The sequence below is a fragment of the Clytia hemisphaerica genome, unplaced genomic scaffold, assembly GCF_902728285.1.
Source record: "Clytia hemisphaerica strain Z4C2 unplaced genomic scaffold, Clytia hemisphaerica genome assembly, whole genome shotgun sequence".
Taxonomy (NCBI): Eukaryota; Metazoa; Cnidaria; class Hydrozoa; order Leptothecata; family Clytiidae; genus Clytia; species Clytia hemisphaerica.
The window spans coordinates 966,827-1,038,104 of NW_027103917.1; the positions used below are offsets into that span (position 1 = coordinate 966,827).

General features: G+C 35.6%; 5 protein-coding genes and 2 long non-coding RNA genes across 7 annotated transcripts in view; 5 read left to right on the top strand and 2 right to left on the bottom strand.

Moving 5' to 3' along the window:
• The window catches only part of LOC136809347 (uncharacterized), a 1,943-nt gene extending 1,331 nt beyond the window's left edge, over nucleotides 1-612 (top strand). The window contains exons 2-3 of the long non-coding RNA XR_010846968.1: nucleotides 63-165; nucleotides 385-612. This is a non-coding gene — a long non-coding RNA (uncharacterized lncRNA). The remainder of the gene's footprint in view (nucleotides 1-62; nucleotides 166-384) is intronic.
• Nucleotides 613-15,557: 14,945 nt separating this feature from the next.
• LOC136809350 (uncharacterized) lies at nucleotides 15,558-18,504 on the top strand. Its single transcript, XR_010846969.1, has 2 exons — nucleotides 15,558-15,713; nucleotides 15,827-18,504. It is a non-coding gene; the product is annotated as an uncharacterized lncRNA (long non-coding RNA).
• A 294-nt stretch (nucleotides 18,505-18,798) lies between these two features.
• On the top strand, nucleotides 18,799-22,115 carry LOC136809351 (zinc transporter ZIP11-like). The gene is made up of 9 exons (XM_067065870.1): nucleotides 18,799-18,976; nucleotides 19,108-19,146; nucleotides 19,384-19,545; nucleotides 19,773-20,157; nucleotides 20,381-20,450; nucleotides 20,652-20,750; nucleotides 20,850-20,913; nucleotides 21,077-21,171; nucleotides 21,450-22,115. Exons 1-9 carry the CDS (start codon nucleotides 18,857-18,859, stop codon nucleotides 21,526-21,528), a joined length of 1,113 nt encoding a protein of 370 aa, XP_066921971.1. The 5' UTR covers nucleotides 18,799-18,856; the 3' UTR covers nucleotides 21,529-22,115.
• A 172-nt stretch (nucleotides 22,116-22,287) lies between these two features.
• On the top strand, nucleotides 22,288-27,631 carry LOC136809353 (peroxisomal membrane protein PMP34-like). The gene is made up of 8 exons (XM_067065872.1): nucleotides 22,288-22,480; nucleotides 22,842-22,908; nucleotides 24,205-24,359; nucleotides 24,633-24,752; nucleotides 25,067-25,227; nucleotides 25,796-25,894; nucleotides 26,152-26,213; nucleotides 27,042-27,631. The coding sequence occupies exons 1-8, from the start codon at nucleotides 22,333-22,335 to the stop codon at nucleotides 27,190-27,192; spliced, it is 963 nt and encodes a 320-aa protein (XP_066921973.1). The 5' UTR covers nucleotides 22,288-22,332; the 3' UTR covers nucleotides 27,193-27,631.
• Nucleotides 27,632-27,702: 71 nt separating this feature from the next.
• LOC136809352 (golgin subfamily A member 6-like protein 22) lies at nucleotides 27,703-30,533 on the bottom strand. Its single transcript, XM_067065871.1, has 4 exons — nucleotides 29,642-30,533; nucleotides 29,128-29,347; nucleotides 28,818-28,939; nucleotides 27,703-27,995 (listed from the first exon to the last, which is right to left on the bottom strand). The coding sequence occupies exons 1-4, from the start codon at nucleotides 30,497-30,499 to the stop codon at nucleotides 27,903-27,905; spliced, it is 1,293 nt and encodes a 430-aa protein (XP_066921972.1). The 5' UTR covers nucleotides 30,500-30,533; the 3' UTR covers nucleotides 27,703-27,902.
• A 4,289-nt stretch (nucleotides 30,534-34,822) lies between these two features.
• On the top strand, nucleotides 34,823-41,715 carry LOC136809354 (transient receptor potential cation channel subfamily A member 1-like). Its single transcript, XM_067065873.1, has 10 exons — nucleotides 34,823-34,955; nucleotides 35,470-35,664; nucleotides 35,972-36,256; nucleotides 36,471-36,869; nucleotides 37,375-37,536; nucleotides 37,879-38,216; nucleotides 39,265-39,525; nucleotides 39,726-40,325; nucleotides 40,533-40,745; nucleotides 41,134-41,715. The coding sequence occupies exons 2-10, from the start codon at nucleotides 35,472-35,474 to the stop codon at nucleotides 41,350-41,352; spliced, it is 2,670 nt and encodes an 889-aa protein (XP_066921974.1). The 5' UTR covers nucleotides 34,823-34,955; nucleotides 35,470-35,471; the 3' UTR covers nucleotides 41,353-41,715.
• Nucleotides 41,716-64,939: 23,224 nt separating this feature from the next.
• The window catches only part of LOC136809513 (synapse-associated protein 1-like), an 11,284-nt gene continuing 4,945 nt past the window's right edge, over nucleotides 64,940-71,278 (bottom strand). Inside the window, exons 2-6 of the mRNA XM_067066051.1 lie at nucleotides 69,096-69,299; nucleotides 68,827-68,906; nucleotides 68,512-68,578; nucleotides 68,146-68,219; nucleotides 64,940-65,119 (exon numbers count right to left, since the gene is read on the bottom strand). Coding sequence (XP_066922152.1) covers nucleotides 64,940-65,119; nucleotides 68,146-68,219; nucleotides 68,512-68,578; nucleotides 68,827-68,906; nucleotides 69,096-69,270 — 576 coding nt within the window. The 5' untranslated portion in view covers nucleotides 69,271-69,299. The remainder of the gene's footprint in view (nucleotides 65,120-68,145; nucleotides 68,220-68,511; nucleotides 68,579-68,826; nucleotides 68,907-69,095; nucleotides 69,300-71,278) is intronic.

Sequence of the window (71,278 nt, forward strand, 5' to 3'; positions counted from 1 at the left end):
TTAAGATGTGGTTTTGCCAGCTGAAGATTAAAATAATTTGAATATATTGCTTTTCTTTCTAGATATTCCAAATGGACTTGCCGAATAATGGTACAGCTATCAAGTATCCCGGATCGAGAAGTCAACGCATCGTCATATTGCACATACAACATTAATTAGGAAAAGGTATTATTCGTTCTCGAATGTTTCACCTGGTTTTATCGTCATCCTTTATACCATTTTAATATGTATCTTTTCTTCTAGTAAAATAATTTTGTCATACACCCCTATTTAAGGTCGTTGACTTCTATCTAAAGATAAGCTCAATAATCTAATGAAGTCCTGAATATACCGCAAAATTAGTTTCATGACAATTTTTTTTAATTCATTCGTTGCCTTTTATAGGGACCACTGGGTGAACCGATAATCGAGATCGTTCACCATCGAAGCGCGAAGAACTATGCACCCGATTGTATCCACGGAGATTATATATACAAATTCTTTTATTACACCCCTATATCAGTGACCCGGTCAGCTCCACTCAATGATGAATTACCCGGTGAAAGAAATTGCATAGAGCCCAAATCAAAGATCTTATTTATGGTCTTACCGTCTTACCCCGGTCAATCTCAGTTGTTTTAAGAATTCTTGAATATTAGTTGAAAGTCAATTTTTCCCTACCAGAGGAAGTTAAAGGTTATCACTTAGTGAGCTTTGAAGATCCTATATTAAGACCCGGTGGGTTTCAAAACTTCACTGGGTCACTGAGAAAGGGGTGTTCTATTATATATGAAATATAGAAAATGTACGTCTATGCGTGTTAGTAAATGTCCCGGGACAATGTATATCATCCGTTTATGAATTGGGGAGAGAAAAACTCCATATTGAGTAATTAAGTCATTCTGAGGGGCTCAGATAGCCGATAGAACTTTCCAAAGGGGATAAACTTGAAAAATTTGGGGGGAAATGATGAACATTTCGAAGAGTTAACAAAAGTACACGCCGTCGCAATTTTTCCCTGACCATTTAAAACCCCAAATTTCCTTCCGCCGTTAAGATACTTTGCAATAGAAATTTCCCGCTGTAGGTCCCCACCGGGTTCTGTGATACGAGAGTGTTGTGCAGATTATTATGTTCTTCTATTGCTCGCTTATCCTTCTGACATGTGATCTTCACAGCTTTGGTAAAAAAAAAAACGCAAAGCAAATGCTTGATGAGTTTTTTTGTTCTTATAAAAAGTCTTCGTTTCTTGCTCCATCTTGATTCCAAAGAAGACAGGCCCTAAAAATGAAATCGGAAAAATGATCAAATTATATCTAATCTCACTAATTATGCCAATTAACTAAGTGTTAATAACATTTTCAAGTTTCAATTTAATCCGTTGCAAAATCAATTTGCTTGCGTGTTCACGAGTTTTTGGATATCGTGGGATTTGAAGATTTCTAGTGTTTTAATTGCTTTGATAGATTCAAAACACCAGTTACTCTGCGGTGGAACATTATGATGTTCTCATTCGATAGGTCTTTTTTCTTTTCTTTTTTGTATAGAGATGACTTGAAAAGATCGCTCAGTGCTCGACTGTCTTTAAAAAAAGGTCTATATGCAATGTCTTTAAGAACAAATTCCTAAAAGGCTTTTGTTGTTCTGTAAATATTTCCTTTTGGATTAAGAAATTTCATCTTTTATTGTTCTAATGATTATAATATTTATTTATAAGATGCTTTGTTGTCTTTTTAATCTTTGTGTAAACTTGCATATGTTTTGCATACATTCCAACTAAATCCGTTCCTGTATTTTTGCATACAATTCAAGATGGCGGACGGAAAGGCGAAAAGGTCTATGCCAATTATGCATGTAAGTTTTATATTAATACTTTCTTTTTACATATGTTTTGCATACTTTCTAAGGGAATTTCACCACCGCAATTCGGCCACCATAATTTTTGCATACAATTCAATACATGGCGGATGGAAAGGCGAAAAGGTCTATGGCTGAATCTTCCATCGATCTTCTATCCGGATCGTTAAGTAATCCATCGATCACATATCGATCCCTCATCGAGCCGTTCCGATGATCGATCCTATCGATCGCGGACGTCTGGCATAATATCTTTTTTTACTACGAACAACACTGCCCGCCCAGCCAAAGCCATATATGATATACTGCAATAAAGGTGGTTCATGATATGTCTTAGTTAGACTAGCTAAGTGACCAGAAATTATAATAAAAGTCCATATAAACTTACTTACCAGACCTTACCAGGGTCAAACAGTCAGAACCACTCTTGGTCTTGGACTACAAAAGGCCTTGCCCCAGCAACCCCAACCCAACCTCGCCCCCTAAGCGTAGAAAGGCCTTTAAAATTAAAGGCCACGCCACACTGCCACTTAAAGTCACTGCCAGGCTGCCACATTCTGATAAATAACGAGATTACTCATGGGAATTTCTAACCCGCGCGAGCAAACCCGCACCAATCCTGTCAATCATTTTTTAGACCTGTCAATCATTTTTTAGCATTTAGCTTTCCTTTTTTTTCACTTGTGGTTCTGAAAAAAGTGTTTGTAAGATAATAGAACAAGACGAAAGTCGATTTTTATGCATTTTTTTTAGTTGAAAGTTTTGGAAAATTGGATTTTCAAGAGAAGGGAAAGTCATGACACTCTTGACTCTTGACTATTACCCGCTAAACCAGCCTGATTCATTTTGAAATACTTCTTGCATGTACCCAACCTCGTTCCCTGCGCATTATCAGCTGTTTGATGCTTACTGATAGCGCTAGATAATACCCTGGCATTGGCTGGTTTTCGAACGCGTAAGATTACGTAATTCAAAAACAAAACGTCAGATTTCATTCGTTCCTGGGTTTGAAACCATTGCATGGCATTGCAGTGTAACTTTGTAACGTCAGATTTTTTATGACGTATTGTTTTGAGAAGTTCCCCCTCTGAGAGGGGGAACTCGCATCAGCCAACACCAGGGTATTCTCTGGCGTCAATCAGTAACGTAAATAAAGCCTGGGATACACTGGGACGAGGTTGGCATGTACCCATATACAGCAGACAGAATTCACAGAGCCTACACGCGCGGGCGATATTAAAAACGATCGCGCGGAATATGTACCCTGAGTATCAGGGGGGGGTTGTAGGGGTTTCGAAATACCGTTTTCCCGTCAAAATTTTTGCTGAATCCCGGAATCCCGAAAATTGAAAAAATAATAACACCGTCGCACCGGCTTGTACAGGGCAAAAATGTACCTGAATACCGTCATTGTCTGATTTTAAAATACCGTTTTCCCGTCTCTTTTTTCGTCAAATCCCGTAATACCGTACTAAAAAAGGGCCAATCCCGTCACACCGTAAAAGTACAAACCCCCCTATCAGAGGTCAAGTTTTCAAAGAGAAAATATTAACCTCTGAGGAAGAGGTTGGGTTTTCCAATCGGAAGTCGCTGCATTGCAATTTTTCTGAAAAAGCAAATCAGACATGATCCGCAACCTCCTCTAAGCCAAACGAAGCCAAACGGTGAAATATATCTACTTTATTCGCGCTGTGATACACTCACGGTACGGAATATGCGGGTCAAAAAATTCCCGTGAGCAATCTCGTTATTTATCAAAAAGTAGGCTACATTAGTATGGCTACCATTTTAAAAAGAAGAAACTTTGTTCAGCTGGGTGCAACTTAAAAAAAATATCACGGAGGGAAAAAGAAGTTATACTCTGGCAAGCATTTATTATAAAGTCAGATCGGTGTCAAAATCAAAACGTCGGGTCGTAATATCAAACCGTCAGATCGTCGGGCCGAACCATCAGGCCGTAATGTCAAACTGTCAGATCGTCGGGTCGAACCGTCGGGTCGTAATATCAAACCGTCAGATCGTCGGGCCGAACCGTCAGGCCGTAATGTCAAACTGTCAGATCGTCGGGTCGAACCGTCGGGTCGTAATGTCAAAAGGTCAGGTCGTAATATCAAAGGGTCAGGTCGTAATATCAAAAGGTCGGGTCGTAGCCTCGAGCCAGACTGCCGGGTTAAACTGCCGGGATACAATGCCGGATTATCGGGTTTATCGGGCTTATCAGATTAGTTAAAATCTCGTTCCGCAGAATACTATAAACTAAATACTATAATACTAAGAACAAAAGTGGAAGCAAAATGGAAGCGAAATAATTTGATCAGTGAAATGTTTATATTTTTACCACTGATTAAATATACTTTCAGGTGTCTATAACATGTTTATATTATCAAAATCATGAAGTGTTCTTATTCAACTATCTTTGTGCAAAGTTTCAATGTTTATTTTTCTATGATGCTGAATAAGATACAAGAAGATATTTCCAACAAGGCTGAATTCTTTTTCTAACCAATTTATACAGAACTATCTCTTCTCTTGCTTCTTTCAGTTAAATAACAATGTAGTCAATTTTGAACACTCAAGAGGAGAAAGAGACTTCTATTTTCTCTCGAAAGTGTGCTTATGGATCTGAGAAGTGAAATGAAACTCATCAACAAGAGACAAGAAAGACTTGTTCATCTCTCGAAAGTGTGCATATATGGATCTGAGAAGTGAATGAAACTCATCAAGACATGAAAGCCTTTTTCAAAGAAGATTTTCGTGGTTCGTACTTCAAAATATGGGACATTTTTGTTCATCCAAAGACTTGAAAAATCAACTCTGGAGACTGTAGTCTACATAACTTCAGATTACTTCGATAGAATCATGGAACGCGGATATTATTTTCTCGATAAAAGCAGTGTATCGTGAGATTTTGCACGAACCAAATAAAATGAAGTGAAAAGTAACTCTACGATGAACGAAAAACTCTGGTTCTGAGCATCATATTGTACTGATTTGGAATTTTATGAAATAATAATGTTGAGGAAGTAGCAGTAGGACACATTGATTTGATTAAATTTAAAATCCTGTGACTATCATTGAAAATTAAGATCAAATCATCGATTAAGGGACTTTGTCTTCTTGTGCTTCTGGCATGGTTTGACTCTGAAGCTACATATCTCTGCACCCTTTTTGAAAGTCCTCGTACATGTTATGATTTGGGAACAGTTGAACATATTTTTCATGTACCGGTTTGTTTCGTGATGGATGGACATAGCTGCATTTTTTACAGTGGTATGGATATGCTGCTATAAGAAAAACTGTTTACATTTTATTTACGTTGTTAACTTGAGTGAATGTGGAATATTGTGACTGATGTTGTATGAAGTGAAGATAAATACATATACTCAATGATAACATTTTAAGATATTAAAAACATTTTCTACTAAAAAAAGGAAGTATTTTTTCACCAACAGTTTTGATAAAATTTTATTTACTAGGCAACTTCTTTCCCTATGAAGTGCTACTGTGTGAAAAATTCTAAGGGTGCTTTAATTGAGAATTTTTTTTTGAATGGAAAGAAATATTTTGGAAGGCAACTTCAAAAAGAAGGTCATATTATTATTCTAATACTTTTGCATCACTCTTGTTAAAAGTGAAGCCATAAAGTATTTGTAAATACTTTATATAGTTTTCAAAATCCAAATGTATATACAGGAATTTTGAAATGTGATGTTATTTTTTTCAAAAATTGTTTTATCCTTTATTTACTATTTGTTATTTTGTTCATCTGCTCTTGATGAAACACAAAGAACACAGGAAAACAAAAAAGAACTGTTTATATCTTCTCATCTCACAATCTCTTTGTGTATAGAAAAACTCTTGTGTAGTATTTACATTTGTGAATCAATTTTGGCATAACAAAACAGAAAATTTCCTTCATATAAGTATGATACAAGACAGAAGAAATTACACGAAAGATTTTTCATTCCCCTCCCAACTTCGAACTTTTTTATGTCGCAAAGTATATTTCGGTTTGTTTAGATTACGAAAACGAAAGTGAAAATCCCGTTCGACCAATCAAATTGTAACCTTTTATCGCGCTCGACCAATCAAATTCCAGACACGTGACCATAATATTTTGATTTGCGTAGTATTGGATTATCCCTTTAAAAAATATTTTACAGAACGATGTTAAATATCCCGATAAACCGGCATTGGATCCCGGCGGTCTGGCTCGACGCTTCGATCCGACCGTTCGATATTACGACCCGACCTTTTGACATCACGACCTGACCCTTTGATATTACGCCGACCCTTTGATATTACGACCTGACCTTTTGACGTTACGACCCGACCCTTTGATATTACGACCCGACGGTTCGACCCGACGACCTGACCTTTTGACATTACGACCCGACGGTTCGACCCGACGATCTGACAGTTTGACATTACGGCCCGACGTTTTGATTTTGACACCGATCTGACTTTATAATTTATGATACCTACGATAAAATACAACTTACAGACTTATCCCGGAATATTATTCTTGAAGGTTGATGCCGACTAGTCGCTGAGTAATAGTGCAAAACGGCTAGAAATTAGAAATGCTTAGAAATTTTCCAACTGAACCACATGGAAGACAATTTAACTAAAGTTTAGAGTATGGTAATTTTTTAAGCTTTTGTTTCAGCATAGTCTTTATAAAAAACACTGGTCTGGAAGCTTATTGTTCTCACTTTTTGTGCGCTGTGCTGTGGTATATAGTATAGTGGTCATATTCATTGACCTTTATTCTTATCTTGCTTGGTTGCTGCACAGCCACAGGCGACTGAGGTTCAATTCCCAATCACAGCGGTTCACTTGGCAAGTAAATGCACCTTCGCCCGGGTCAACCAATGCCATGTGAGGGGAATTGGGTACCGTGAGAAAGGGTAACTTGCATCAGTTGAGGCTAACATGCATAGCCCTCAAATGAATGACCTGGCTGGTCATTAAAATACACATACGCAGCTCCGCTCGCAGCTCTTCTCTACCATTTTTGTTTTGATTTATTTTTGTATTTTAATGACCAGCCGGGTCTTTCATTTGAGGGCTATGCATGTTAGCCTCCACTGATGCAAGTTACCCCTTTTCACGGTAGTCAGTTCAAGGTGTTGATGGGGCGCTAATTAAAAGCGACTCCAGAAGTCATGTGTATGTCACGCAACATTTGTTGACGTGTCAAACCAAATGTTTCATTTTTCCGTGAACTTTGAACACTTTAAACTTTTTTTCTATGTATGCTAAAGCGTTCCGGTTTTTATTAAAAGAAAGCCTGTGATCTTAGCTTTCCAGCAATAACAGTACATATAGACCTAACTCTTCATACAAAAATTATGGGAAACACATATTTGGACTTTGTACCCTATGCTGCACGCCAGCACTTAAGCTGAAGTCCCGCAAAAGCGGGACGAAAATCAGTTTTTTGCAGTTTGCAAATAATGATAATTGAATACTATCCACTGATGATCCATGGCGCCATCGTAAAGCTAGAATCGCTTTGACGTATTGTTCGCTTGAAAAAATGATAGACAGATTAAATTTTTCACACGCGCGGGATAGCCTGGGAATCCAAGCTCATAATTTTAGAAAACACAAAAAATACCCCAGGGCTGCAATTATAAATATTTTTAGTCAATCCGACATCATGTCCGACAGAAATGAAATGCTGTCGGTCAAACTCAAAATCCTGTTGGTCATTCAGTGTATATTTTTTTTAAATTACGGAGAAAGCGAGTAGGAAAAATAAAAGTTACCTTTGAACAGTTTGTTACTGTATATAACAGAGAAATTGATTCGATAAAAGTTTAACTTTGAAACACCCTTGAAAGTTACAAAGAAAGCAAATTGATAAAAGTGATCTTAGAAACAAAGAAGGTTACGAAGAAAGCAAGTTGACAAAAGTAATTTAGAAACACCCTTAAAAGAGTTACAAAGAAAGCGGGTTGATAAAAGTGATCTTAGAAGCAAAGAAAGTAACGAAGAAAGCAAGTCGATAAAAGTTAACTTAGAAACACCCTGAAAGCTACAAAGGAAGCGGGTATTAAAAGAATAGGCTAAGTAAGAGAAAGGGGTGTAAGAGATTTATTTTTAACTCTCAAGTTAATGGTTTATTCCTTTTTTCATTCGGACATCATGACCGACACAAAAGATTTTCAGTCGGTCAAATAGCTTTTTCGGTCGGACATTGACCGATGACCGACGCTTATTTGCAGCCCTGATACCCCACCTCACAAAGTTCTAAAATTATAGAGCTTGGTGCAGGTAGATTAGTCTGACACAGAATGTTATAAACAGTCTATGTGTGAACCCTTGTTGACAGTGTTTCTGAACTTTGGAAACCCAGGCAAACACACATAATCAACTTACCATAAAACTCCTCCACAATCTATAAAGACTTTCAAAGCTACTAAAAACCAAATAAAAACATCAGCCACATGAATTTAGACTTCCAGCCAACAGCCATTTTGTTTTGAAATGAATCTATGTTTTCATTTTCATTTGCTTTCCTTTTTTCTGCAGAGTCAGCTTTTCCATAAATTATGCGCGCGCATCGAAATAATCAAAATGCGCGCGAAAGTACTGCTAAGTAATACGCCGAAAGCTGGCCAATCAGGCCGTACCTGCATTGCAGGGAAAAATGTCCCTGCAGGCGAGCTACCTACACCAAGCATTAAACCAGCAGCAAAAATATCATAAACTAGACTGTGAAAAAAGTTTAACGCTTGGATTCCCAGGCTAACACGCAGGAGTTCGCGGGCGTTCTGCGAGCGTTCTGCAAGCGTTATCGGCTCAATCCTCAGACTAACCGAACTTGTTTAACAAGTTTTACAATTTGTACTTCTCAGGTCATTCCTAATCCGTCTCCTCAAACCGAACTTGTTTAACAAGTTTTACAATTTGTACTTCTTGGGTCATAAGGAGTTTGTATTTTTGTGACAAAGAATAAGGGTAGCGGTTTATAAATAATCAAAATTCAAATATCTTTATATATCAGGTCATGCTATCTATCCAAAGCACGCTTCAGCTTGTGTTGTATGTTCGAGCACTCCTGAAAAAAGAAAAAAAATCTACATTATTCGAATGCCCACTATACAAACAGAACGCAAAGAAAAATCAAATTGTCATACCACCTAAGGTGAAACCCGTAAAGTATAAATTGTGCGTGTGACCATGCAGCGTTTTTCAATTTAGTAAGTTCTAGGCCCTAATTTTGTTTTGATGCCAGAAATTCTGTTCAAGCGAGATTTCGGCTTGTTATTATTACCTCGCCAAACATCTGTGGCATGTTAGCCTCCACTGATGCAAGTTATCCAATCTCACGGTACTATAGTTGTGAAAATGGGCCTCAAAGCGGGTTGGTGTAATTTAAGATGCACGATCTAACGATTTACGATTCACGATGCGCGATTCATCCATGCATAAAGTATGCTGATTGTTCCTAATAATTATCATAAAACTTAAATTATATAGCATAATTCTAAAACAATGGCATACTGTAATCTTTTCTCGCTTTTTTTGTTTACCACGGTAAATTTATGCAACAAAAAAGAAATAAGTAAGCAATGGAACTACGAATATTTTACGACTGTAAGATTATGAAAAAGACTAACTTACATAATATTGATAATGAGAGTAAAAGTAGAATGCACAAGAAATATTTTTGCTCTCAGTTTTAACAATCATAATTGAATATAGGAATTTCTTTCTTAAAATGAATAAAAGAATGTAATTGGCGAACAATCTGTTCTGAGGACCGTAATGTACAAAGCAAAAAATTGGTGCTCTATTAATTGTCTTATGAGAAAGAATTTTCTTTCGGTAAACAATTTCCCTATATTGATTCATTGATTGATTCAAATTATGAAAAAGAGAGAGAGAGTACAGAAGGTGAATGCACGTGGCTTCTTTAAATACTAGGTCACAGTTTGCTTCAGAGCAAACTGGTGCGACCGCTGTTTTACAGAGCAATTAACACTTTTTTGGCAGTCAACAGAACAACATCCATGGCACAAATCATGTATGATACTTCATAAAAAATGAAAAACAACACATGTAAAATACAATATAACTAACAATGCCAAAAAGAATTGCAGAGGACCGAGAAAAGTTATAATTCAAAATAATTACTCCAAGAAGTACATCTAAGAACAAAGACTACCTCTGAAATCAAAACGCTTGCATTCTAGCTAACACGCTGAACTTTCTAAGCCACCGTATCATCCACCCATATTTCTCTGGGCCACCGTACACGCGGGATATCTCTTAGATATTTGCGTGGTTATCTCCCTAATATTCAGCCACCAAAAATGAAAATTAAAGATGGTAACTTAAGCTGCACGATTTCACTTTCGATTTCAACTTTCAACCTCCAGACTCCGTAAACAAAAACACGACGGTAAAAAACCGCCTTCAGGCGGTCGATAATTTGTATAATCTAGCATAAATGATGTTTTTGAAAATAATTGAGTTTCAGCGAATGAAAGTTAGTAAATTGCCTAAATATTTTATCACGATTAGCATAATTACGCATGAATTAACATATTTTATGCACGGATTGCGAATCGTGCATCTTAAATTACACCAACCCCCTTTAAGCCTCCTGCGACTCAACCAAATAGAAATAGAAAAAAATAGAAAAATTACTGTCAACTGTTCTAACTTGGGACTATCTGACAAAACATGGGACGGCAATTCGGCTACCATTTCACCGAACCTCCAAAGTCATTTGATTTGAGTTAATTAAGGAACAGCGTATTTATTTACACAATTTCTCTTTCGATTTTGCAGTAAGTGAAAATACAATATATGATATGCAACAGTCCCATGTTTCGACCAATCGTCCCAAGTTAGAACAGTCGACGGTAGCTTTTCCTTTCTTCTTTTAGTGGAGTCAGTTTTTTAGGTGAAAAAACGATTATAACAATTAAAGCAAATTGTGACAAAGGGAATCATATTTATTTCCTACAATCATGTGACAGAAAGAGATATTGGAGATTCAATTACCCACCAGCTATCCGAAAAATACAGAGCAGATAACATGGTCTGCCCTTAAGTACTCCCTTGTAAAGAAATTTTTGTAGACAAAAAAGTTGTTCCGATTGAAATTATCTTTCCAATGATGGTATATTTAAATTTCAACAAAATTCTATCAAAAACGATGACGTCATTTTTCGAACTTTTTTCCTTTGTTACTCTTATTTGAGAGTATATTTTCGGATGTTGTCGTCAGCAAAAAAATGGTATATAATATGACATGTTTTGGAGTGACATACTGTGAAGTTGGGTAACTTGCATAAGTGGAGGCTAACATGCATAGCCCTTGTATTATTATGCTCATAATAAGTGCAATGTTTATGAAAAAACACATAAACTGCTTAGAAAAATGACTGATTGTGGGTGGAAATGACGTCACACAGAATTGGTCTATAGACTGATTCAGCAAAATAAAATAGACCTTTTCGCCTTTCCATCCGCCATATTGAATTATATATATATATAAATTTTACAATCAAAATCTATTTCTAGAAAAAAGATTGGACCTAGAACCAAGTTCAGTGAATTGGTTTTAAGTCAATCTACCAAGTTTCTCGCCTAGGGAAATATTACATAATTTGGTCTATTGAAACATTTTCATTATCAGTCAATACCTGATTGAGAAGTGACTTTGTTGAAGTTGAAGATTTGATTTTTCACAGAAAAGTGCTACCAAGGGGTATTTCGGGTATCACATCTTCTGAAGGACTTTTCTGTTTGCCTTGAAATTTAACAAACTTCTTAACCTAAGGTTGAACTACCACTGGTGTAAAAATGAACGTTATAGCATAAGTAGAAAAAAAGTTCATTTTTTGCAATCGCAAATTTAATCGCTTAAAATCGCGAATTTTTCAGCCAAAAATACATTCAAATACAGCACCTTTGACTCTCTAAAACAAGCAAAAAAAATTTCCATAATTATATCTGACTATCAAAAGTTACAGGCATTCTTGTTTCCAATGCCAATTATATCTGGACAGACTTTAATAACATATCTAAAATCACCATTGCTCTCGTCACAAAAGCGAAAGCCACCACAAACCATACGCCTCAAAAATACTCTATATGCCACGTTCAAACGATCATACTGATATCGAGTAAGATTCCAATTCTGACAAGAATAACACAAACGACTACGCACAAAACTATTCAAGAACATGACTCTGATTCTTAAATTTATCGTGAAATTTTGTAATAGATTTGACATTTCAGCAAATTTCGATTGAGATATTTGTATGCGCTGGTTAATTTCGGAGTCGCCTGTGTTGGGTTCATCATACTTGATAACCGAGCCAAGATATCTGAATTCAACGACATTTTTCAGAATCATTCCTCTTAGAGTTACGATTGACTGAGGATATTCTGTGTTGCAATTAATTATCATAGTTTCAGTTTTGGAGACATTTATTGTCAAACCGAATTTCGAAAAAAAATTATCAAGAGTTTCTGCAGCTTTCTGAAGACCTTCTCGAGAATTAAGTATACAAAAATAATGGTGGCCGAATTGCCGTTGTGAGATTGTATTGAAAATATGCAAAACCTACATACATTTTCGGAGAGCTAAGGGGTAGGGGAATCAAAATAACTTGGGTGCCAAATTTTTTTGGACACTTTGGTGTGATTTTGGGACAAATATGACGGTCTCGGGCAAAAATCATAGGGTAAAAAATTAATTAAAATTTTAAGTTGAGGAAACGGAGACCTGTTGTATATTTTTGGGAAGCTCTCAACAAATTAAGATCAGAGATATATTGCAAGTATAGGTGATTTCTGTACCTAGCTCAAGATATTCAACCCTTAAAAACAGCTGTTTTGTCCAGTTTTGCGCTTTTTGGAGCTTAAATATCTTGAGTTAGGTACAGAAATCACCTATACTTGTTGCAATATATCTCCAATCTTATTTTTTTGAGAGCTTTTTCCAAAAATATACAACAGGCCTCCGTTTTCTCAAGATAAAATTTTCATTAATTTTTGATCCTATGAGTTTTGCCTGAGACTGCCATATTTGTCCGAAAATCACACCAAAGTGTCCAAAAAAAAAATCAGCACCCAAGTTATTTTGATTCCCCTACCCCTTAGCTTTCCAAAAATGTGTAACATGTGCTTTGACTAAAAACATTCAGCGACCTCAAAAAAACAAACAAATTTCCCCCTACTATATAAAACTTACATACATTATTGGCATTATATTGAAGTGTGATTTTGTAGAAGAAAGATTAAATTCTCTTCTCTTGAAAACTAAAAATAATTATATTCGCTCATCTCTTTGAACAAGCACTTCAAAAAACTATAACATTAGACATAAAATCAAGCTGGAGATTCACCAGAAAAGGTACAAAAATAATCCTTATTTGGCTGACGGTAAAATTATTCTCCTGGGAATAGAACCACCAAATGATCAAACCAAAACATTGCTCTGAACTTCCTGATTTACAGTGGCTTTTACTAACGTGTTGCCCTTATTAAGAACTTGTATATCAAAACATTTTCTTGCACGGGAAAGAATGTGTGACGTCATAATTACTGCTTTCACTTTGCGTGTTTTGAAAGTTTGATGTGTGTACTTCGTGGAATTTTTTAATGGCATGAAAACAGAATATGCTATGTTTTTAAGAACAAATTTCTAAAAGGCTTTTGTTGTTCTGTAAATATTTCTGTTTGGATTAACAAATTCTATCTTTTATTGTTCTAATGGTTATAATATTTCTTTATAACTATAAGATGCATGGTATAACTATAAGATGCATGGATGTCTTTTTAATCTTTGTGTAAATTTGCATATATGTTTTGCATATTTTCCAACTAAATCCAACCACAACTTTTTCGTTCCTGTAATTTTGCATACAATTCAAGATGATGGTGGATGAAAAGGTGAAAAGGTTTGTTAGGCACTATAATTATCTTCAACTAACCAAATCTCAAGCAACTGTCTGTTCCTAATCCTCTAGCTAACGGACAGTTATTTTTAAAGTTTTAAAATGGTAGAACTTAGATGCGATAAGATGATGAATTTTGATTGAAGACTATTTTACAAGTTTGTTTAAAGTTTGTTAACAGAAAACTTTGTTAAGTCTGACAAAATTGATGTTTATGATTGTAGTTAGTTTTGATTCCTGTTGAAGAATCATATTCTGGCTTTCGTGTACTAGATGCTCTTTTAGAGCTTTGGAGCTTTACTGCCAAGAAATGGTAGGAAAACTGCAGTCGGGTTTAGCCTCGGATTAGAGTTGTACAGTTAGCAAAAGAGAGAAAAACCCGGGGTTTTAAAAATTAAAATCTTTTTCCTTTAAAATATTTACTTATTAAGACAGGGCTTTTATAACATAAATAAATCATGAATTAAAGTAAGTGAGATTTTATTTATCTAGACCATTTCATTATGACGCTTGTTCTTAAAATAAACCCCCTGTGCTAGGTGTTAAAATTTGATTTTCTAAATTTAATTGGAATTATTTGCAATTAAGCTCAATTTGCAGTGTATACAGCTTACCGTCAACTGCTCTAACTTGGGACTATCTGACAAATCATGGGATGGCAATTCGGCCACAATTTCACCTCCAAAGTCATTAATTTGAGTCAATGCAAGCGGGAAATTATAAAATACACGAATTCGATTTTGCACCGAGTAGGCTTTTTAATTGAAATATGAAAAAAATCTGTAGTGGAACCACTGACCTTTATAATTATATATCCCTGGACCAAGCTTTATCTGCCATCTTTGATCGAAGTTTTTTTTTGAAGCAGTGTTAAAAATTAACGTCTAATGGTGCTATGTACATCATCAAAAGTTTTGGAGGGAAAGTAGATCTAGCACTCTCGATGCATTTACACCACTATTCAGTAGTGCCGCCGCCATCATTAGGATAACAGTAAAACTTTTCAAAAATCCCCAATCAAAGATTTTGCTTGGCCGGGATTAAGAAACTTGGTCCAGGGTATATTAAGGTCAGTATTGGAACACACGCAAGTGTCTGGAACAAAGAAGAACAAATTAGTGGCAAAACAATGGAGCGTTTGACGTCACTCGCGTGGCAAGTTACACACTCGTTATTTGTTAATCCCATCGGGCAATAGGCGGTTAGGCAGTGGGCGTTCTCTAATTCTTCGATCAGCGTCCAGTCATTTTGAATGAAAACAAAAAAGTTAATCAAGGCCAAAGACTTGACAGAAATGTTGTAGGGGTTTGAACAAATCTAATTAGGACTTTCACCCTAAAAATCTTATGCATTGCTTTAGAGAACTTTAGAGTTTGGAAGCACTTTTTTGATGCAAACTTTTGATTTAAAGTGGTTTACTGGAGACTTTTAGTGATAGAAATAACATTTTCAGGATTTTTTTCTCTGCCCCCATGTCAAGAATAGCTGAAAAAGTTGGTTTCTCTGCAGATCTAGAGTAAAATTCATGATGGTGTATATTTTTGGTCAATTGGGCTTTTCCAGAAATAGTCTCTGCCCCCTCCCCCTCCCCCCGGTTGACTATATTAGATATCCAGGAGGTAAAGTGTCTTTTCAAGTAAAAAATACGATATCCAGGGGTAAGCATCTTTATAAGAGAGGATATCTTCCAAAATTTTTGGAAGATGAAGAAGTAACATGAAAATTTCATATATTTTTAAAAGTTGAACTGCTTTGCAAGTGAAAGAAATTTTGCTCTTTTTTGTTGTTTTCTGTTACAATATTATCAGTATTTTAACAAAATTGCTGATTGGGACTAACAGTGTCTTATATTTTAGATAATAAAAGATGAGGATGAAATTCATGAGATCTTTCTTTGGGTGTTGCGAACTTCGCACAGCAGTTGTTATAATTTCAATCTTTGACATTGTAAGTTTGTAATTTGTAATCTTTTTATCATTTTTATTATATTAAACCATTACAAATTCAGATTGATTTTCATCATCATCAGATATTTATTCTTTTTTTTCTTATTCCTTTAGATCTTTGGGTTTTACGAGATAATTGATTTTTCAATTAGAACATACCTTGAATTACATTATCACTTTGATGAGCAAAAAAAGACAATCACAAATAATGTAAATTCAACATCAAGCAACAGCACTTCATCTTTTAATATATCTATGGAATCGCCACATGATGAACTTTACACAGATTCTGCATTTGCAATCATTGTCATTGGATGTATTGATCTGTTCATTTCATCATTTCTGCTCTATGTTTCACTCCTGCGCAAATATGAATTACGAGTTGTCGTCTTTGTTGCAGCTATATGGGGTTTTGTAATGGCTTTCCTGAATCTTATTTCATTTGGTATCACCCTTTCTCTTGGAGAGTATGCAGAAATGGCTCTCTTTCTATTTGTTGGTCTCCTGGAATCATTCTTTGGATATGTCATTTTATCATTTTTCCACTTCATGACAGTTATTGTGGAAAGAGGCTTAGATGAAGTCAACATGGCATACTTTGCAGAAGATGACACAGTGATTACTACCATTCCTTCGGAGATCCAAATGGATGACACAGGTGATGATCGCCTTGTTATGGATGACCTAAATGAAGATTATCCAGAGTTTGGCGATGATGGGCATATACCCCTGCACATAGTTGGGTAGTTTGTACTGTAATATAACTTTGCTTGATAACAAAATCACAATTTACAATCAATTATCAAAAGCACTTAAAGAAAAATCAATAGATTAACTAAACTAATTCAAAATTACCTGTACCTTTTTTTAGAAAGAATTGAAGAATATATAAAAAAGGAGGTTCAAAGTGAAGAAGTGCGGAATTGTACTTTTTTATTGATGCTCGTTACAAAGTTGGTTCTATCATAACAATTTGTTGATGAAAAGTTTCTTCAAGGTTTATTGCCTCATGTTAAATGATTGATCCAAAATCCTTAAGTGTCAACAATTTTACAATTTTACAATTTATTGAGCAAAAGCTCCTGCAAGAAACTTTTTAGATCTTGATTTTATACTTTGTAAAAATTTAGATTCAGACCAGTGGCAAGGATTTAAAAAATCTCATTCCCATATAGCTTACTATTAGAATTAGCAACTAGGTATAACTGATTTTCCGATTTTGTAATCATTTTTAATAATTATAATGTAAAATATAATTGTGGTTGTTTGATTTCGTTTATCTAGTAGATATTTTAATAAATATTTTGTAATTAATAAATTTAGAAATAGAGGATTTAGTATTTAATACTAAAAATAGAAGTTTTCAATTTGGGGCTAACCATTGTTGGAGATTTTTTTTAAGCTCAAATATGCAAGTCAACTGCAATTTTATTATTGAGCAGCTGGTTGACTAGTCCCAATTTATCTTCACTAAAATGCTTATTTGTAGTTTTTTATTAACAATGTTTTGGTAATATTTAAAGTTTAGAATAGGGCTTGGCTTGAAAAATTGTTGGTTTGCCGTCACCCGACCCTAGATTTTGGAGCTGGGTCGGTCGGTCGGAATTTATTTTTATTTTGGCGATTTATGAAATTTTCGTCCATGGAAGGGTTAACATTTTGTTTACATTTAGGTAATTTTGAATAAAAAACAGAAGTGCTAGCAGGGAATTTACGATTCTTATGCTTGAGTGTTGAGACAAACAAGATACGAGTTTTGATTTTATATACTTTGAAGTTTTTGAAGGAAAAAAATCTTCTTTACGAAAATGGCAATAAAATTTTTCGGGTCGGCAGGTTTCGATGTAGGGCAGGTCGGGTGACAGCAAAGCAACGATTTTTTAAGTCCAACCTAGATCATTATGCACACTTTTTTATTTAAGAATAGTTTTTAACTTCAGTTTCATTTTGTTTAAGCGCCTTTTTCAACTTTTTCAATTCATTTTTCTTTCAAATAGTTTCTAGTTCGTTTATATTTTGTATATAAAAATAATTAAAAAGTTAACCTGCTAGTTTTCATTTGTTGGTAGGTAGTAGGCAGTCTCATAAAAAAACAGTCGTGTGCTTTTTAACAGCTTTGGCATTTAATTCTTCTCTTTTTTCAAAATTTGTTCTGATTTGTTTGATGACCTTATTCATGAATCTTTTCTCAGAATAATCAACAGACATAGCCTGAAATAGCTAGTTATCTTAAACCCTCTCTACTTATCACTGCCAATTTATTTACCTAAATATAATTAGTATTTATTTTATTAGAGAACCTACTAAATGTTGTCACTTGGGTGGTTTCCAGCCTAACGAACAATTTCTTAAACATGTTCTTAATTTTCATAACACTAAAAGTCCTTATGTCGAATTTAGAAACACCAAAAACTGGGAAAATCAAGTCTGTTCTTGACACGACCCTTACAAATTCTTTTCTGAGCTGAGTCTGGCCATATTCTTATGATGCTCTTAAGATTTTTGCCGATTTTCAGCCTAAATGCTCTTAAACTTATGGTTCTAATGAAAAATAAGCTATATATACAGTACACGTTGCTGAATTTAATACTAAATCGTCAATTAACACGTTTTAATTAATGGCTGAGTTTTAAAAAAGTTTCACATCTTCAAGGTCTTTTTGGTCAAACAAAGCGAACTGGGTTTCATACTAACTTTTCAGTCTTTATGGTTTCACACGTGACAAACTAGTTTTTTCATTATTACTTGCTAGCATAATTTAATTTTAGTTCTAAAAAATGTTTTAAACTATTCACTTTTTTCTTGCTTGCTTTTACTTTTAGTCTTGCTTAATCCTCAATGTCTTTTGCACTTTAGGCTTTTTAAAAATAGTTTTAGTTATTTTTTATTTCATGCTTGACCCAATCTCTAAAAATGACATATTTTTGTCCAATTTTTGACATTATGTCAATTTTCTTTAAGTAAAACATTTTTACTGAAATATTTCAGTTTCTCTATAGCGATTTACTGAAAGCTCATAAACCCCTCTTTTCGGAAATAGTAAAAAGTCACAAAACGCCTTTCACCTTAAAAGCAAATTCATTTATTTTTTAGATAATGCGTACTACCAAAATAAAACGGAAATAAAAAAAACTAACTATCAAAATGATTGAGGGTGAAAACAAAGTGTTACAAGCCTTCTTGGGGACACTTTTGACATGGGGACTGACAGCTGCTGGTTCAGCCATGGTCTTTATCTTTGGACATCGTCGCTTTAATGGAAAAGTATAACAATTTTTCTCATCTTGTACCTGTGTCGCGTTCAATTTAATTACGAAAAAAGATTCTTGTCCTTCCATAACCGGTGAGGAAAGAATAACTTTTCTTATTCATAATCCTTTCTTATCAATTTTTAGAGAAAGATTTTGGACACAAGTTTGGGATTCGCTGCTGGTGTAAGTATATGTTTTCATATTATACATATAATTTGCTTTTCATATATATATTCTCAAGAGTATTTTCAAGAATTTTGATCTTTATAAATATCTTTAATTAATTGGTGGTTGAGCTGTATCAATTAACATCATGTCCCTACCTTATCGCCACTATTACATTAACTTGAATGTTAAATTCTTCTTTTTACCCTCTTATTCTAAAGCACAAAGATCAAAAGATAAACTTAATTTCCTTAGGTGATGACGGCAGCTTCATATTGGTCATTGTTAGCACCCGCTATCGACATGGCTGAAAAATCTGGTACCTATGGTGAAAAGGGTGCATTTGCTCCTGTGGCTGTTGGCTTCTTTCTTGGTGGTGTTTTTGTTTTTATATCTGATATTTGTATTCCCAAATTTGTAAGTTTGTTCATTTAACTAACTAACTAACTAATTTAACTATCTAACTAACTGTTCATTAAAAAAAATGTTTTTCTTGTTGATTTTAAGACTTTTTAGATATAACTCTTTTCCCGGTCGCTAATTTTTTCAAATAGTCTTGTCGTCTTTTAACCTTTTTCGAAACAACCTCCAGGAGAGGAAACTGCCATGGTATCTCTAATTCAGCTTTCACTTCTTTCTAAAAGGCCACAGAAGACCCATCAGTAGCTCTTGCGATGTATAATCAACGTAAAAAGTATGAAGATAAAAATAGTGATAATAATCCTACACTGGCATCTATCGTCAGTGAAGAGCCTTCTCGAGAAATAGATCAACAGTCGCCAGCAACCAGTGACCCTGAGCTGATTACATCCGTTGAGAATGGGGATAAAGTCTCACTGACGGACTCTATACAATTGAAAATTCGAAACCGTAAGAATGCACCCGACAAACCAGAAATGGTGCTTGAATATCAAATTGAATCCCGAGAAGAAAAGAAAGCAATAGAAGCTGCAGAGAGAAAAGCTCGATATGAAAGTTGGAAAAGAATGTTGTTATTAATCATTGCAATTACTGTTCATAATATTCCAGGTACTGCTAATTATCATGTCTTACCCTCTTTAGCACTTCATCTTCGTTCAATAATTCTTTTCCGCGCAGGATCTTTCTTAAACAGCACACAAATTAACCATAAGTTTCAAGGTTCACAGCGAAAATACCTTAACTTTAGCCTGGTGATTGCTAAAGATATGACATCATTGACTTTGACACTGGCTCCATGACTATTAATGATTATTACGGTTGTTTATCTTAGAGGGTTTGGCAGTGGGAGTTGCATTTGGTGCCATTGGATCATCTAGCTCAGCAACCTTTTCATCTGCCAGGTATGTTCAGCCAGCTTTGGCATTTTACCGTATCTTTTCTAAAAGTCCTAAATTGTTAAGTCTACAAATGGCCATTTTATATGTAAAAGTCAAGTGAGCCATTAAAAAATGTTTTAATTTGAATTTTTGTATAATGATGAATCTTCTGCTTATCTTCGATTTCCATTGTCTGTTTCATATATAAGTTTGTTTTCATTTAAGGAGTCTGGCTATCGGTATTGGAGTACAAAACTTCCCTGAGGGAATGGCAGTCAGTGTTCCTTTATGTGCAGCTGGTTATTCGCCTTTGAAAAGCTTCTGGTGAGCGACCTTCCATTATGATCTATGAGTTGTGACTTTGACATTCGCACAAAAATGTTGAAGTGAAATGTTTCAAAATATTTCCTTTTCTCTTTTCAGGTATGGTCAACTTAGTGGAATGGTGGAACCCATCTTCGGTGTTCTAGGTTCTTTAGTTGTGGTGGTAAGAAAGTATTTAATTCATTCCGTGCTAGTTCATCGCAAAAACGTTTTATAATTTGTTTTATGACAAGAATCGATTATTTCAGTACTCGTTTTTATTTAATTGGTGTTTATTACTTTTTATAACTGCTAGAGGTACCATAAAATGTTGTTCCATTATGCAGGTAGCAGAGCCGATTCTTCCATACGCTCTAGCGTTTGCGGCAGGAGCAATGATATATGTGGTGGTAGATGACATCATCCCTGAAGCTAACATGTGGTAAGACACCATTTCCCAGTTTTATTTTCTTGTACTTTTGTTTATCTAATCCCAGCATCTTCCTTCACTGGACTTCCTCTCTCTTGTTGTGAGCTCTTAAAAAGTTATTTGTCCCATATGTATGTCAAATCGATACTAACCCTATTATCTCATTTTCATGACGTCGAAAATTTCTTGCCATTTACGAAACTTTTGTTAACAGAACGCTTGAGGTTGATCATTATGACCTCATTTCATACTTCATCATTTATAGATGATTTTATTTTTGTTCCTCATAGTGGCAATGGTCGCTATGCATCCTGGGGCACAATGCTTGGATTCATCGTCATGATGTCACTTGATGTTGCTCTTGGTTAATCAACTGTCCTGTTTTCATTTTATATTATAGATTTTGTTCAAATTGATTTTTCTCTACATGAAAAACAGCCTTTTTAGGAGAATAGAACTACAAAAAGTGACCTTTTTGGCTCTTCCATCGGACACTATTCTGCCTTTTTCAAATTATGGCCTTTTATCAAGGCTTTGAAAACTGATTTTTAAGTCAAAACTTCTGACCCGCTGATTGATACCCTTGAAGACGTATTCTATATATTTTTGTTATGATTTTGGGTGTATCATTAGGTTTTAGTTCTGTTTGACCTCTTTAGGCATATAAATTAGTACTGATATTAGTCAGAAAATATTATAATTTCCTATTTTATTTTTTACTTTCTTAATTAATATATTGTATTCTACAGTAGCTATTTTGAATTTCAATTTTTCACAACTCTTTAGAAGTTCTCTAGGTTCAATGAGAGTTAGATTTACAGAATTATATTATCATAATATTTTCATGTATTTAGGATATTGGTGCGGAGTGTTAGTGATGGTGTGCAATTTTTATAGTTTTTTAGCTTGAGAAAGCGATTTACGATAATATTTATATTATGCATGTCAAAAAGGAACTTTGCATGTTCAAATTTTATTTTTTGTTCACAGTTTCCCATTCACGATAAAATGACCATTGTATACGCAACCTAGTGTCCTAGTAGACCTTCGTTTTGATCACGTCAACTTAACGGCTGTAACGTCTTTGTAAACACTGAGAGACTTTATTGACATTCTGTTATTCTTCCAGGTGAAAAAAACCTTATACTTCAGTACTAAATAAAAGACAACACAATGTCCTCCTCAGCGTCAGGACAGAATGGACTTCTTGAAGACTTGCTTTCCTACAGCAATTTGGTGCATGCCATTGCTGGAGCCACAGGAAGTGTTGTCGGAATGTCCACATTCTATCCACTGGATATCGTCAGAACTAGATTCCAAGGTATGTTCATCGATGAATGATTATCTAGAATATGCACCACTGCAACGACTTGAATTGTGTAATATCATATCATGCAACTTTTTAGATTTAGGTGACCCTTTTCCAGTGTGATACTGACGAATTGGATAAAAAATTTGATTCTGAAAGACTTTGAAGACTTTTTACATGCTGATTCGTGATCATTTTCTAGAAGTATTGATTTCCTGATATGATAGTCTGTAAAGAATGTTTAATGTGCACGAGGACAGTTTATGATGGAAAAAAGAAACTGGTGCTCCGAAGGAATTCTTGGTTAGAATCGTTCGGCCCAACAACTTAAGCATATGATGGTAATGAATTTCTTTTCTTTCCACTTATTCAGCGGATGAGAAATTGAAAGCAGTGGGTCCACTTCAAGCTATGAAGAAATTGGCTGATGAAGAAGGGGTGTAAGAAAAAATCTTTTTGGACCTACCCCGGTGGGGTGGAGGTCCTATAAATTCACCTCTGTCCGTTCGTCCGTCCGCCCGTCCTCGTTACCAGCTTTTCTCGAGATTGAATCATAGGAATCATTTGATTTTTGGTACAAATGTGCAAAACGGTGGTGGCCAAAATGTGACGGAGCCCGATTTTCGAAACAAAAAATTTTGGGCAAATTTGGGCTTTGTGAAAAATTGGATCATTAAATTTTTTTGATTTTTTGCATGAAGGTAAAAATCATAGGTAAAAGATGGCTCTAGCAGATTTTTGCAAAAAAAATTATTTGGCTTAAAAAACGCATGTTTATCTATAAGAATCACTATTAATAAGCATACATCAATGTTCTTAAATTACTCAATTTCTTTATGTCTTTAGCTTTTTACAAGATTGGCTCTTTTATTCTTTATGATTTTTTGCACAAAGATGCATAACTATAAACCCTCGAATGTGACTGAGCCCGATTTTCAAAGAAAAAAAATGTTTTTGGGCAAATTTGGGCCCAAAAACGGCTAAAAAGCGGGTTTTTTGGACTTTGTGTGAAAAATTGGAATGATTTTTTGCATGAAAGTAGGTAAAAGATGGGTCAAGCAGATTTTTGTATAAAAACTTTTCAGCTCAAAAAAACGCATCTTTATCTATAAGAATCACTATTAATAAGCATACATCAATGTTCTTAGCCAAATTACTCAATTTTTTGATGAGATCGATGTCTTTTTATGCTCACGAAGTCTTGAATATGAAAGAATATTTCAAGAGCATGAAATTTTGGTTTCTAAAAGTTTTTTTTGTAAGAAACAAACGACTAATTTTAATAAATCGTCACTATTTGTGTTCTGAATGATTGTTTAACGTTCATGCTCACGTAGATATCAATTATATATGTGTTAAATGCATAACCAGGTAGGTCCATAAAAGTATCACTTGTTATTTTTTTTTTGAAAATATTTCAAGAATACTTAAGTTAAAGGAGACAAGTCTATCAATTCCATAGTACTGGAGTTTGTAGCCTTTTTGGAACCTTTAGAACCTTGGTGTGATATCATGTTCTAACTCTGAACTGAAAGATGACACATACTCTCTTAGTTAGATCTTATTGCATCTTTCAACCAAAAAATCATTTCCACCCCTAATTATCTGCAAGTAAAAAAAAAAAGGATTTCACCTGAACTAAATTCTCCAATTTTTTTTCGAATGCGAAATTTTTATTCTGCTATCTGAATTATTTCCAAGCCTCTTTTTTAGAATAATTCATTTCTTTTTCTCAGGGAAGCGTTGTATAGAGGACTGGGTCCCGTGTTGACCAGTTTGTATTGCTCCAACTTTGTTTACTTCTATTCGTTCAATGGCATGAAAATGATCGCCAACTCGAACGGGCTGAAAGCATCTGTTGGAAGGGATTTGGTGCTAGGTTACGTAGCAGGTTCGTAGAAAATTCGGCTATGACGATTCCAAATTAAGTTTCGAGGGTCGTATAGTAATTGCAAGCGGTTACTTTTACAGAAAAATCCATTTTCAACAGAAATAACAGAAAACAGAAAGAATATTTAAATTTTGAATAGTCTACTACTAAATGGAATGTCAGACTCAAATGGTGTGGGCTCTTTTCTGTATGTAAAATGTGATTCTCTTACGCTATAACTCATGTTTGCTTGGATCCTTAACTTTGAGATAACTCTGACCCTTTCTTGGCCAGGTTGTATCAATGCTATGATGACCACTCCATTGTGGGTGACAAACACTCGATTGAAGTTGCAAGGCGTATTGAAAGACGAAGCAGGAGAACAACCTGAGAAAAAATTCAACGGATTGATCGGTAATTCTAGATATTACCTTCTTATCTTTGTTGGGCGTCTTATCAGATTACCTTATTACACAAATATTACTAGGCAAGTATTCGACGGCCTTGAAATTTGCGCGATCTGAAATTAACACGAATTTTTCTGCTTTTTCAAAGAAACAGCGACTGGTTTTGATTAAGGGGGTTTTTATTGACATGAAATATTTCAATTCGTGTTGATAAAATGACTATAGAGTGTAATTATATGTAAGATGGATTTTAGTTTCTTTTTGCACATCATATTTACCAGTGTGGTCTAATTATTAACGTATTTTTGTATTTTTCTACAGATGGTATGAGAAAGATAGCAAAAGAGGAGGGCGTACACGCCTTGTGGAATGGCGTTGAGGCGTCATTTATTTTGTCAGGAAACCCGGCCATTCATTTTATGGTTTACGAAGCTTTGAAAAGAGTTGTGTTGAAAGCTAGAGGAGCACGAGGCAAAACAGCTGTAAGTTCTTCTCTGTAAATTTCTATCTCCTTAGCAACTGTTTGCGAAAGTTTCTTCAAAGATGTCCCACATTAGATATAATTGCGGTGGTCGGTTTTACATCTCACATTATCTTGTACAGGGATTCTTGCCAACTTTCATTCCATTTCAATCTTCCTTATTTTTTCTTTATTTGAAAAAATGACAAGTGCATTACCGAACATATATTACATAACACTACTAACATAGATATGATAGTCCCTCCCCCGCTGGGAACTACCTTATTACACGAATATTACTAGTCATTTTATTAACACGAATTGAAAAACTTAGTGTTAATAAAAATCCTCTTAATTAAAACCAGCCTGGCGGTGTCCTTGAAAAAGCAGATAAAATTCGTGTTAATTTTTTGCGTGTTAATTTCAAGGTCGTTTAATACTTTTGCCTTGTAATATTCGTGTAAGATAAAGTGGTATCTCCAGAGGTACTAGACTATGTTAAAAGAAACAAAAATAATACTGGAAAAAATAATGTAGGGAGCTATGATTGTTGAGTCAAGACTAGAACAAAGCTTTCCTTTCTTTCACAGACGTTATCATCGTTCGAATCATTCGTTATTGGTGGGTTTGCGAAAGCAGTGGCTACCGTCATCACTTACCCCTTACAATTGATTCAATGTCGTTTGAGGGTAAGTTTCTCTTCGTCTATCATTTTGGAAAACTCGACCTGTCTGCTAATTAGTCAAGGGAAAATGGCCTGAAAACCCACCTTGGACGGAACTTTGTACATTAGGGAATGAAGCCCAAAATTCGGTAAAATATGAAAGGTGAAAATGGGATGGTTCGAGATGATTTAATTAATTATTCAGTAAAACCCAGACGTTGAATCGGCAGAAAATTCTGTACATACAACTCTTCATTTATTTTTCTTACTTTGATTTTGTAGGCTAAAAGGAGAAGTAACGACGGGTCTGGATCAATGTCAAGTGTATTGGAAGAGGTTTTAAGGTAAGTCTTTTTTATATTCTGCATTTTTAATAAAGAAATGTGTGCAATCTGTATCATTGTCAATATTTTCCGAGAATCTGACAAACTCGAGCTCCCATCGTGACACGTCGAATTCTGGGATGTTATTCATTATTTTGAATTTTTGGACCTACCCCGGTGGAAGTCCTATAAATTAACCTGTGTTTGTTCGTTCGTCCGTTCGTCCGTTCGTCCGTTCGTCCGTCCGTCCGTTCGTTCGTTCGTTCGTTCGTCTGTTAGCAACTTTTCTCAGGGTTGAATCATAGGAATCTTTCGATTTTTGGTACAAAGGTGCAAAATGGTGGTGGCCAAAATGTGACGGAGCCCGATTTTCGAAAAATAATTTTTTTGGCCAAATTTGTGCCAAAAAACGGCAAAAAAACGGGTTTTTTGGACTTCGTGATATATTGGATCATTGTTTTTTTCTGATTTTTTGCATGAAAGTATGTAAAAGGTGGCTCAAGCAGATTTTGGTAAAAAGAAGATTTTTTCGGCTCAAAAAACGCATCTTTATCTATAAGAATCACTATTAATAAGCATACATCAATGTTCTTAGCCGAATTACTCAAGATGTTTTTTTTTGCTCACGAAGTCTTGAATATGAAAGAATATTTCAAGAGCATGAAATTTTGGTTTCTAAACGTTTTTTTATAAGAAACAAACGACTAATTTAAATAGATCGTCACTATTTGTGTTCTGAATGATTGTTTAATGGTCACGTCACGTAGATATCAATTATAAATGTGTTAAATGCATAACCAGGTAGGTCCATAAAAGTATCACTTGTTTTCTCTTCTTTTTTTGCTGCAGGACATCTGGGTTCAACGGCTTATACAAAGGTATGGAATCGAAATTATACCAAACTGTCCTCACTGCATCTCTCATGTTTTTGTCATACGAAAAAATTATGGCTTTGATTTATACTGTCTTCAAAGTTCACCAAAAATCAAAGAAGCCTTGATACCTTTTGGACCACCATAGAGACGGATTGGGAATATGGATTTAGAACACGTGCGGGAAAATGATTTCAGGCCGCCACACACATTTACATACATTGAACATTAGTAGGTATCAAATTTTTGGATTTCTACCCATGCATTACATTAGATAACATGATTCAAATTATACCATGATTCAAATTAATTTACTCTGATTTATTGCCGATTGAGGTATTTGACTGGACTATTAGACAATATACCTGTATAAATCTCAAAAGAAACTATTCAAATCAAACTCAGACTGCATATGGGACTGCTTGAAAAATGGATCTTCCAAATAGACTCGATAATTTAGAAATTTTTATATAAAAAATTACAATTTACCAAACGAGATTATATTTTTTGTTTTGTTTTAGAATTTTATTTATCGATTAAAATGAGGAATTCTTGGGAAATAATACTTTTTGAACAAAATAACAAATTAAAGTGTGTTTTTATTCTCATTTAGCTTACGATCAACTTTCGTTCACAACATTTTTTAAAAGTACAACTAAAACCTGAAAGAAATCATATTATCTGCCTAGCTCTAGCACTATTCAAGTCCAATTTGAATTTAGAACGAGAAATATCATTCTCTGGTGGTGACACTTTCCCAATTTTCCAACACAGTGAGTGTGTTGGCAAACATTTGAAACATTGTTCTATTCACTTCTAACGGTCTTCATTAGCAGCATCATTTTTCGGCAGATATGGAGTCCAGCTCGTCTTGTAATTCAACTATTGATTGTTTGTGTTGTTGGCGCCAAAACTTTTCAAACAAATGGACCTAAGTGAATAAAATAAACGAATAAACTTCATAATCATCACGGAAAAGAAACCAAAGACCTTTGGGTATTTGTGAAGCTTCTATTATACTGTGTATCGGTGTCAGCTTTTTACTAAATACCGCGGGTAGCGTGCTTCGTTTCGCTACGAATTGAAATGAAGTTATTCTATTGGTCAACTATTGGCTAGAAATGACGTAAGAATTTCGTTACGGAGCGGGACCGTAACGCGTGCACGTGGTCTACTCTTGTCTCCCGAATAGACGCCCTCCCGCTAATTGTTAAAAGAAAAAAAATCCATCCCCCCGCTCTTATTAAGACCCACTGCTAATTAAATTCGAATAATTCAATATTTTATCACAGTGTAGATAGACCTTTAACTTGTTAAAATTTTCCTTTTTGTTAGTATTGGTTCTTATTTTACGTGTTCATTTGCTAAAATCTCTTTTTTGTTGTTGAAATTGATACCAGTTGATACCCGCTAATTAATTATTCGAAAATTTTCCACCCAGGACATTCTTATTACAACCCTCCCCCCCCCGCTTATTAATTTTTGGGAAAATGTTTTTGAAAGTTCTCCTCTGCTGGGACTAGCCTCATTTTCAAAAATTTTCCACCTAGGACATTTTTATTCCAACCCCTCCCTACGCTTATTAAGTTTTGAGATTTTTTCCAATCCCCCCGCTTATTCCAACCCCCCGGCTATTAGATACCCGAGAAAGGTATGTAGCTTCTTTTAGATTGTCTCGAAAGAAAAGCTTGTTTTTTTAGGCGTCGTTCAGTAGTTTTGTATCATATCCCGCTAAAGGAATGTTGTCATATACCTCAGTTTGAAATTTGTCGAATTCTTCGTTGGATTGCTTGAGTTCTTCTTCTAATCGTTTGACTTGATCTTGATATTTGACCAATGATTCACCTTCCTTTGCGTTCGATGTTTCGAGGTCCTCTAAAAACGAAACAAGCGAAAAGTGATTAGAAAAGATATTCAATACATGGGTACTGATGTAATCTCTAATATTTGTTTAATGCGTTCAAATCTCTCGTCTGAAAGGCCCTTTCAACAATTTTTTAGGGAAAGAAGCTTTTGACAAATCTTCAAATTCAAGAATTATTTGCATTTCACGTGTAACTTACTAATGGTCCTCTCTCTGTGCAAGATATCTTCTTCCAATCGTGTGATCTGTTTTGCCATATCATCGTTCCTGCTGGTTAACATGGAGACACGGTCTTGCAATTTCATCATTTGATCACGATCAGTATCGATGATGTCTGCCATTTCTTTCAGTTTATTGTTCAACTTGTAGATAGCTTCTTGGTGAGCCTGTTTCTCTTTCGTCCGATCTTCATGTTCTCCCTGCGAAACGAAGAAACGAAAGCTAGAGATAAATGTATATTGGTAAACAATATCCCAGCAACTGATTCGAGAAAACCTGAGTGTCTAGCTCACCCTTATAGTAGAACCAAATCCAAAATAGTTAATTTTAGAGCATTCGACTCGAGAAACATTCTAGATGTACATTTTAAAAGAATGTCATTGATTGCTTTCAGAGTTTTTCAATCTTCTTGCCAACACTAAGCTCCCAATTTCAAATTGCTGAATATTCAAGAGCAGTGGTTCTATAAAGATTCGATGCTTTTCAAATTTTACCTGAATAATAACTTTGATTCGTTTCAACTCTTCAGTCAGCCTCGTGCGAATGTGTTCAGACTCCAATCGATGTCTTTCGTATTCCTCTCTCAGATCACGAAGTCTTTCTTCTAAATCTCGTTTCTCTTGTGTTTCCACGGCAAGTGATTGTTGTGTTTCAGTCATGGTTTGACACAGTTTCTCATTCATGATCTGTTTTTCGTTACATTGTTCTTGAAGTAATTTCAACTTTTTCTCAGCCATTCGGAAACGTTCATCATTTTCCATGAAGATCATTTGACAATGTTTCAACTTCTCTTCCAGATCGACCACTTGCTTTTCCTTCTCACTGATCGATTTCGAAAAAGTCGCTATTTTAATGTCTTTCTCCTCTACCTCGCTCTCCAAGCTCTCTTTCTTTTTTGAAACTTTGTCCATGCTTTCTTTGAGGTGGTTGCTATCTTCTGTAATCTCCTTGAATTCTCTTTCTCGTTTCTCTTGTTTACTTTGTAACTCTGCCAACTCTTTTTCACTCTTTTCATATTTGACTTGAAGCTCTTCCTTAATCTTACGAACATTCATGAGTTCAATTTTCAGATCTTCTCGACTCTTATTGAAGTTGGAGCGTTCAGATTCCCAAACTTCCGTCATATTACCTAACGACACACCTTTTCCTGAAACCTCCGCGAGCTTCATTTCAATTTCACGCGTTTTGTTGTTGCTTTCTCGTAGCTCTTCCCGGATATTTTCATTTTGTTGTCTTTCTCTTTCCAACTGCATTTTAACCTCTGCTCCCTTCATCCTCTCATCGTCTACCTGTGATTTCATGGTATCTTGCTTCAACTTCAACGCGATGTTCTCCTCTCGCACTCTCCCCATATCCCCTTGCAGCGATTCGTATTTCTTCTCAAACTCTTTCGGTCACCTTTGTACGATTCGATCGTTTTTTGAAGGTCGTCCACCTTTAGTCGAGCACACCTTTCCCTAAATAAAAAAAGGTTTTACGTTATGTTAAAGTAACGTGATGGTAGGGAGTGACAGCCAAGGATTACTGATTTTCGCGCCTCATTTTTTTCACTTTACCAAAAGTTGTCGCCTAAGTCTTATTCAAGTACTTGTGCTTCTGGATGTCAGATTATATTACATCTTGTTTCTACACCTGGTTTAAATTATCGTCTACTCAGAATATAGATTGACGCTTTTCTTGACAGGACCTGATTCTAATAACAATATCACGATGATTATGGACACTCATAAATAACCTTCTAACTGAATTAAATATTTGAGAGAAAGTAGGTTTCGTAGACGTAGGACACTCTCGAAAAAAGCACTTAAGATGAGGAGGAAAGTATTGACTTACTGTGATTCCATTTCTTTCTTGGCGATGATGACTTCACCTTCCAGGGTTTTGACTTTTTCTCTCAGTGTTCCATCACCGTCACCATAAGATGCCAGCTTCTTCTGATAAGCTTCCACTTTTAACTGTTGTTGCTTGACAAACGTTTTCATACTATCAAAATGCACTGATATCTCCCGAAATCTATAAAAAATTTCATTGTCGTAACGTCTGCTTTAGAGAAGAAACTCATGGATTTTCAACACGCCTCCCTTCTTTTCAATTCTTGAAAACTACCACTTGTTATCAAGGCACTGTGGTATAGTGGCCTTTGACCTTGATTTTCGCACAGGGCGACGAGTGAGGTTTGATTCTCACTCGTAGCGGTCCACTTAACAAACGAGAGAACCTTCGCCCAGGTGAAGCCATGCGAGGGGACAGGGTAAGGGGCATTCATTCATTTAAAGCGTCAAAAGTTCCGAAGATGGGCTTCAAAGCTAGCTGCAATTCAACTATAGATATAGATATAAATAATTTCTCCTTTTTCCGATCGCTCAGATCCTTGAGAAAATATAGATGTCGATTCACATCCACCATTTGATATAAACTTACATTTGTTTTGTGATTCTCTTCTTTTTTGCTTTCACTTTTGACCAGCTACTTAAGAATCACGAAAAATTTAGAAACGAAATTTTAAAACGGACCATACCCGATCATTTATTATACTTCCTGTCCTTCAGGTAAATAATAGGGGGGATGTTATTTTGCAAAAATGGCGTAAATTCTTAGCCCATTTGTCAAAAGTTGCCTTTGGGTATAAAAAGAAGAAAAAATTATGTTAAAACCCTATGGTACCCTTTTCAAGGTTGCCACGGGCAGGGTGGCACCGTGGCTCCGCCAGCAAAATCGAAATTTCAAAAATTTTCAAAACATAGTGAAGTGACCCCTCATTTGAAAGGTATTTCATGCTGTTAAGAAAATCAATATAATGAGGTTGAATAACACTGTACAAAAAAGTAATTTCCAACAGTTGGCAAAATTTTGAGGATTTTGCTAAAAACGCAATTTTTTGATCGTTTTTCTTAAGTTACTTTTGTGAGAGTGTTTTTTACCATTACAATATTGATTTTCTTAATCAGCATGAAAATACCTTTCAAATGAGGGGTCACTTCGCTATGTTTTAAAAATTTTTTGAAATTTCGATTTTGCTGGCGGAGCGGCGGTGGCACCCTACCCGTGGCAACCTTGAAAAAAGTTCCACAGTGTTTTTACATGAATTTTTCTTCTTTTTATACCAAATGGCAACTTTTGACAAATGGGCTTAAAAAATTAGTCCTAACATCCCCCCTATAAATAATCAAAGAAGAATTACCTGTTTAATGTTTCGTTGATGTAATTTTCTTGTCTAACATTTTCATCTTTCAATAGCTCAATATCAGCCAACGCATCTTGCATGGTCCCTTCGTAACCTTCGTATTCTGTTTCGACAACACGTAATTAGTAGAAAGCTCTTGTTTCTCTTCACTTAGTTTAGACATTGCCGATTTACACGTCTCGATTAGTGTTTCTAGGGAGCCAACTTCTCTCTTAGTACATCAGATTGTGCACAAGAGTCAGTTGCAAGGGAGTACATTTTCTTAGCTAATTCATCGCTTCCAAAGATTTTGCTTTCAGCTTCCTTCAGTTTTTCAAAGCACAACCGAAACCGTTCTTTTTCTTCTTTAATTTCATGTTCAAGAGAATCTATTTGGGTCTGCAAAGAGATCTTATCGCGTCGTTCAACTTCCAACTTTTGATCGACCTCTACTTGCCTTTCAGTCAATGTTTGAATCTCTGCTTTCAGTGAGGTATTTTTGTTACGCAACTCTTGGCATTCTCGAGATGACTGGTCTAGTTTCTGGATCAAACTGTTTTCACGATCACCTTGGGTTGCCAATAAAGCTGTTGCATCTGACAATTTCTTCTGTAAATAATGGTAGGTATCGTCGGAAAGTCTTGTATTGGTGCTACTTCCTTCACTGGTGATCACATCTCCCATGAACGGGTTAGTTCCGCAACCCAACTCTTCAAGAATACGTTCATTACTGAGGTAAGTCTCATTTTCATTTGTATTTTGCGAATACATTCTTCAAAACTTTCACAATTCATGAAAACATTTTCTAAAATTGCGATCTTTTCTCTAGCTTGTGTACATGTCAAATGAATTAAAAAGAATTCGCTGCATTGGACCAAACGGAATACACGTTCGTCGTGAAAACTTTACGTCACTTCTAAAAATAAAAATGAATAAACACTACAGTGTCATCCGACGTCAGAAAAAACGGCGCGAAAATGCCTTTCCATTTATTTCGTTCCCGATGATCAACACGCAGTTTATGTTTCGGAGACGAAGGATATTGAGGGCTACGGTAAGTGATACAAAACAAAGTCAATAGATTATGTAAGGCTTTAATATCGCCTTTGCTCACATAAACAGAAGATGGTATTTTGGTGTTTTTACCATCGTCCGGCAAATGGACGGTGATTTTGGAGACATGTCAACTTTGCTTTATACCGCCCCCTCGATTTATCTCGAATACTTACATATGGCTATTAAAACTTTAGATAAAATGTATTATACCATTCTGTGGCTTAGTTTGATGTTTTTTATATTTTGTCGGAAATGATATTAAGAAATGAATGTAAAATATATTTGAAAAAATTGAATAAAAAGCTTTTCGGCTTACGCCATCATCAGTTATCATACAAGTAAAAAGAAAGTAACAAATTTATTGAAAAAATTGGAAAAAATGTGAGTAATTAAAAGCAATAAAAATTAAGTGACGATAAAATATATTACAGTATAGGGAATTATTAAAAAGCTATAAATATCATATTATAGATATTAAGAAAGGATCCTGTTCAAATGATTATATCGAAAAGTCGATATTTCTCTCGACTAGTTGGCGGACGCCTTGCAATGCTTTAGTTAAGCTTTCGGACAATAATTTGAATCTAACTTCCAAAGATTTATGTCCGTCTCTGTTCTGCTCATTCAACATTTATATGAAAGTACTTGAAAGTACGTTGGAAACACTTCTTACATTAATGAAGATCTCAAATGTACTTTTTGGGGGATAAGTTCGTCGGAGAAGAAATTTGCTTAATAAAACTTCGGTCATAAATTCAATATTTTGGTCGCCTTTTTCCCCGCGATAGAAAAAATCTTAGCACGAAACTCAAGTTTTAATAGAAATGTGCATTTGTTGACTCGTACCTATCTGTTTTGGAAAATTTTATGATAAGTTTCTATGTCTTATTTCCGAAGAAAAAGAGCATTAGGTATACATTTGCAATGGAGTTTACCCTTTTTTAGAGCAAATATTTTCAAAACGGTAAGAGTGACAAAGTTCTTTGAATTGAATTGGTTTAATGAATTCTTAATGTGGACTTTCTCTTTCACTATTGTATCGTCTCCTCTGAATCGAATATATTTTGAATTATTTTGAAATCTTATGTAGCATTCATGCAAATTTTATATCAAATCTAACTTCTCTATAAGAATATTTTTACCCTTTTTTCGATTTTCCATGGATCGGAACCATATTTCATTACAGATAATCTTCTACACATCGGGGGAAGTAAGGTATTAAGCTGACAAAAAAGGTAGGTCTTACTTATATACATATTCTACTTTGATATTGCCAGAATATATGTGCTCTTCTTTTTAAGAAACTTAATTTTTCAATAGAACCTTAACTTCATTAAAATATTTATCAACCGAATAAGAATAACACTGTATGAATCGGCTATCGAAGTTTTCTCCTTTCTCTTTACTATCTTTTTCAGCGTGCGGTTTTCAAAGAACAAGAAAGTCAGAAGAAATCAAGTACTGTATTTTTCGAGAATTTTGATAACCTCTGCACATTGGAATATACCGCGTTCTGTATTTTGTCATGAAGAAACTAGTGTGATACTTCTACTTGAAACCTGACGGCAAATAAAGATCTACTGGTGACGGTAAGCAAAAGTAAACGCTTTTTGGTTTTATTCGACTTTTGGTTTTATTTGAGACCTTTTTATTTATCTTCTTTTTTGCTGTTCTTGCTGGTTCTTGTCGATTTCACAGACCTTACCTTAGAGAGACTTAAATTTTGCAAAAAGTGACCATCAGAGAGGCGATATTTGAAAACTGTCTCCCCTTTAATAAATTTTCATGACTTCGATTCGATTTTAAGAGACTTTGAAAGGTAAAAAAAGCTCCTTCGTTATGATCCGTACATACCAAAGTACCCAAATATTCCTAATTAAACTCTGGTCTTAAGTTTGGTGGCTGATGAGTCCAGTGCTGTCTACCAATGTAGTTCTCATGGGCGTAATCCACTATTTCTAACATAATAAAAGATTATGTCCGTGAATCATTTCAGGAACGTCAAATTTAAAAAAAAACATTAATCAGTTTGGAACATTTGTTAGATAGCAAGCACATGATTTTCCGTCTAATAGTGATCATATTTTTGTTTTATCTCACTAGCTATGTTTTTGAAGTTGGAATCGGCTCGAAAGAACGAAAGAGACGAAGAGAACATTCCCTTAACGAGCAACAGATCGACAATACACTCGGGGCGTGAACAATTCCCACCTCCAGCCGGGCGGAATTTATATACACCGCCCTTAATTGTCAAAACACCGGATGAAGACTATCGAAAACAGTTCAACTCAACATCAGGTACGATTTATTGGCTAGTGCTAGGTCGCGGCAGCTACAAGGTTTTACTGTAGGATTTCCATCAAGAGCAAACTGCATGTTTAGTACCTTTTCAAGTAGCAGCTTTTCAAGTTCTGAGAGTCTGCAAAATATGAGCCAGAGTGAAGAATCTTGCTAATGTTATCTACATTTTCACATTCAAATTTTCCTCTAAGCTGACAACGTTTTGTTAAGAACTCTAGATTTATTCTCCCTTATTCCCTCGTGCCTCAATAATTTTGTAACCGCTGAATGATATTTCGCTAATTCTTTTACCTGTGACTTGTAGCAAAAGACGGTACTGATATAGGCTATCTGATGCGTTCTCCAAAACGACAAAATGGTGGACCGTCCAATAGAAATCATCGAACCAGGGACCATGTTGATGCCGTCAACTTTCGAAGACGAAACAAACAAAACCAAAGATCCGTTCAAAACAAACGATCCGTTATTGAAGAGCCTTTCAGACGCCATAATTACAAAAGCCCGGCGCCTCTCGATGAAGCACGCATTTCAGTCAAGCAGCGTACGCTTGAAGAACGCGGAGAAATCGAAGGGCATGATCTTTTGACAGGTAAGACTTTTCAATATGTACATTTTCAACAATAGGACGAGTATCGTCAAACATAGTAAGCGATCCATTGTATAGATTATGATCTTACTAAAACACTCACGACATAAACGACTTGAATAACTACAGTTGAAGTTGAATGAGTAAGATTATTATGGATAATAACGTGTTCTTTGATGATATCGAGCGTGCTTTATCACTTACTTCTTACCAACAGGCAATCGTGGAGCATCGATGGGGATGTTGGATAGCGATGGGAACAGTAGCGACAATGGCGAAACTACATTACGAAAAAAGAAGAATACATATATCAAGAGCAAAGAACTCATCACTTATTTTGCACAACTCGCTCGAAGTAAGAACCCTACCGATGCAATAGATCTCAAGATGGTGGACCGTCTCATTCGCAATGGTGCCAACCTCAACGTTACCGATAAATACGGTCAAACGGTCATGCATGAAGTGGCAAAGAACTGGCACACTGACGTCGCAAAATATCTCATCAAGCGGGGCGCTATTTACGACGCCAAAGACCGTTATGGGCGGACACCCCTTCATCTTGCATCGGCTGTGGGACATGTAGAAATGATTGATTTTTTAGTGGGTCAAGATCACGGTAAGTTTTATCATTTTTTTTTTTTTTTCGATAAAAATCTTTATGACGGTTTTAAGTCCCTTACTGAAATGTATAAGGGAATTTCGCTCAGACTTTAATGCGTTCTAATATATGTTATCCGATATTACAAATCATTTTTGTAGAATTCGACTTTCTTTCCCTTACAGTTTTGCCTGTAGTCTATGGCCATAAAGATTTCAAGGGCCTGATTTGCTTATCCCCTTTAAAAAAATTCTCTAAATAATACTATTTTTGAAGCTGACTATTCTTGTCTCGGTTTACTAAGGAATGATCCCTTACTTAATATCCTATTACGCCATTGCGAGGAAAGGTCGACCAAAATCGTTGTATACCTTATTGATCGGGCGGTTTGTGGTGCTATCAATGGTGCACGGGTCGCGGCTTCACTAGATCCCTACTGTTTCACAATTAAAAGAGGACGTATCGCACTCATTCCACTAAATGACTGTAAAAGGCTTTGATTCGTAAACTTGAACATTTTCAGAGAAACTAAAAGACGTGACGAAGGACGAGCGTCAGACAGCGCTTCATTACGCAGCAAAGAACAACTCAGTAGGAGCGTTGAAAGTCCTTTTGAAGCTGGGTGCGTCGATGAACGATCGAGACTATCGATTACGTACTGCTCTCCATCTCGCTGCTGAAAACGGTAATATGCTTTTTTTAGTAATAATTCTTACTTAAGAGTGATATTTGCTTGACTTCATTTCATATAAAACTATTACAATGTCAAAAAACAAACACTTTTTACCAGTGTTTTTGTCCGGTTGACACTTTTTCAAGAACGAAATTCAATTTAACCTTTACATGTCCCCTGTTTTTCAAATGAAAATGGAGAACTAGGGGTTTTGGAAGGCTAAAAAGAAATCGATTGAACGGAGGAGTTAAAAAATTAGCTTTGTTTTGGAAATGCCCCCCCACAGACTTGTAAGACAAAATTATTCTGTACTCAAATATTTCCTTGAGATTACTGCTGCTTCTCGATTTTCAGGACGTATTGAAGCTGCGCGATATTTATTGAGCAAGAACGCTCCATGTGCAGTGTACGATGATCAAGGTGTTTCATGTCTCTCCATCATGGTTCAGAAGATGCCTGGTGTAGCCTTCCTGGCCTTGCAACAATTCTACGCTGAAGATCCTGCCAATAGAAAACTATATTGCTATTTGAATTACTTGGAGAAGAAGTTGTTAGCAGATGAGGAGTTGCAGATCAGTTGGAAATATTTGACCAAGATGGAACGAGAACGTCAAAAACGTGAATTGTCACTGAATGAGATGGTGACCAAGAAACAGATCAAGAAAGGTGAACTTGCCAAGTCCGTCTTGGAGGTGAGCACTCTTCTGTTAGAATATCTACCTCGAAACTCTTCTCTTGGACATCTGAATCTTCTTGGCTAAATTCCTTTTTTTTGGACCTACCTCCGGGTACCCCGGTGGAGGTTCTATAAATTAACCCATGTCCGTTCGTCCGTCCGTCTGTCCGTTCGTTCGTCCGTCCGTCCGTCCGTCTGTTACCAGCTTTTCTCAGGATTGGCTCATTAGTTTTTTCTGATTTTTTGCGCAATGATGCAAAATGGCAATGCCCAGAACGTGACGGAGTCTGATTTTTGAGAAAAAAATTATTTGGGCAAATATGGGCCAAAAACTACCTAAAAATAGGGTTTTTTGGACTTGGAAATTCCCTTTAACCAAATAAGAAAATATAGCTTTTCTCAATGTTGACTCATAATTTTTTTCTGATTTTTTGCACAATGATGCAAAATGGCAATGCCTAAAATGTGTCGGGGCCGATTTTCGAAACAAAATATATTTGGTCAAATTTGGGCCAAAAACAGCTTAAAAGGTTTTTTGGGCCTGAATGGTTTAAGTGATTTTCGTATTTGGGGAAATTCCTTTTTACCATTTTACATTATTCAACACACAAGATTTATTTTTCCATTCTGAATTTTTGTATAATTATTGTCACTTTTTTCTTATTTTCATCTGATGTTAATCATTAGGTAGGTCCATTCAGCATGTTGCTTGTTTTTTCTTGAATTCCTCTAAATCTAATTTTCCCCTATTTTAAACCAAATATCTGGCTCCTTGAGGTGTGTTTCATGGCTGATTTCCTTGAAGGCTCAAGAGGGATTGATTCAGCTGTAAATATGTTTGGGCACTCAGAAGTTAGACAACAACCTCGTTACGATATAGTCTCAGTCAACATCGGAAGGATGAGAATACGCTGAGGAAACGAGGTTTAGTAGATGTGTGTTCGGGAAAATGTCACTCTCTACCATTTATGTACTATATTGAACGCATCCTCTCAGGTAGGGGATACGATTCACTCTCCCCTTCAAAAGATAATAACGAGTTTTTTTCTTTCGTTCATGTTCAGAAAGTAGTTGAGCATTGGGAAGTATCTTTAGTAGTCCATCCAGCCATTCAATTATTAATAAAAAAGAAGTGGATGCTGATTGGTCGAAAGGCTTCAATTTTCAGTCTCGTTCTCAACGTCATTTACGCACTTTTATGGTCGGCAGTTGGCGTCGCAACGCCGGTAATGGGACCAACAATTTATCGGCCCTTTTCGCTGTGGTGGCATATTACAGTGCTTGAGGTGATCGGAGTTGGCTTGACCATCTATTTCATGGCTACTGTGAGTATATACTCTTTTAAGTTTGTCATTGAGCTCGTACAGAAAGAAATCTTTTTACAGTATCACAGTTTTTCCGAAAATTTCATAATTTCTGCTACTTTTGTTTTCCGATATTCACGAGACATGAATTTACTGATGTTGTCTTATGGTGTAAACTAATTAAATATTCTATACGATTTTTCTCTCTCGATCCTTTACAGCACATTGTGGAGATCCAGATCGACAAGCGACGTGATAACGCTTATGGGAAATGGGTGATCGCACAAGCAGAACGCGACCTCAAATATTGTCATCCCAGGTGGCCTGAAGAGAGACGTCACATTGATGACACCATTGAAGCTATTGGAAATCGAAAGCGAAAGCGATATTTCTCCGATGGATGGAATTGTTTTGATTGGTTCGTTTATTTGTTGGTATGGGTCGTTATGGCAACTCGTTTATTGAACCTCTTACTGGAGGACGATAAATTGAAATATTACCACATGCGCATCTTCTCTCTCACACTTATCTTCATTTGGCTTCGTCTATTACGCAGACTGAAACCTTTCCCTTACTTCGGGCCTTTCATTATCATGCTGGGCTACGTCGTTATAGATACCATGAAATTTCTGGTCTTGTTTTTATTGATTTACATTCCGTATTGTTGCGCTTTTTGGATGATCTTCGGCGGACCACAATTACGTCATTCCAAATCATTTCTTCACGAGATCAATGATATGGTGTATGATATTTTTCAAATGTCATTAGTGGGCGAGTTCAAATGGAAAGAATTTGTGGAGATTGATGAAACATTTGCACAGGTATGCTGATAAAGTACTTTTTTACTACATATTTTAGGAACCAGTTCTGTTGTGATTACCGAAGCTTTCGATAGAAATAAATAATTACAAGCCGTTTCTTGGAGTGAAATAAACTTGTCAGTCTTACCGATTTTTAAAATAAATGAAATCAACGAACAACATTTTATTTCAATCCTCTCTTAGACTTTTCACTGTCTTCTGTTTCAGCTTTTGACGGGTTCTTACATGGGTTTGACGTCAGTGGTTGCCATCAGTTTGTACATAGCTTTGTTGGCGACCACCTTTTCTCGGAAGTATCCACAAAGTGTAGCCATGGCGCTCATCATGCAAGCGGAAAGATGCGTACAGGTGGAACGAATGATCCCTAAGAAAACACACTTGAACATGAAAGCTTTCTTCCACGAAGACTGTGCACCTTTGGTAAGAATATCTTAGAGGAAAAGAATTATGACGGCAATTTAATTTGGCAGTTGAAAGATATTTTTTACTAGAAATCATTGTTGAATAAGAATTAAACTTGTTTTGACACCTGAAATAGCACGAGTATGGGAAACGGTTGAAAAAAATCTAATTTGGTGGACATTTAATTAAAGGATGGTAAAAATAGGGCATTTTGAAGGGAACTTAATTTGGGGGATATTTTATCCAATATACGGGCTTGTCTCTTTTTCTATCTGCGATCCCACAACAAAAAAATTTAGTCACAAAATTTAAACAGATAGCCCCGCTGCCAATGCTTAGTTCGGATGTGATCAAGATTTGCTATGTTTCGCTAGATTTATATTATTTCTTAACGATTCTTGTCCAGGTTGAGGAAATGAAAGGTGAATCAATCTCTATAGCAACTAACAACGCGACGTTGAGCAAGTTGGATTTCAGTCGTTGGAGAGGTCGTCATGAAAACGAAATCGATGAAGTTCGTTACAGTATGAGAGAATTGAATAAAAAGCAAGATCGTCTCGTTCATCAGTTCAGGTTTATTCTCGATAACCTTGACGATGATGATGATATGGTCAGTGAAATATAGACTTTTTGGCTAAATCATCTGAAATTTGGTTTTGATAGGCGAGGTGAATCATCGTCAGTAAAATGAGGCAATGATTTTTCCTGAATCTTTTCATGAATATGGGACGGACGAAGCAATGGAATCTTGAACTTTGTGATAAAGACAATATGGGAACTGGGGTTATCCACAGACTACAGTTTGTGATAAGAAATTCTTTTGACGTAGCAGTTATGGTGAAACTTTAAACATTTATATTTCAAGACACTACTTTTGGAACTGGGGTGAACATTCACAAAATAAGTGAAACCATTGAGCCCCTTTTAACGGTTAAAATAGTTCGGTCTCTTTACTACAAATTACGTATTGTAGAAGCTATGAAATTCAGTACTCTCGGGTACCTTATAGCCGGGGGGGGGGGGAAAAAAATCTCAAAAATTAATAAGCGGGGGGGGGGGAGTTGGAATAAGAATGTCCTGGGTGGAAAATTAACGAAAATTTTTTAGTGCTCCCCTCGGCTATTAGGTACCCGAGAGTATATACATACATAGACTCTTGTTTATAATAAGCTATCTAAATTTGAATATTAAATATCTAAATTGTTTCTCTTAAATAAACTGGAATTAAAGAATATTTGAATTCTAAGCTAAAGGCCTCTTTTGATAGGCAAGTTTTATGTAATGAGTAGAGTTCAGTATCTTTCGGGTGCGCCGAAAGACACAAAGACCACAAAGTCGTCTTTTACACTAGTGTAATATTGGTTCCCTTTCGCATATTTTACACTTTTAAATCAGCAGTTAATTTGGGAATTTACCTCCCCAATTGGCCCCTGATTTTGGTCAATCACCACGCTACTGGTAGACTTTCCATAAAGACTGCAGACCACAGACGGTTATTACCGTTATTACCCTTTTTCAAAGGAAAAAATGGAATCCGTTTTTTTTTTAATCTTTGCAACATATTAAGGCTTGGGGACTCACAACCTGAAACGCTTTCTCGTGTCTCCACCCCATTGTTCTTTTGATAGCATTTGTGCTTCTCTCACTTTTATCCCTGGGACAATGGACCATGCCCATCCCCAGCGGAGCTTTTTTGAAGGGGCGCCGAAAAGAGGATTTTTTAAACGCCCTTATCTTCAAAATTCATACTTTATGCGCCTTAAATTGCGCCCCAGGACCAATTTACTGAGATAGTTTTAAAATATTTGCAATTTATTTCGCTCGCTTCGCTCGCAATACAGTTAATTGCTAACTTCTTTGCAATCTAGCTAATTTACAAGTTTTTTTATGTACCAATTTGCTGACAACAATATTGAAATCATAAAACATCAATTTTTTCGCTGGCTTCGCTCGCATTTGTTTCTTTAAGTTTCTTTTCACTCTAGCAAGTGTCAAATTTGTCTATTTTTATTTAGTAATTTAGAGTATCTTGGCAGTCGATTTTTAAAATTTTCTATTCGGCCTCAACCATGGTGGGGCCTGTTTTTCCCTTTTCCATTCATCAAAGATATATCTACTCTTCTCCACTAAATATTTCCTTCCTCGTTATGCCTAGGCAAATGAATTAGTAAAAGTTTAGAAACTGGTGGGTGGAGGCACCACTTTGAAAAATTGGGGGGGGGCGCCATTTAATAAAAATTGACTTTGGCCCCTCCAGAAAAATTTTCCCACAACGCCACTGAACTGCGTGGTTCATGCACAAATCTACAATTCACATTATACATTGCAAACGCATAAGGCTCATGCATCGGTTTGCCTCCACCTAACTTAACCAAATGAACAATATATGCGTCATCGATCTTCAAAGGTGTTTCCCAGTTGAAGTGAGGAATCATTCGGCCAATGATCCATTGCGATAACACATACCCGCCACCACTACAATAAGAATCATAGATTTTGCCAGGCCACTCCTCAAGTGATACACCATACCTACCCTTACCTTCAGGCGGCTGACCCCGCATCGTGTTGCCTACGAAATCTTCCGCTTGCCATTTTGTGTTCAAGGCTTTCGATAAACGTTTAATGTGTATAAAAACATCATCATCTGTCTTGAAAACAAAATGGGATTTTGTATGTGTCCAATACAAGGCTGCTATGTTATTTGTTCGACCCATCAATCAATTGTTTGAACAAAATACTCTGATCCCGTTGAACAGTTCCAACGTTAAAAATAACTATCCATTCATCTGTTATATTTCCCCAAAACGATTGATTGCCCTATGTCTGACGTATATAATTGCGTCTGTCGAAATGTTTTGCGAATGACGTCACCAATATGATGAATTTGTACCTCTTTTGGCAATCTGATTTGACGTGGTCAACCGGGACGTGTGGTCGAAACATTTGTGTTTCGTTTGAGTTGGGTGTTCTTTTGCCAATCAAGATCATATTCAACTTTATTCTACGTGAAATTTTGTACCTGGAAATAACAGATATAAGAGAAAACTTTGAAGTGGTTTACTATACACATGAATTTGTTTAGTTCAATTAAAAAGGGTTGTTTTTTCGAAAAAGTCGAAAACTACTTTCGAATAAAAGTATTCCCATAGACGATCCTACCTAAACTCTCTAAATAAATCAATTCAATTGTAAGCTTGGGCACTCGTAGAAAGTACTCAAATTTTTTGAACAGTCAGGTATTTCAAAGGTAATCATGCTGAAATAGATACAAGGAAAAATCCTCTAACCTGAATTCAAGAATATCGTTTTACATTTCAAATGCCGGCCATTTTCTTTTCCGCGAAGTTTCGTCTTCTGTCGGATTGCACTCTTCACAACCATCAAATCAATCAAAACTTTCATTTCACTCCCTTCTAATAAAGCACGTTTGTTTTTTGCTCTTCTATGAGATGCAGTCAAATCTATGACCCTGGGCCTGGTTGTTCAAAAGTGGATTAGCGGCCGATTAGCTGAAGTCCGGATTAAATAGCGATTAGCGCCGATTAACGAAAATTTGTCTCTTGTTCAAAAAATATCACGATTAAAAAAGCGATTAACTTAGACTTGAACACCCCAAAACATAATCCTACTCGGGAGGTGGATTAAGGAAAGATTAACCTTTCCACCACGCTGTTTTGTATATTTTCACGCTGTCCCCACGCAACATTTTTTGACAAAATGGACATGTTTGGTTATTTTGTCATAACTCACGAACTAGAAATCTTTTGATAAAAAACTTGCTATCCCTGGAAAACTAATTAAATTCTGCAGCTTTTAGGTTGGGTACCAATCAAAATAAAATACTCTAACTAAAATGGTAACTCCACATTTACCAAAGTTTTTTTCCTCATTTTTCGGTAATGTCACTTTTTTGGTATTTTTCACTTCCTATGCAAAAAAAAGTGGGGGAAGTTTAATTATTAAATCTTTCTTTAGTATTTCATCATTATATACTTACTCCTGAAGCCATATACCAAAAAGTAGCATCCAAAAAACATTCTACTGCTCACAATGGCTTTCCAAACATCAGTCACTTTTCTCAGAAATCAGTGTTTTTCTGTCGGCAGGTCCAAAATGCATAAAACATAATGCATATTGCATAATGCATAATGCATAATATTTGAAAAATGTCAATTTTAGAGCCTATAATAAGGAGAATTTTAAAGATTATACTTTCAACAAAACAAATATACCAATTTCTACCAGAAAATAAAGGGTAGAAAGCTGTAAATTTGAATTTTGAATGATGAAGAAAATCCATGATCCACTGAAAATGCTTGTCGCCATTTTGATTTTCATAGTTGTATTTTACAGAACGTAGTATAATGTAGAAAAAACACGAAAATATCTCCTCCGTATGTTACTTTTCCTAACTCGAAAACGTAAATATTATAGCAAGATCTTTCTGGGTTTTCTCAGAGATCTTTTCGAACAATTGCTAATAAATTTCAACGGGTTTTTTCTCTTACAAAGCATTAACCATGTGAATGCTTTTTTGGGGTACATAAATTAAAGAGCTTCATCCGGAAGCTAGATCAAAGAAAATAGACTTCGAATCTTTTTTACATTCGAATGTTTATGTTGTTTTTTTTATCTGATCTGTTGCTGACGGAAAACCCTTTGTTGTTATGATTCGAATATTTTCTCTTTCGTTCGGATCTGTTCGGATTCGAAAAGTAAATATTATGTCTGGGGAAATTCCTCTTATTGGAATGTTTACAAGGAACTCTTCTAAAGAGGTTTTCGCGGTTTTAGCCTCTGCAAAGGAGAGTTTCAGAGAATATAAAATCGTTCTGTAAATTACACAATACTATTATGTATTATGCAATATGCATTATGTTTTATGCATTTTGTACCTGCCGGTTTTTCTGTCCGCCATTTTGAATCAGTGTTTTTCTTCGAAAAGTGCTGACTCACCACGTGATCATAACATTACATCATTATATATCAACGGAAAGCTTAGACTCTCTACTTTCTTTTTCTCTTTTTTTGAACGATTACCAAGCAAGCCAATGAAAGATATGGCTTGAGAAATACGTGTCTTTACAAATTGCGTAAATGTACGGCATTCGGACGTATCAAAGACGTATATGTACGGCATTTGGGGTGGAAAGATTAAGCTTAAAACAAAGTGAGAAATGGCCACCATGAGCATGATTTTATATGGAAATTTGCAAAGAAGACGTCCAAGAACATACAGACTGAAAGATTTTATGAATAACAACACTTTTTCAGATGAGGACATTCGGATACACTTTCGCTTTTCACGACAGGCATTGTGTTTTTAACCAATCTTCTCAGACAAGATCTGCAAAGACCTACACAAAGAAACCACGTTTTGTCTGTGGAGAGTCAAGTGTTGATTTCTTTGAAGTTTTTGGCATGTGGAAGTTTCCAACAAGATGTGGAGTGGAGTGGAGTTATTGGAGTGGATAAATCAACTGTTTCAAGGATTGTTCCCCAATTTTTTCAAGCTCTCAATCGCAAGAAATGCCAATTCATTGTATTCCCTACCACTGCCCAACAAAAGACAGAGATCAAGCCCTTTAATACTGCTGTATAAGCCTAAAGCTTTAAGCTTAAATTAATTAATGCTATCATCATGCTAAGCTATACAGAGGGGTTTTTAATAGTACCTAATATTCAAAGGGGTGTGTCTTTCTGGGGCTTTCCCCGCCAGTCGGGAGCTAGGGCTTTCCACTTAATGATATGAAAACCCGGAAGTAAATTCGGAAGAAGAACGAAAAAAATATTTTTCTGACTACTTGAACAGCTTTCTATTAAGGAACTTTCTTTGACATATAAATTAACTTTTTGCCAAATTGTACCTTTTTCTTCACCTCTTCATGCGTTAAAAAATTTCTGAAGCCGGTAACTCTAGTTGTCAGTGGGAGTTCTCAGCCACAGGAAATTCTCTCCTTCTTTTCGCTAATTGTAGCATGCTAGGTGGAAAAGATGATTTCAATAGTTCATCTTAGATAAAGATAATTGGATGGATCAGATTAATATTAAAAAATTAAAGAGCTGACATCCGGTGTCATGGCAATGTTTTCTGCACGCCCCCTCATTTGATTAGTTGCAACGTACGTTTGATTTATCTTAAACCCTTGTCTCGGTGATGGCCTTGTATTATTTGAAAGCTAAGCACGTTTGGCAAGTTCAGGAGAAAATGCAAGAGTTCACTTGAGTGGCAGAGAAAAATAATTGAATACCAATTATCAATTTATCATATCTCCTCCAGTTTAATAGCGACTGGTATTGGATAGAAGCGGGAATGACTTGTAAGTCTTCCTCAAGGAAGGCTTCTCTTTTGAAGCCTGGCGCCCTTGCCTTGCAGAGCCAACACACTTTATAGTTTTATAAGACAGTCAGTTCCAACATCCTTTCCACTGCTGTTATTGACATTGGTTTTTTCTTCTCTCTTCTTTCGCCAGTACTTTTTGATAGGGTTTTTATGAATTTAGAGTGAAATTACGATGTTAATGCTTTAGTGCTGAAAATCGTACTGTTTAATAAAACTAGTGAAAACGTAATTTCAACCTGTACATAAACTTTTTTTTCACCTGTATATGAATGAACTGAGAACTGTATGTATAAATGATGTATCATATTTTAACCAAATTATTTCCCATTTTCTCATAGATGTAGTTGGAGCATCTCATAGCCCAGTTACGGCAGTCCAAATAAGAGAAGGAATATAACACCAGCTGGAGAAAACCAGCTTTCAAATCTCACTCTGTTGCAGGTAGAGTGATAGGGGCCACTAGGCAGTTAGCATCGAATAGTTAATCTGGTTTTTGACACTCTTCTGCTTAGTTCTTGAATTAAGGAGATATCTCTCGAGTTAGTTGAGTATTGCCCCACCCATGGGAAAATGGGTATGTAGCCGTTGCACAGCACATACTATTTTAGCAATTGAAAAGATAATGGATTCTTCACCAAACAGCACCAGGGTCCGGGATCAATCGGTAGTCCTTCAGGACACGCCCTTGATCCCCGGGAAAGCCCCTGATTTTTTCGATCATTTTTCTCTCTTTGATACCATAACGGGATCCAATGATGGAGAGATCTTCACCCCAAGAAAGAACCTGATCACCCAAAACAAAACAAATTACTGATATGTACCAATCTCTTGAAAACTAGTACTTTCAATGTTCGAACCTTGAATGGACCTACACAATTAAACGATCGTGCGTTCAATGTCTGAAATTCCATAGACATGATTACAATCCAAGAGCATCGCATTTTCCATCCTGCTGATAACTTTATGTATTCTTCAAACTCTTCTCTTCAACTTATTAGATCTTCGGCAACCAAAAACTCTGTTAATGCTACGGTTGGAGGAGTAGGTCTTCTTCTTTCTTCCAAAGCAAAAAATAACTTGATTAAGGTAGAATCTATCACGCCTAGAACTTTGATTGCTGAGTTCTCAATCAATCCAGTTTTATCAGTTGTTTGTGTCTATAGTCCACACAATAGCGCCCCCAAAGAGGAAGTTGAGGAATTTTATTTGGAACTTAAAAATGTACTCGACGATATTCCAAGACATAATTTTGTAAGCATTGCTGGTGATTTTAATGCGAAGCTCGCATGTCCCGATGTTTCTTTCTCCTTTAATAAGCACACTTATCGCAATGGCGAATACCTCTTAGATCTGATTGATGAATACGGCCGTTTCTCCTCAAATAACTATTTCATGAAATGTGCCAATCACTTTTGGACATTCCGATATCCAAATGGCGATAAAGCTCAAATTGACTATATTCTCTTTCGTAAAAAATGGAGGAATAGTATTAAAGACTCCAGAGCATATTCCTCATTCTCCACTGTTAGCTCTGATCATCGTATTGTTTCTTCAAATATCAAATTGAGCCTTCGTGCATCAATACACTCGAAGCCACACACTCTGAAGAAAATCGACTGGAAGGAATCTTCTCTCAATCATGAAATCCGCAACAGATTTACTGTTGAAGTATATAACCACTTTTCTCATCTTTTCATTGAGGATCTAAATAAAGACAACATTGAAGATGCTTATTCCAGTTTGATTAAAACCACTGAAAAAATAGCTCTCGAGCACCCGGGGGGGGGGGGGGTACTACCCTTGTCGATCGACGGGGGTGCTCCGCTGAGGTTCGAAAAATGGACCCTACGTGGGACTCGAAATTTGCGAAAAAAGTGACCCTGAATGGGACTGAAATTCCAAAAATTTTTACTTTTTCCCCAAATTTTCCAGAAATAGGCACCCTACGAGGGACTGATTTTTCTATTTTGGTGTTTTTGCGACCCTACCTGGGACTCGTGGAGGTTAAAAAAGGTACCCTGTCCAGCGGAGCATCCCCGTAACCCATTTTGCCCTAGTACCCCCCCCCCGGGCTCGAGCAGCTCCCTAGGAAAAGAAAACAAAACATCTCAAACTCGAAAGACTGTCATTGCAGCAAGAGAAAATCTCAAACTTGCAGCATCTCTTTACAACAATGTCCCTACGCGCAGGTGAAAGGCAAATTTAGACTCTTATCTAAACTTGACGAGGCCTACCTAGAAACCGAAGTATCCTTTATAAATGGCCAGATAAACTCCATGTCTGAATATTTCTCGCATAACTCTCATCGTAATGCCTGCAGCCTAGTCAGAGAGCTTAGTGGAAAAAATTCGAACCCCCCCATTCAACTAAAAGGCGGATCCACTGCGAAACGTCTAGATAATTGGCTCAATCATTTTAGAAATCTTCTTGGCAAAAAGCCAATTCTCTCTAAAAATAATTCTCTACCTAAGGAACAAATATCCCCGCCTTTGGACATTCCTGTTGTCTATCGGGTGCTTCACAGACTATCACAAATAGGTTATGTGCTTGGAACCATTTATTGAGAGAGGGTTCAAACTGAAATAGATACAAATGAGTTTATAAATAACTGGAAAATAAATAAAATTGAATAAGTATGAACGAAATCTAAGTCTATGTATAAGTTGAGTCTAAATTGAGTTGAAAAATATATAAGTCTGAATTCATGAAAAATATCTAAGTCCAAAAGTTTGAAAAAAGATTAAGTCCAAGTATCTGAAAAATATGTCTAAGTCAAACATGTCCTTACCCTAGGCTAACCTAAAGTTCATTCAAGGCGAGGCACAATGCAAACAAAGAAACAGAAAGAGAGAAAACATGAAAACAACGTACCAGAGTGGCCAGAAGTGACAGCTGGAAGCTGACCAAGATGGCTGAAAGCCAAACAAGACGACTCAGAGTCGAAAATTTCGCATATTGTTCGATTATTCATAGATGAAATAATCATATTAAACGACCGGGAAGTAAAGTACTGTGTTGCAGAATGTCAGATCGGACCTGAGAAAACTGGCCCTAATAGAGAAGAAAGTTGATTGGAGAGCAAAGTTAACCTTAAAGAGGAAATGGCCAAAAAGTGATTCTCAGATTCTTCTAGAGTTTTTTTTTGACTTTTTCAGAGACTTGGGAGCGTCAAAAACAGAACCTTAGGTTCAGCCCATACTTAACACCTAGTTATGCCAGGTTACCACCCATCCTCGTTATAAATATAGTGAAATAAATAGAACGGGGCTAGAAAAAGCTTTATTGCCCCCCTTTATTGTCACCTAAAAGTGAACGGTCCCAGTGTGGATTAAAGTCTATTCACGATAAGTGTGCACTCTTTTTTCATTTACCTATAACTTTTGAAGGAATTCTTCAATCTTTATAAATTTGGTATCATTGGAAAGATATTAGTGAGTGGAACAATTTGAAATAAAAAAATATTTAAAAAAATTCTAAAAATGAAGATGAAAATGAAGAAGAAAAAAATGAAGATCTTGTAGAAAAGTGCTATAACTATCATTTTCACTGAAGTGAATCCTTAATCATCGAACGTCATCACTGTGAAAAAAATTCTCTAAAATAATCATTCAGTCAAAAGATATCAAACAAAGTTATAAGCTGATTGAAGTCTAAAAACGCTGTTTTCTGCAGTTTTTTGCTGTTTTTTGGGGTCAATCACTTATGAACTTTGTATCATAACTTTATATTGAATAAATATTTTAATAAAATTTCTTCACAGTGATTATCTCCTAAAATCAAAGAATCTCTCCAGTGAAAATGAAAGTTATGGCACTCTTCTACAAGATCTTCATTTTTTTCTTCTTCATTTTCATCTTCATTTTTAGAATTTTTTTAAATATTTTTTTATTTCAAATTGTTCCACTCACTAATATCTTTCCAATGATACCAAATTTATAAAGATTGAAGAATTCCTTCAAAAGTTATAGGTAAATGAAAAAAGAGTGCACACTTATCGTGAATAGACTTTAGTTGCGTATTATCTTTGATTGTTTAAAAAAATATTAAGATGTTAGCACCTGGTAGATAAAGCAAAAAAAACAACAATACAATACAATATCCAAAATTAAACGAAATCAGATAAAAGAGCTCAAGGTATATATGCTATTTGGCCCAGCGTTAGCGAACGGGCCTTTCAAAAGCAACTGTCTGTTTGTCCGTCCCACTTTCGTTTTCGTTTTTACTAAAACCGCGCTCCTTCTAAATTGTAGACTAGCAAGTATCCGTATTGCGTATTGTATTCAGTGAAGGGAGTGAGTCTGTTGCAAGCGGAGCTGCAGAGTGAAATACAACGACTAGTTACTAGTCTATCTAAGTTGTTGTTGTTGTAGATCTCGCGCTCTTTGCATTTTATAGCTCAAAATGGCGGATTAAGTGGAGACAAAGTTTTTTTCTCCTCCTGAAATATCAGACCAACTCTGACATTTTCAGACGCTGTTGTTTCATTGATTGTTGCTGTTTACAGATTTAGGATTAGAAAGGGGTGGTCAGGATTAGACAATCTGACAATATCAGATTCAAGATTTTTCTGCTATAAAAATGATTCTGTATTGGTAATCCAGTACTTTCGAAAAAGCATTTTACCTCCGGAAAACCGTCTCGTCTTATAACAGACTTAAACTGGAGCAGCCCAATGCCCGTTTCCAGACAATGTCAATCGAACGCAATTGAATGATGCGATTAATTCGATTGTCGAATACAACTTAATCACAATCAAATATTACCAAGGATTTATTGCCGTTCCATTATGAGATATAATCGAATCAATTGAATAGACCTTTTTTCAAAGAGGCCACCCTGTTGAATAATTATGTAGTCCAGCAGAAAAATAATGATACACCCATGCATAATTATTACAATATGCATGAAACAGTAATTTATGCTTTGCTGTATCATTGTTTGTATGGCTGGACTACATAATTATTCAACAGGGTTGCCTCTTTGAAAAAAGGTCTATACCGTGAGATTGGGTAACTTGCATCAGTGGAGGCTAACATGCATAGCCCTCAAATGAAAGACCTGGCTGGTCATTAAAATACAAAATTAAATCAAAACAAAAATGGCAGAGTAGAGCTGCGAGCGGAGCTGCGTAGTTGTATTTTAATGACCAGCCAGGTCTTTCATTTGAGGGATATGCATGTTAGCCTCCACTGATGCAAGTTACCCAATCTCACGGTATTACTTACTCTAACTAAGTGTGCTGCATTTAATTTTTGTGATTTTAGGTGCGCTTTTTTTAAATAGGGAACAACGCTTAATAGATGGTGACGCTTAATAGAGGGTGGTGCTTGATAGAGGGAATTCTGTGGTCGCGGCCTTGTCTGATCAAACGCAATCGAACATCATTGTCCATGAATCGAACGAATCAAATGTAATTGACAGTCAATCAAACCAATCATTAACACACATCCCTGGCAACCCCCAGAAATTTCCAGGGCGATATGGGGTAGACATTAATTGCCCGGTTTTCCTCTTGCCTTTTCTTCTGCTCTATCCTGAAAACGAGCATGATGAAGGAGAGAACGGCCACAACCATTGCCTAGTAAAATTTTGGACAGTCAATTTGGCTGTGTTTGAATACAGACCTTTTTTCAAAGAGGCCACCCTGTTGAATAATTATGTACAGTAGTCCAGCAGAAAAACAATGATAAAACCATGCATAATTATTACAATATGCATGATACAGTAATTATGCATGGCTTTATCATTGTTTTTATGGCTGGACTACATAATTATTCAACAGGACGTCCTCTTTGAAAAAAAATTCTCTTTTACATCTTTGGGGTCTTTGACGAAAGATTTTCAAATTTTTTATTGGCATTTTGCCGATTAGGGGGGGGGGGAGGAGTTCCAACTACATGCCGATAAAAAAGCAAGTATTGTGACGAAAATCTTTTTAGCCAATTTCTTTCTGATTTCGTCCACAAACTTCACTGAAAGCATACAATTTCACTTGCTTTCACCTTTGCGCACAAATTCACAACTTTAAAAGTACAGTTTTGAATTAGCTTTGATAAAAAAACTCTTTTTTCATTGGCCAGCGCACTGCCTTTTCTTACAAAATGTTGGGAATTCATTGCGTCTTTTTTAAAACTTTTGGAACTAATTTTCACGGTTTTTCTCAAAAATTATTATTGTAATTTTTATGTGTTACACCAGGATCAACTGTGAAAATTTTAGAATTGAACTAACCGCAAAAATTAATTCCCGCAAAATGCAATTTTTCTGATTTTTTCACGGACCGTGAAAATTAGTTCCCTTTAAGGTACATAGAATAAACATAGCAGAAATATTATTAGAACAACCTTTCATCTGCTTCAAAATGGTTATAAAATTGGTAAATTTTCAAATTCTTTGATGTTAAATTAATATTTCTTCTTTTCAGCTTGAAAACCAACTGCGTGGACAACTCCTGACCAGTTGTCATCTCTGTCTTACCCATCATTATGGCTGATTTATTCAGGTTGGTACTTACTGAGATAGAGGGGGAATCGAAAGCATAGGTCTAACTTGACATCATTTTTCATTGCTTGCAGCAGTAATAGCGAAGCTGGATGATGAACAAGAACTCCTTAGGAAACTGCATCTTTGTCTTTTCTATTGTTAACTGTTCATAATAGAAACCATCTCTGTACCCTTTAAGTGTTCTATTTTTATAAGAAAAAAAGGCCAGGAAAACTTTTCATACAGTAATTCTGCTCAGATTTTAACTGTTTTCATGGAAAAAAGTTCCCAGTAAGTAAATAGTCAAGAGCTTTCTCGTAAATGAAATTTATTTTTATCAGCATGTGCCATGAATTTGACTGGCTTTTTGTGATTTTTCTTGAATAACTTTGCATGTAAATATTTTCTTTCACTAATTAATTTCCAATTGATATGATGACGAATAGTATACATCTTTCTAAACTCCTTTTTTATTTATTTTTTACAGATTTCAAGACCAAAGGGTTACTAAACCCCTACTGAAGGGTTAAACCCTTCAACCAACCTACCTCAGATTACTTGGCATCACCAGATTACCTGGAACAACCGCAGATTACTCGGCATTACTAGATTACTCGGCATTACTAGATTACTCGGCATTACTAGATTGCATGGAATTACTAGATTACTCGGAATTACTAGATTACTCGGCTAATCAAAACTTGCAACATTATCAGATTGCTCAGCTTATGAAATCGACTCAGCTTACTTAACTTACTCTTCATATTCAGCTCACTTAATATTTATCTACTAGTATCGAAATTTAAATAAAGAAATTTGAATTAAAAACCAAACTTTACTTTACATTGGAAAAACAAACTTTATTTTATATATAATAGGAATAACAAACTTTATTTTACATAGGAAAAACAAACTGTATTTGATCTGGGGTTTTTAGAGACAATGGGAGTGTTTGAAATTTTTTCTTTGTTTATAAAATTTTATTTCTTAATTACATGCATTTTCTGTTGAAAACAATTAACTTGAGAATCAACTTTTAGACCTTTTATTGCATGTGTCATAAAAAGCTAAAATAGTTAATTTTTTTGTAAATTAATGTCCCAAGAGAATTTAATTGGCTTTCTTTTGCAGATGACAATAAGAATTTTGCACTTCACTTAGAGGCTTTTTGAAAACACGCTTCACACAAAATCTCTCTAAACGTAACAAACACTACTATCGTCAGCTACGTAAAGAAGTAGGGTTTGGTACAGGCTAAGGAAAAACCAAACTTTATTTTACATTGGAAAAACCATATACACAAAAACCGTTATATTTAAAGGTTGTGTACTATAGGTTATGTACTAACATAAGTATTCCCGTTTCATGTTAAGCACATATTTCGTATCAGACCAGATATCGGCTTATTGTTCTTTTTTGCTGAGATAAACAAATATTTTGGATTTCTTTCTGTTTTCTATCAAAAATTGCTTCACATATTTGTATCTATTTTCAATACGAAAGAGCTTGTAATCTAAAAAAGCTGAGTTAGCAAACGAAATCATTATACTTAACTTTATACTTTGCATAGGAAAAACTAAACTTTATTTTACAAAAACCAAACGTTATTTTAGAAAAGAAAAACTATTGAACAATTAATTATACTCTGTTGTTGCATTTGATATAGGTGATGCGCATCGTCTCGTTTATTGTTGCCCCAGCTAACCCCCGTCTTTGTATTTTTTCTTTTTTGATTATGCAACATTGTAGAGCATTGTACGATGACCCCTAACACGTTTTTACTACTTTTCGCTTTTGCTGGGCCTTCACGCCCAACGGGCTACTTGTTTGATAGATTAATTGATAAGGTATATATATTATAGTAAGTGTCACGTCATATCAAGCAAAAAGTAAAATTCCTCATTTTTTTAATCTTCTTTCATTTTTCTTCATAGTATACATCTCAAATTTCAAAAACCTTTAATCATTTAGATTGTTCATCTCTAATATATATCTTTCCAACGGTGTTTAACTATCTACCTTAGCATAACTTGGTGCTGAGAAATTTTTTGAAAAATAAAGTATCCCCCCCACATACTTTTTAGATGGCAGACTTTAATGACATTAGATACAATACTAACCCAATCAAGCAAAATCAAACACAATCAACTTTGGCAGGCAATTAGTTTTGCTTAAGCCTTGGAAAATAAATATAACAAGAGTTCAGTTTTAGCCATTGTGGGGGGTATTTTTGGCAAAATATTGATATTAGATAAGAAAAATAACTGTTTTTAAAGCTCGATAGAGCACAAATTTGGAAAGTACATGAAATTTTCTAAATTGGGAAATTAAGTTTGGATTTCAAGTAAATTTTAAGGCCAACTTAAGTACTGCATAAATTTTTTTCCTTAAAACTAGAACTTTGTAAATGCTGTTGTTTGCCTCGGATCCATATCATTGAGACATGGAATTATACTGACGTTATCATTTGAGCAGGTTGATCAACTTTGATTGACATCCATTTCTCATAAAACAGAGACTCGCCCACTTGATACATTTTTTAATCAATGGCCAATCAATTGGTTTTAATGATTTATATATCTTAATGTTAATGTTATAATGTATATATTCTCAAAGTCGAAAAATATGTACAAATCTGTAATAGCTTTAAAACTAATATAGTTCAACTGCCTATTTTACAAGATGAATCATTCATCATCATCTGTTGATGCCCAATCTTAAGGGAAGAAATTTGTGCGTGAAGAAATATTCCCATCAGACATCTACAAACTTCAGCATTAAAATAATGTCAAGAAAATATTACAATTACACACTTTTCCTAACTAAATATTCATCAGTAAAAATTAATCTTCAATTGAGCTTGAATCAATTTTGCTTTTTGATGGGGTTAGATCATCTTGATCCAATGGACCTTTTGCTAGAGGTGCGATGTCATGTTGGATATATAATTAATACTCCAGCACAAATCAGAAAAACTTAACTCCACGTTTCAATGGTTGCGGCAAGGATAACTTTGGTCATTGTTATGTGAAACCGTAAATCGAAATCTCAGTCACCTGTGTAGCATTGTGAGTATTCGATTAAGTTCAACAAAACATATCGTGTTCAACAAAGTTCGACTTAAGAAATTCTGTTTGAAGAGTTTTTCTCAAATTACTGCTCGATTAAATTCAACAAAGTTTGATTAAGTTTGATTAATGTAATCAAAACAAGACGACTTAAAGTCGAAAATTTCGCATACCTTAAGGGAAGAAATTTTCGCGAGAAGAAATTTTCGCGGAATTTAATTTCGCGAATCAGAGTTTCAAAATGGCAAATTTCGCGGAATTTAATTTCGCGAATGAGCCGATTTCAAAAGTTTCACGGAATTTAATTTCGCGGTTGAGGGAATTATTTGTCTACGAAAAGCCCTATTTTGCCCTAAAAAGACCAATTTTAGGGGTGATTTTTTTAATTGTGAGAATATTTGTGTTTCGCGGAATTTAATTTCGCGGTTTAACCATTTTGGTGTGTTTTTGCGGAATTTAATTTCGCGAATTATGCCCAAATTCGCGAAATTAAATTCCGCGAAAATTTCTTCCTCTTCCGCGAAAATTTCTTCTCGCGAAAATTTCTTCCCTTAAGGTAATACTTGAACATCAACGACGAAGACGCATGAAACGTGACTCCTGCAGCATTATGCATTTTGAATGAAGCGCTACACGAGGTCATAGATACCTTGTTTTTTATGAAAAATCTTAATCCATTAAAAAAAGATTCCTTAAAAAATGCGACTAAAGAATTCCATTCTATAAAGCGTAAACAAAATCTTTCAATTCAGAGAACTGCAATATACACTTGAGAAAAATAATTTCAAATTTTTTTGAAAATGAAGAAGAAAAAATGAACTTTTCATTCTTTGGTGCCAGAAACCTCATTTTGTGCTTTGAAGGAACTTGTGATAAAGACTTCATTCACTTGCGCAAAGTTTATATCAACTTCTTTCTATAAACAGTAGAATTTATCTAAAACTGAGAAAAATGGCTGGTCAGAAAAATCTGTTGTATACTACTTTCTGATATGAATGATGGCCCACCACAATCAAAATCATTTGACTTTTCCAGAAAAAAATTGAATATGGGGGGGGGGAAGGATATAACATTTTTTGGAAATTTACCCCCCCCCCCCCCCTGGAAATTGTGACTTTTGATCCCCCGGACAGCAGGTCTAACCTGGTCTAACCCACCCCGCCCCAGACATCAGTTGAGTAGTTGAGCTCCAGCTTCTGGACTAAAAAATGGCAGGGTAAAAACTAGCCAACTTTAAGCTTTAAAGAAATAATACTCATTGAGATTAAACTTTGACTCCTTTATAACTGCTTTAAACGGCATCCCATTAAACAAACCCTCCCCAATCTCTTGATGTTTATCCCGTGAAAAAATAAAGGGGAAAGATTCCAGAAAAGTAACAAGATTCTTAGTGCAGAAATGGGAGTCTTATACAAACAACGGTAGCATGATTCAAAATGAAAATCCTAATTAGCAAAATGTGTATCAAGATCGGTGAAGTTTGATTGAAGCTTGATTAGTTTGATTTATTACCTTGTTTCCATTCTTTTTACATTCCGACGGCTTATTTAGCAGACGCCCACGCTAAAGTTTAAAGAGCGAGCCAATATCTATCATCCCATCAGGGAGGAAAATCTGGAACTTTTACTAACCAAACTCACCGAACACCAATCAAACTTCATTTGATAAAAAACTGTCATCATTAACGAGGGACCGCTGTACATTGTGCGGTGGTGTACGGTGGGGCTGGATCTAAATGTGCTTTTGTACGGCGGGTGAAAATAGGTTAATTTGAAATCTGCTGTATTATCTGTACACCCCACCTTACCTTACCTTACCTTAAATCACCGTACAATGACAATGTACGGCAGTGTCTAGGCAGGGTCGTTTCGATTATACAAAAATGATTGCTGAATTTCAATTGACATGATTTCTAAGAATACCGTGAGATCGGGTAACTTGCATAAGCCCTCAAATGAATGACCCATTTGGTCATTAAAATACAAAGTTAAATCAAAACAAAAATGGTAGGCTAGAGCTGCAAGCGGAGCTGCGTAGTTCATTTGTTTTGAAATTTTGCTGCTTTGATTGGTCAGTCATTTGATGGCTGTGCAAGTTACCCTCCACTGAGATGCAAGTTACCCGACGTTCACGGTACTTGCTAAAACTGACTGTTTGTCACAACTAGTTTCACTATTAACACATAACTATCTGGTGAAAAAAGGAAAAAAAGATCATACCTGTGCTGTTTGGTAGTTTTGGTGAAGAAGAGAAGAGAGGGTTAATAATGTTGTTGTTTGTTGTGGAAAATTAACTCTTCTTGTACTGCTTACTGAGCATGATCATTTATTGGTGCATTCACGAACTACACAAAATACTTAGTAGTAAACAAATATCAAAACCTCTTTAAATACTCTACAAAAGACCAGAAAATATGATAAAAATTTATACAGCAGCAGCAGCAAATTTCAAAAGCATGTCTGATGTGCAGGCATAATCAAGCAGCCATTAAAAAGTTTCACAATGATTGTTTAAAGGCTTGGTTACACTTTTTGCACTAGCGTATTTTATTTATTAAGAAAAGCCCTGTTTTTTATCACTTTTTATCTTTGTGAGTGAGTCCACCTTTAGAATATTTGCCGTAGTACGCCCGCAGCCAAACGCCCACGCCATAATTTGCGCCCCAAAAAATGTCTCGCCAGCCAGACACACGGAAGGCTATCGTAATACTTTCGCTAAGCGAAATTAATAATCCAACTATTAAGGACTTTTTTAAAAGTTTGATTAAGTTTGATTTCTTTAAATTAAATTTAATCGAATTTTTAAAGTAGTCCTGTAAAGTTCAAGGAACCCAATTTAGTTGAATACTAATCGGACAACTAAGTTTGACAAAGTTTGATTAAAAGTAGGGTTCAATTAGTTATGTTGGATTAATTACATCTAGTATACCGTGAAGTCGGGTAACTTGCATCAGTAGAGGGAAACTTACATAGCCATCAAATGACTGACCAATCAACAAAGCGGCAAAATTTCAAAACCAATGAACTACGTAGCTCTGCTCGCAGATCTACTCTATCTTTTTGTTTTGATTTAACTTTGTATTTTAATGACCAGACAGGTCATTCATTTGAGGGTTATTCATGTTTGCCTCCACTGACTGATGCAAGTTTATACCCAATATCTCACACGGTAGGACAGCGCTACAGTATATAACTTTTGTCACTAGATTGACACCCTGCCATAAATCCCTCTGTAAAATTCACTACTGTAAAGTACTTAGTAACTGATAATCTGTCTTTACAACTAAATCAAATATCAACACCTATTTCTACCTGTAAAAACGGAGATCATACCGTACCTTGGTGCCTTGTCAATGTCTGTGTGGTTGTAGTTGGTGTGATGTTGAAGGGCAACTCTTTAATTGTAATTTCCATTACTATATTGGTGCATTTACTAACTACAAAAACATAAAATACTATGCTAAAAGAAATATTAATATCTTTAAATATACTCAAAAAAAAAGCAAAAACATGATAAAATTACAAACAACCAAATGCAGTTCTTGCAGCGCAGCATCCTGCCCGCCATTTCTAAAATCGAATAATGTTTTACAAATCCTTGGTTACGCCTACCTAATACTTGCGATTTACAAGGGCTTGGTTACACTTTTGCACTAGCGTATTATTTATTAAGAAAAGCCCTGTTTTTTTATCACTTTTTATCTTTGTGAGTGAGTCCACCTTTAGAATATTTGCCGTAGTACGCCCGCAGCCAAACGCCCACGCCATAATTTGCGCCCCAAAAAATGTCTCGCCAGACACACGGAAGGCTATCGTAATACTTTCGCTAAGCGAAATTAATAACGCGCTTGTATCTTCTGCCAATCACATTTGAAACGTACTGATAACAATAAGTAAATTCCAAGTAGATGAAATAACACGGGCGTGGCGCGAAAGATGAACGATAATACGGCTTCCCATTGCGATGGTATCATTATTCAAATCTTTCCAATAACTAATTTCTAAGAAAGTTCAACCATACTATATTATTTCTACTATCGAAAACTTAAAAGTGTAAAAGCAGCAAATAGGAAAAACAGAGGAAAAAAGCGACTGCTTGTGACTTTATCAGCATTGGTATCATTAATTAGAGTCTCTATAAATCAAGCCCGCCCGCAGAAAAAAATTTTGTTCGAGTTAAGGAAATTCGAGCTATGGAGTAAGAGTTATAAGGCATTGTTAACTGGAGGGATGAGAAAATTTGTTCAAGTTAAGGAGACTCTACTTATACACTATATGTACTATGTACTATGGTTCAACTAATATCACTCCCCGTCAAGTTTTAGTTTTGAGACATGGAGCTTTAGTACAAGTGCAACTATTTACTTCTCTATATTATTCTAACAACATATTGAAAATTTTGCAATAAAAGTACTAATTAATAAAGTCGATTCATTCATTTTTAAAAGTGTGCACTCTTCTTTTAACGGTCATGTGGAAATCGTTTCAGTGTAATTAAAGTATTTCCCTTTAGAGTGGTTTCCACACGGTAACAAGAAAAAGTGCATATGCGAATGAACTTCACCTTTCATCCATCCATACACACCTCGTCTATTTAGAGACTAAAACATAGAGGAGGTAGAATGTGTACGTACCACCGACCTAAATACCCTGGACCAAGCTTTATCCACAATCTTTGATCGGAGTGGTACCCTAATGATTGCACTACTCGATGTGGGTCATTTTGCAATTCAATGAAATTTTCCTTTTTTACCAGCATTGAGCAGTGCTACTACTAGGGTACCAGGATCGTTCTTATTTATAAGACATTCATGTTCGTCCCTCGATTTATAATAATCCAACATCTACCAACTCTTTTACGAAATCAGGCTCCAAAATCAATATTCCAAAAAACACCATTTTCAAGAAACACTATTTGAAAACAGAAGTTTTAAATCGAAAATAAAAACAAACTGTGTTCTGACTCCTTTTTTACTGACTCTTTCATCAATAATTTAAATGACTATCTTAGCTACATTCTACTTTATAGGTAATTAGGCTAAATTCCTTTGATCTTAACGCTTTTCACACTTTTCATCTACCGCTTGATAGTGTTCTTATAAGAAAATATGGAAGGATAGTTTATTCTTTACATCAACTTTTAAGAAATATATTTTCACTTTCGACTATTGGCTACAAAGGCAATATATAAATATCTTGTTTCTTGTTTTCACACAAATATTTAATTATAATAATTTATATAACGCGTTTTGCGCTCTTTCACTAAAAAAACTCTAATTTTGGGTAATTTTCTTTCGAAAAATGAACTTTTTCACACTTTAGCACATTGTAATTCTACGTCTTTGAACAAAAAGTCAGGAAAACTAATAAACAGATTTTTCACAAAGTTCAAAAAAACCCATTTTTGGCATTTTTGTGCCCAAATTGGCCGGAATATCAGGCTCACATTTGAGCACCTTTGTACGAAAAATCACAAAATTCCTATTATTCAATCCCGAGAAAAGTTGGTAACAGACGAACGGACGAACGAACACAGGTTAGTTCATGGCACCTCCAGGTAGGTCCAAAAATTGAAGAAGTGTTGTTTTTTGTTGCGGCGGGATGAAGTTTAAAGGTTCTAATTTACAAAGGAAATAAGAGGTCCTTCCCTCTTCCATCAATAGCATAACTATAATTGATATCTCAAAATGTTAACACAAAAATATTTGGACATACCTTTATTCAAACTGAGCGACGATAGCTGGGTAGATTGTTTGATTAGTGACACTCGGTAAAGTAATTCCTCCAGAAACGATCTTTCTTTTTCCTGAAAAATAAACGACAGCTTTAAATTAGAATTTAAAAATATAGCTATCAATTATGTTATTGCCCCTGCAGGAGCGCAGCGACGAGGAGGCACTCATGTTTTCATGCATAGATATGGACTGGAATCTCGAAACTTTGTTGTTTTTGTTGTTTGTGTTTTGTCGCGCAACCATCCCCGTAGTTAGTCTCTTCCGTAAATGTTCGGGTTTTTTTTCGGGACAGTATATGGTCGTAACTCGAGAAAGTCCTTCTTAACTTAGTAAAACAAGATACCGGCAAAGTACAAAAATGTTGAATGTATGCATATGGCCATATGTAAAGTTGAATCCAAAAGTGGTTGAATGAATGTTGAATGTCAATCAATGTAAACAAACTTTTTCTTTTGGTCTTCAAAAGAGATTTACCTCACTTAGAGTGTATTGATTGTTTTTTCAGTGTGGTAAAATCTATTTCAAAAACCTGAAAAAAGTTTGTTAACATTCGTTTAACTTTACTTGCGCATATTCAACTTTTTCTAAATAACTTACGCTCCAGTGGTTTGGTGAAATAGCTCCAATTCTAGCTTTCCAAGCTAGGAGGGACCTCCCCGAAGGCATTTAACGGTGGTTAGACTAGATACACAGACATTCATACGGAAACACAATAAAGTGAAAGTATATAGCTATAAACTCAAAAAATCTAGCTTCCTGAAGGCACGCCTCTTCATTGTCTGCGCTGTGATCATCTTAATGACTTCGATCCTTTCAGCTTGGAGAAAAGATGCATCATGAAAAAGTACTATGCACTTGAAAAAAAATTAAAGCGCATTTCAACTTTTCTCGACTGTAAGTCTGAATAGACCACAATGGCATTCCTTTATTTTTCTTTTGACCAACAACATAGAAGATTTTGCTTGAGAAGTGCAATCACAGCGTACACAAGAGGAGCCCGGGCCTTAACTAGGATTGGTTTCTATTTCACCCAATTTAAGATGGCGCAGAACTTTTTGATAAATTTTATACGTAGTATTCTCTTGGCTATTGTTTATTAGGCAAAGTAGCAATAGAGAATTGTTGAAATATAGCAGCCAATGAAAAAAGCAAGCTATTTTCTTTAAATTTTATCAAATTATTAAGCTGCATGAATCCTTCAAGTATCGTGTTAATGGAATATAATTTTTCTTTTCAAGCATATGCCTCAATCAATCAATTAATCAATCATTCAATAATTAAATCAATCAATTATTCCTGATTATTTTTAATGCTTTAATTTTTAAAGCATTAAAAGCTTTATAAGTGCATGACATGATCTTCTGCGTGGGCATTTAGTGAAAGCTATGACTAGTTTAAATATTGTTCATGAATAAGGGCTGTCAAAGTCCCGAAGATATATCTACAATCGGTGACGAAAAACTTGGCACAAAAAGGAAATCCACCGGGGTGTTTTGAAACCACAATCGATTTGCAAGTGCTCTAAAGTAGGTTCGAAGGGTAGAGTTTTAACTCTGATTTTTATCGCTAAACTTAAGACTTAAGAACCCTTAGGATCTAAGGATCCAAAAGTTCAAAAATGGTCCAGTAGGGCTTGAAATATAGCCTAGAAACCAATAAATCCCTCACAGATCGAAATAATCGTTGAAATCAAGTTGAAGTCCCGAAATTAACATTCTCGCTCGAACTACAATTTTCGAAAAATGATAAATTAGCCAAAAGTGCCAATATCTTATGGCACTGATTGTAGACCAAAAAAACTCTTCTCTTATGATTAAGATTTCAACATTATTTGAAATGCCTGGAATTCGCCATACTTATTAAAGCCATTTTTAGCTCGATGATATAATCAAGTAATACCGGGTGCGCCACAAAAAAGTTTCTCTTTGAAACTGATTTTCTCGAAATCGAAAAATTTTAAAAGAATCATTCCTATTCCATTGGAAAGAAGAAAGATAAACTTAAATTATGATGGGTCATTTAATAAATTGGGTTCATTAAATCAAAATTTATGCTCAATTGAATAAAAAAGTTGCTTTCAGAAAGTGCCCGAAACGTTAAAAATCGACCTATCAAAATTTTATTTTAAAACTAGCACTCGCAATAGGCTTTACATGATTAAGAACATTTTTCAACACATAAATTTTGAAACTGATGGGTCAATCCAATGGGATAGGAATGGTTCTTTAAAAAATTTTAGATTTCGAAAAAACTAGTTTTAAAGAGAGAAACATTTTTGTGGCGCACCCGGTATAATAAAGTGGAAGTTGGACACTTTTTAACTTTAGCAAAAGTAGGAACCATTGTTTTAGTTCGAATTATAGTAGGCTTCCAATAGACGATATCGCGTTTAGATAAATGCAATGCATTCTGGTTTCTCGGGGACTCTCAAAGGAATTATAATGTCGATTATATAATGATCTGGAATAGATTATAATTCCCTTGAGGGTCCCCGAGAAACCAGAATGCATTGCATTTATCTAAACGCGATATCGTCTATTAGAGCGTTTTGAATAAGAGATTTGACTGTACTACACTTTTTATATTAGATTGATTCAATACACATTGTAAGAGAGAAATTTGACCTTTTTGGGACGACAGTAAATCTCATTCTTTCCAACTCTTCATCGTCTTTGAGAACTGCAAGAGCAACAGGCATCATGTGTTCAAGGTTGAATTGAAAATCCACTCCTGATGGAGGGTCACGAAGAAAATTTCGTTCATCCTGATAAGATACAAAATAAAAATCAACTTTAGAATATCCGGAGAGTACGTCTGTCTGAGCTTCGCAAAAAAACTAAATTGCACTTGGCCAAGAAATTTCTTGAGCCTTCTGTAGCTCTGTGCTACAATATCTTTAATAGTAGGGAGCTAACTCTCACTAGCCAGGGAGCTTGGAGAGGTCAATTATCACGTTTGGAGAGGCACGTGTCTTATAACACAATGTCTGACTTTTCCTAAGGTTTTGGCTGTCCAAAATTTTCTTGTAAGTGTGTATTTTCAATTCGTATAGTTTATAAATCAAAAACAGATTTAGTAATGACAACTGTCGTCAAAATGTTGCCGGTATTTTTGAATCCCGGCCTGTAGAATACATTAGGTTTTTACCTCTTTTTAGGGTTAGGAGTTGACTCAGTTTTTTGGAAAGTAAAACTTTTGCCAGGTCTGATTCACAGGCCTCTCTCAAAAAATCTCAAAACCCCATAGCGTCAGCGAGGGTTTAGGTCTCAGGCAAAAAGTTAGGTCCCCCTAAGATTGAAGTCCCCCTTAAGTCCCCCCCCAAAGATTCAACAATTTTATGGTAGCCCCCAGGACTTTCGACCCTCGTCACTTTCAAAAATGTGTTCCAGGAAAAAAAAGTCAATAAAATGTATTCTGCGTTGCAATTACCCACTAAATGTAGAATATTTTAAGATTTTACATATATATATTACATATATTTCAAATATTGCGCCGCAGCAAATTTTTTTTCCGTAGACGGGCGGAAATATCTTTAATGGTCGGAAATATCATAGCGTAATGGTCGGAAATATCATTTGATGGTCGGAAATATCTTTTGATGGTCGGAAATATCCAAAACTCTGAAAAATTGAAAATTTAATGGTCGGAAATATCATTTGATGGTCGGAAATATCATTTGATGGTCGGAAATATCTTTTGATGGTCGGAAATATCCAAAGTTCTAAAAATTTGAAAATTTAATGGTCGGAAATATCCTGCGCTTTTAAAAATGCTTCATCAGCAAAAAAATGTAAACAAAGATGGTAGCAAAGGTGGTGTTGTGTGGCCAACTTGTTGTGTGTGGCAGACGGTTGGCAAACGATATCATGCTCCAGGATGCAAGTGAAATTTTTCAATCCGCGGACGTAGACGGGGGTTCGGTTATTATCAGTTAGGGTTAGGGTTGGAGCTCGAGAGTCACAATATAAGGCCGAAGGCCTTCTTAGGGGCATTCGTACCCTGAGACCTAACTTTGGATCCCGTAGGGATCCTTGTAGGGGCACCGGTAGGGTTGGGAGCTTTCTTAATTAAGGTCTGTAAATTACACACTATAAGTATTTGTGAATGACAGCTTTTTGTCGTGTCTCGTTGACGCAAGCGGTTAGGTGTTGGGTTTGTAAATCAAGGTTGCTTGCATTTGGTGGTTCGAGCCGGTGTGCATCCTGGAGTATGATATTGTTTGCCAACCGTGCCAGACAAGCTTTTTAGGGAGAGAAAGTGGTATTGAACTTTTTATTCAAACACGACTCTTCGTTCTTTATTGTCTTTTTTATATCCTTTCCTCCTCTAGCCCCCACTGTAAGGGTCATTTGTTGGCCAAATTTTCACTGCATGCACTGCCAGCTGGATGCACTGTAAGGGTTCGATTTTGGAAGCCAAATTTTCCGCCGAACGTATGGTCATTTTCAGATCGAGTGCCCCACGGGTAAGGTCTAGAATGGGAGGGTGTCCATAGGTAGGGTTGGGACTAGCTTTAGGGTGATTTGAGAGTAGTGGGGGCTAGAGGAGGAAAGGATATAAAAAAGACAAGAAAGAAAGAAGAGTCGTGTTTGAATAAAAAGTTTATTACCACTTTCTCTCCCTAAAAAGCTGTCTATGTCTTGTGTAAAATACTGTATAAAGAACTAAGAAACAGAACAGTTCTCAGATAGTGTCCCAAAAACTTAAAATGAAAAACTACTCTGGCACACACAACACCAATGACCCAATACCCCCTGAATCACGGAATGACGGATAGGAAAATTATCGGGGAAAAAAATTGCTCGTTGCGCTCTGAGCAATCAGCGAAATCTCAACAACACCTTTGCTACCATCTTTGTTTACATTTTTTTGCTGATGAAGAATTTTTAAAAGCGCGGGATATTTTCGACCATTAAATTTTCAAATTTTTAGAGCTTAGGATATTTCCGACCATCAAATGATATTTTCAACCATCAAAAGATATTTCCGACCATCAAATAATATTTCCGACCATCAAATGATATTTCCGACCATTAAATTTTCAAATTTTCAGAGTTTTTGATATTTCCGACCATCAAAAGATATTACCGACCATCAAATGATATTTCCGACCATTACGCTATGATATTTCCGACCATTAAAGATATTTCCGCCCGTCTACGGAAAAAAAATTTGCTGCGCCGCAGGGGAAACTTTTTATCTCCATGAGCTTTAAATTGAGTAATTAAAGCCAACCATTAAGACCCCACACTCAGTAATGTGATCTTAGCTCCCCCCAAATAAGTGGTGTACTTCAAGCCCCCTCCATTTTTTGGAATATTTTAGGTTGTAACCCCCTACTTTCCATGGAGGAGGGTGAGGGGGTCTGACGCTATATATCATATCTACTTTCGAACCAACCAAATTTGGTACTGCTTAGATTCATGATATTTCATGAAAAGTTTAAACCCAAACCTAAGTATGTAAATGTTCGACAATTTTTTTTTTAATTCAGACTCATATGACTAGAATTTAAAAGAAGAATATTAAAAAAATTAGGAAGATTTTCGTAGAAGTCAGTTTCTACACTACTGTTTTAAAAAATGTCCCTATGGATAAATTCTAACTCTCTTGAGAAAGTTTCTAATTAAAATCTTTGAAAATATGTTTAGCGCGGCATGGAACGCTTATCATATTTAAAAAGTTCAGAAGGCATTGAAGGAATGCAAACAAAGCAAAGCCTCGTGAACATTTTCAATCTAAGAAAGGATTCTTAAAAATGTCTAAATCGAATAAGATGAATTTACATACAGCAGATAGGGCGAGAATTTGACTTTTCATCACAGCTTCTTCATGGAAACCAACCCATGGTGGTACAGCATCACCTAGGAAAGAATTCGAAGAAAAAGTTCATACCATAATTGCAATTTCTACCATGACAAATAATCTTCAATCTTGATTTTCTTGAGCTATTCTTTTGCGTTTAAATGACATAAATCAAATATAATATGCCTTAATAAACTCTTTGTACTGACTGTTCAGCAAGAAAAGCATTTGTGCAATATTTCTTGTTGCAATAAAAATTACAAAGCTTTTTGCAAAGTCGTTCGTGTTTATTGAAGCCTTTGAAACTCACCACACATAAGTTTTGAACTATTCAAGAGAAGTAGAACTCACCAACACGTCTTTGATCACGTTCATGTATAAATTTCTCATTTTCACGACTGAAATCTCCAACAATAGTCTAAAGGAAGATGATAAAATGTTTTTTTTAACTCAAGAATATAGAAAAAGTGGGAAAAAGTGGAAGAAAAAATTGAGATCACATTAAAGGAGATAGCAGCCAGAGTTGCTTAGCTTGTGTTTTCTAATTTGAAGTTGAACCAAATTCCTTTTATACAGTTAAAATTAAAAGAGCTTGATTTAGATTAGACGAGTTAGTAAACTAACCAACATTTGTATAATCAAAACCTTTAGAAAAGTAGCCAGTACCTGTTCAAGTCTTTGGTCAACCGATTCTTTTAATTTCGTTGCTGTTTTGGTTGCTTTGTCAGCAAATGTATAAAGATAACCTGTGAAGAATGAAATGAAAATTATTTGTTTTGATCTAAATATAAAAACATCATTAGTAGTAAATAGTAAATTTTACTTTTAATGTCAGACAGAAATTCAGATATTCTAACTTCAAAAGCTTGCTGAACTGTACCCTCCCCTTTTTTCAAACACAATAATCATGAGAGCAAACAAAACAAGAAACATACTGCTTAGGTTTGCAGCTACATCCACCATCTTCTTTTCAGCTCCTTGTGGTTGAGTTGTATCTCCATTTTCAGTTGTCAAATTTTCTTGAGATTCGGTGGATTCAGAACTTTCACCTTTTGTTTCACCTTCTTCGGGTATTTTTGGATCATTTGTTATTCCCAACCAATTCCACATTGTGATTTATTCTGATGTATTTTACAAATCTATTTCAAAAGAATTAAATAATCTAATACTCATTGACAAACAAAATAACCAGAAGCATTTTTGTTTTTTATTAAAAACTATACATTCGACCTCCAAGAGGTCATCATCAGAGTAAAAATCTAATACAGAATGAGGATCTAAAATCTAAAATGATACCCATGGGACGCTAAAATGAGAAAACAATGAGACTATGATACTCAGAGCACATAATATATGTTTGACAAAAGCCTTTTTTGAAATTTTAGAAATAACTCGCCTGAAACATGTATTTCATAACCTGCTACCCAATGAACGTAATAATGACAGCCATCCACTATACAGAAGAAAAACTTCAACAACCGCAAACAACTACCACTGAGGAAACTTCAGAATCCAATGATTGTCAAAAACTTTATCTGCCCTACCAAGGAAAACGAGTTGAGACTTTGGTAAAATCCTTAAATAAGACTTTGAAAAACGTTGTCGGTACACAACAAGTCAAAACACAAATTACATACAAAAGTACAAGGTTATCATCAATGTTTAATATTAAAGATAAAACGTCGACTTTACACGAAAACAATGTAGTGTATAAAGTACTATGCCCCCAAGAGGATTGTGGAGAAACCTATATTGGGAAAACTGAAAGACGAATTTATGAAAGGGTCTTAGATCATAGTGACAGAGACATAAATTCGACCGTTTTCAGACATTCAGCACTCAGCGGACACGAACCGATCACTATGGAAAACGTTAAGCTAATTGCAAAAGGTTTCAAACGTAATGACACTAGAGAATTTAAAAACAGAAGCTTTGTTAATCACTGAACAAAAACCTTCAATGAACGTTCAAAATTTATTCCAAACTTTACAACTTTTTACGACATAGACATAATTATAGCTCCTTTGATAATTACTCTCTTTCATTCGGGAGCACAAAAAAACAGCACTTTCTGCTCCGGATGTTTTTGGAGTGCCGGGAGGGTCCTATATTTTACTATCCAATCAAAAAATTACTGTATGTGTTTAAAAAGATGAATGTAAAGCGCTTTAATCCAATGAGAAAGGATTCTTTGAAAAAATAACGCTTGCATCAAATTCCCGCTTTTGTTTGAGAACTAAAGATGAGAAAAAATTCATCCCTTAGAATCAACGATTGAAACAAAATAACAAAGTTAAATGACTACTCGTTATCCAAGACACCAAAAAACCATTAGCATGGAAAAGAAGGGCCAGTCATTAACCTTCACCATACACGCAAACCGTCAACTGCTCTAACTTGGGACAATTGATTGAAACATGGGACTGTTGATATCTGGCCTGTATTTTAACTTACTGTTAAATCTTTTTGACAACAAAATTGTTTTGATAACTCCACCAAGTTTATCAATCATACTTTCTGTCATAACATGTCACGATAACTTTCACTGATAGCGCGCCCTTTTTAAGTTTTTTGTTTTCATTCAAAATGACTGGACGTTGATTGGAGAATTACAGAATGCCCGCTGCCTAACCGCCCAGCGCCCGATGGGATTAACAAATAAAGAGTGTGTAACTTGGCGCGTGAGTGACGTCAAACGCTCCATTGTTTTGCCACTAATTTGGTCTTCTTCGTTCCAGACATTTGCGTGTGCTCCACTACGGAACAACTTACTACTACTCGGTGCAAAAGAGAAATTGTGTATTTTTTAATACGCAGGTCATTGACTCAAATCAAATGACTTTGGAGGTTCGGTGAAATGGTGGCCGAATGGCCGTCCCATGCAGTCCCATGTCTTGTCAGATAGTCCCAAGTTGGCACAAGTGTTTCAACCGGTATTCCAACGAAGCCATATTTTGGTTTGTACAGAAATTTTGCCCGCTCAAATCAAAACAACAAAATGGTCAATCTCACTAAAGCAAAACATTGCCGCCACGGCATTTCCCTGGATAAAAATTCTGGTCACGTGAGCATCCGTGATTTTAGACCAATGAAAACGCTTCATTTCCCCAGATTAAAG

Coding starts and splice junctions, on each gene's coding strand:
- LOC136809351 (XM_067065870.1), top strand. CDS start 18,857: ATGATTGAGGGTGAAAACAAAGTGTTACAAGCCTTCTTGGGGACACTT. Junction 20,914..21,076: donor TAGGTTCTTTAGTTGTGGTG/GTAAGAAAGTAT, acceptor TCCATTATGCAG/GTAGCAGAGCCGATTCTTCC. Junction 21,172..21,449: donor ATCCCTGAAGCTAACATGTG/GTAAGACACCAT, acceptor TGTTCCTCATAG/TGGCAATGGTCGCTATGCAT.
- LOC136809353 (XM_067065872.1), top strand. CDS start 22,333: ATGTCCTCCTCAGCGTCAGGACAGAATGGACTTCTTGAAGACTTGCTT. Junction 22,909..24,204: donor TTGGCTGATGAAGAAGGGGT/GTAAGAAAAAAT, acceptor TCTTTTTCTCAG/GGAAGCGTTGTATAGAGGAC. Junction 25,228..25,795: donor GAGCACGAGGCAAAACAGCT/GTAAGTTCTTCT, acceptor TTTCTTTCACAG/ACGTTATCATCGTTCGAATC.
- LOC136809354 (XM_067065873.1), top strand. CDS start 35,472: ATGTTTTTGAAGTTGGAATCGGCTCGAAAGAACGAAAGAGACGAAGAG. Junction 35,665..35,971: donor ACAGTTCAACTCAACATCAG/GTACGATTTATT, acceptor TGTGACTTGTAG/CAAAAGACGGTACTGATATA. Junction 36,257..36,470: donor AGGGCATGATCTTTTGACAG/GTAAGACTTTTC, acceptor TCTTACCAACAG/GCAATCGTGGAGCATCGATG.
- LOC136809352 (XM_067065871.1), bottom strand. CDS start 30,499: ATGGGGAGAGTGCGAGAGGAGAACATCGCGTTGAAGTTGAAGCAAGAT. Junction 28,940..29,127: donor GCACAGAGAGAGGACCATTA/GTAAGTTACACG, acceptor TTTCGTTTTTAG/AGGACCTCGAAACATCGAAC. Junction 27,996..28,817: donor TCGACAAATTTCAAACTGAG/GTATATGACAAC, acceptor TTATTCACTTAG/GTCCATTTGTTTGAAAAGTT.